This window comes from Nicotiana tabacum, chromosome 7, assembly GCF_000715075.1.
Source record: "Nicotiana tabacum cultivar K326 chromosome 7, ASM71507v2, whole genome shotgun sequence".
Taxonomy (NCBI): Eukaryota; Viridiplantae; Streptophyta; class Magnoliopsida; order Solanales; family Solanaceae; genus Nicotiana; species Nicotiana tabacum.
Window position 1 is genome coordinate 115846064 of NC_134086.1, and position 72089 is coordinate 115918152.

General features: G+C 38.9%; 1 protein-coding gene and 2 long non-coding RNA genes across 3 annotated transcripts; 2 read left to right on the top strand and 1 right to left on the bottom strand.

The window, feature by feature from the left end:
• Nucleotides 1-22807: 22807 nt before the first annotated feature.
• On the bottom strand, nt 22808-24515 carry LOC142182569 (uncharacterized). The gene is made up of 3 exons (XR_012711378.1): nt 24434-24515; nt 24035-24101; nt 22808-22867 (listed from the first exon to the last, which is right to left on the bottom strand). It is a non-coding gene; the product is annotated as an uncharacterized LOC142182569 (long non-coding RNA).
• An 8179-nt stretch (nt 24516-32694) lies between these two features.
• LOC107798034 (uncharacterized) lies at nt 32695-40168 on the top strand. Its single transcript, XR_001650812.2, has 2 exons — nt 32695-37309; nt 39928-40168. It is a non-coding gene; the product is annotated as an uncharacterized LOC107798034 (long non-coding RNA).
• Nucleotides 40169-43769: 3601 nt separating this feature from the next.
• LOC142161825 (uncharacterized) lies at nt 43770-47518 on the top strand. The gene is made up of 2 exons (XM_075217521.1): nt 43770-46002; nt 46071-47518. The coding sequence occupies exons 1-2, from the start codon at nt 44875-44877 to the stop codon at nt 46089-46091; spliced, it is 1149 nt and encodes a 382-aa protein (XP_075073622.1). The 5' UTR covers nt 43770-44874; the 3' UTR covers nt 46092-47518.
• Nucleotides 47519-72089: the final 24571 nt, after the last annotated feature.

The following is a 72089-nucleotide window of genomic DNA, read 5'->3' on the forward strand; positions in this document are numbered from 1 at the left end:
TTGTGGTATTGAAATTGTTTTGAGGAAACATTGAGGCATATAGGCACATGTGTGAAAGACCTTATATTGTGTTGTTATGTTCTTGGCACACGTGATATTCTTGAGAGGATTGTCGGGGTGTTCGCATGTAAGTTGTCCGTGCTATTGTTATTATTGATATTTGCACATGTGGCGTAACAAGGCGGGCTATATATGTGAGTTTGCGCATGTAGCCAGAGAGGGTAGGAATATTATTATGTGTGTGCGGCGAGACAAGGAGGGCATTTACTTTATTGTTGTGCCCGTGGCGAGACAAGATGGGCTATGTCGGGAATGATTTGTGATGACTTGTGATGGCCTGGGGGCATTGTTATTGATGATATTTGTGGAGTGGTGTGCCTACCTTGTGTGAGTTATACATTGTACATTTTGTGGTGATTGTTTCTTATGTGTCATTCATTGTCTCTATTCTTACTTGTTGACTTCAGTTGTGATAGAATACTTGCACAAGAATACACGTAATTAATCACCCATATTGGTGTATGAAGATAAATCTTGATGTTATTGACTATTTACATGGACTCTTGTTTACTTGCTTTCTATGTGAGAGTTGCTCTATTGGACGTGAGTTGTCCGTCGGTCATGAGTCATTGTTATTGTTGGCACGTGAGTTGTCCATGCAAATATTAGATATTGTCACTCCCTTGGCATGTGAGTCGTCCGTGCGGTTATGAATTGTAATATGGGCTGGAGATGCCAAGTGATTAGGGTTCATGAATTGGGACCCGTGAAATGTGACTATGAGGTGAAGTGCCTTGGGGAAATCCTTGAAGAACAAATCTATATGAAAGCAGTTGCTCTTATTGAATTGTTACTTGTTCCCTTTACTTGGTTTCACCGGACTTAAACTGTGTTCAGCTTACTTTACGGCATTATTACCTACTTGTTCCATGTTGCTAATCATTGTTTCTAGTGTTTTATTGCGAGTATTGTTTGGTTATCTTTACCATGCTTAGCTTTATATTGTCATCATTTTCCTATTAGTTTCACATTCATACTTGTACAGGTTATTTAGACTAGTATGTGTCTGGACTGTCACTACTTCGCCAAGGTTAGTCTTGATACTTACTAGGTACCATTGTGGTGTACTCATGCTACGTTTTCTGCATATTTTTGTACAGATCCAGGTACTTTGAAGTTGGTTGACCCTAGTTAGTTGTACGGGCTTTGTTGTGGAGACTCAAGGTATACTTGTCGTCGCGTTCGCAGGCCTCAGAGTCACATTTTGGTACTGTACTTGTACTGTCTATTTCTTTTTCGGAATAGTTGTAGTTAGAAAATTTTCTAGTAAACTCAGTAGAGTTTATGACTTGTACTACCAGTTTTGAGTATTGTATTGCACTTATTGGTTTACTATAGAAATTTTAGTTTCATGCTTAATAGTTGTTTCGAGTTATATTCTGTCTTTAATTTAGTAAGTGTTAGACTTACATAGTCTTAGTGACTAGGTGTCATCACGACATCCTATGGAGAGAAATTGGGGTCGTGACAAGTTGGTATTCGAGCTCTAGGTTCATAGGTTCTAATAGTTATAAGCGAGTTTAGTAGAGTCTTGTGAATCGGTACAGAGACATTTGTACTTATCTTCGAGAGGCTACGAAACTATTAGGACAATTTCACTTTTTTCATTCCTATCGTGCGAGTTGATTGATCTTAGAGTTTGAGCCTTTATCATTATATTCTCTCACATATGGTGAGGATACGAGCTGCAGTTACTAATGACGCTGTTCCCAAAGCCGGTGTTGCTAGGGGTTGGGGCAGAGGTTGAGGTAGAGGTCGATGAGGAGCACGTACTATAGCTAGAGCACCTGTCAAGGTAGCAGTTGAGGAGCCTTCAGTAGCTCTTGTTGGGAGACTAGTACCGGAGGCGCATGTTGCTACTCCGGGACTTCAGGAGACTTTAGCACATTTCCGGAGTATATTTGACATATTGGCTCATGCAGGGTTGATTCAGGTTGCGCCAACTACTTCACAGACTAAGGGAGGGGCTTAGACTCCATCCTTCTATAATCTAGAGTAGTGAGTCCATGTTGGTTAGGTTCCAGGTGTCATATCAACCCAGCCTATTATTCAGCATGTGGTTAGGGCAGCAGTATCTGAGGAGGAACAGCTTAGACTTGCGAGGTTCAAGAAGTATTGCCCTTCTACTTTTGGTAGCTTGACTTAAGAGGATACACATGGTTTCCTAGAGGAGTGCCACCATATTCTCCACACTATAGGTATTATGGAGACGAATGGGGTTGTTTTTACTATGTTCCAGCTTAAGGGAAAGGCATATCAGTGGTGGCAAACGTACGATTTGGGTAGCCCGACCGATGCAGCTTCACTTTCATAGGCTCAGTTTTCAGAGATTTCTTGAGAGAGTTTGTTCCCTAGACTCTTCGGGATGCATGGCACGCGGAGTTTGAGCAGTTGCACTAGGTCACTATATCAGTGTCAGAGTATATCAATAGATTTAGTGATTTATCCACACATGCACTTGCTTTGGTTTTTACAGTTAGAGAAGGAGTCTACAGATTCATTGAGGGGCTCGGTTATGGTATCTGATTTAGCATGGCTCGGGAGTTGGAGACGAATGTTCCGTTCCAGCATGTGATAGAGATCGCTCGTAGATTGGAGGGCATGTAGGTTCAGGAAGGAGAGGTCAGGGAGGATAAGAGGCCTCATAGACCGAGAGGGTATACTGGTCCCAATTTTGGAGGCAAGGTACGTCATGGTACAGGTTTCGTGGGTCAGCTAGTCCAGTTTGCACTTCAGGCTTTGCACGATGTTTCAGATACCTATGGGTCTCAGAGTACTCGCACCGGATAGCTTCCACAGCCACACCAACGGAGAAGTTGCTTTGAGTGTGGAGATACCAGCCACACTTCCAGACAGATGTGTCGCAACAGGGTATTTAGGCTATGAGTTCTGCTCTAGTTTTTATTATCCCTACATCGCCAGCTTGGGGTACAGGTCAGGCAGTTACAGGGCGCCCAAAAGAGGGAAGCCTGGCTCGTTGATGTGTTTTCTACAGTAAGGATAGGGCTACTGCATCAAATGGTGTCATTATAGGTATGGTTTCGATTGTTATAGAGGAGCATCATTCTTATTTTGATTTGGTTTTTCTTATCGGGGTGAGTCCTCTTATCTTGCTTCACATATGGGTGAGTTTCGTGATTTTGTACTCTACCTATGTAGTTGCCCTTGTTGGGAGATTTTATAGTGGTAACACGTGTCTATCGCTTTGTTTTGTTCATTATATAGAGCTATGAGACTAGAAATGACTTTTTGCTACCCATTACGGTATGTTTTGATGTGACTTCTAGATGGTTGGTTACGATTTGTGATTTAGATGCTCTACTAGTATTGGGAGTTCATTACGTGTTGTCATTCTGTATCACAAGATGGAATTAATGGAAGGTTTCAATTGGTATGATGTGTATTCTACTTGCGATTCAGAGCTAAGGATGGGACCCTTGCATTTTCGTGTGATTTGATATGTTTGAACTGGGCAGTGTGTCGTGCTGGAGTTATATTAGGATAAGACCCTTGTGATTAGTTCATATGTTTTGATCCTTCCTTGTGGAATTAACTCGTTAGTATGGTACTGATGGGGAGTTATGCTTATCGGGCTTGTTCGATAGTTCTCTCATGTATTTCTCTTTGCATACTCAATCGTTTTGCATTGTGCTTACTGGGTTTTAGCTTGCGAGGTGTGTGCCCAGGTGTCGTCCGGTGTGACTTGTTGATTTTAGTGAATAGTCATGGTATCTTCATGTTTCTTGCATCATTGTCAGTGTTGTGGAGGTTTGGAATAGGGTTCTAAGCGATATCAGGTTAGCTATCGGTGTTGGATGTGATTATAGGAAGCTATTATGACACGAGATGTTGTTATGGGCATATATGTGATGTGTTACGTTGTGTGGTTGTATCTTGTGGGAGTAGGCATGAGTTGTTGTAGCTGGTTGAGGCCAATACCGCATGTTGATGTGTGAATAAGGTCTTTTAGAAATTATTGGATAGTGAAACTTTTGGTTCTAAGGCTTACTAGTGTTGGTGGAAGAAATAATCTTCAAATGAGATGGTGTTGTCGGGCTTATCTGCAAAGGGGTGACGTGGGGTCACCCCATGAGTATATGTATGGTGAGTACACTCAATGATTTGATGACTTCTGAATGATTCTTGGCACGTTCGAGGACGAACGTTTGTTTAAGAGGGGGAGAATGTAATGACGTGACCGACCATTTTGAGAATTAGCATCACGTTTGGTGGCTTAAGGTCTCGAGCAGCTTCTTATTGTGTATTATAACTTGTTTGTTTGGTCGAGTCCGGATTTCGGACGATTCGGGATTAAGTTAGAAGAATAATTCTTGTTTGGAAGCTTAAGTGAAAAGAGTTGACCGGAGTTTGACTTTTGGGTAGATGACTCTGAAATGGTGTTTTGATGATTCCACTAGCTTTGTATGGTGGTTTTGGGCTTAGGCATGTGTCCGGATTGGGATTTGGAGGCCCGTAGGTTAATTTGATGCATTTTGGCAAAAATTTGAAAGTTGAAGGTTTGGAAGTTGAGGGGTTTGACCGGGAGTTAACTTGTTGATATGGGGATTGGATTGAGATTCTGAGAATTGGATTGGCTCCATTATGTTATTTGGGACTTGCATGCAAAATTTAACGTCAATCGAGTTTATTTGATATGTTTCGGCGCGAGTTGTAGAAGTTAAGAGTTCACTGGTTCATTAAGTTCGATTTGTAGTGTGATTCATAGTTTTGATGTTGTTCGATGTGATTTGAAGCCTCGATCATGTCCGCATTATGTTATGCAACTTGTTGGTATGTGTGGACGAGGGCCCCAGGTGTGTTGCAGGTGCGACCTTCCTTGCGCAAATACGAATCTTTGGCTGGTAGCTTGTCTTCGCAGATGCGAGTCATAGCTCACAAATGCATTTTTTTGTCTACAAATGCAGAAGTGCTGGGCAGAAAGGTTAAATTCGAGGGTTTGGTTTCATTACAAATTTTTGGACCTAGGGAGCTCGGGTAGTGACGATTTTTCGTGGGTTTTTCAAGCAATTCATTGTGTTAAGTGTTCGTTACCCGAATGTTATTATATTTCATGAATCCATTGTTATTTTCATCGTTTAATTAGTAATTTAAGTATGAAATTTGGGGGGAATTGTGAAAACTTTTTAGACTAAACTTTGGAGATTTGAAAGGCGATTTGAGGTCGGATTTGTGAGTAATTCTTGTATGGCTGGACTCGTTATCGAATGGGTATTCGAATTTTGTAATTTTGGTCGTGTTCTGAGATGCGAGCTTGGGGTTGACTTTTTATTTCTCTTTCAAGATCTAAGCTTTGTTATCTAGAATTATTTCCTATGATTTTTATTTATGATGTTAAGCTATTTTGGCTCGATTTGAGTCGTCCGGAGGTTGTTTCACAAGAGAGGTCATTTTTGAGTATTGGTCTAGCTTCATTGAGGTAAGTATCTTGCCTAACTTTGTGTTGGGGAACTACCTCTTAGGATTTGAGTCAATTGTGCTAATTGTGTCATGTGAAGGCCGTGTATGCGAGGTGACGAGTACGTACTCTGGCTTATTTGTGGGAATTTGACTGTTTTAGGTTCTTAGGTTCTTATGTCCATTAAAAAGGTAGTTGTTATATCATCTTAAATCCTCCATTTACTAAATTTACCCTTATATGTTGTCACGACCCAAAATCCACTATAAGTCATGATTGCGCCTAACACCACCGTCAGGCAAGCCAACGATGAATGTTCAGCTTAATTACTCATTTTAGTATTTGAAAATAGAATTTCTATTTATTAAATCTTTTGAAATAGAATTTACAAGGTAAATGATAATGTTCCCAAAACATTAATCACGAACAACCTGTAGGAACCCCCAAAACCCAGTGTCACATGTACAAGAGCATTTTCTAAGGAGTATAACGATAATACAACATCTGTCCAGAATGTAAATAAGGCAGGATAAAGTAAATAGTACAGTGGGGACCCAGTGGACTGCGATGTGTAGCCTGAATTTGCAGCTCACATAAAGTCTCCTCAACAGATGCGCTTACACGCCAAGATAATCACCAAATGACTTGTCAGATCCTGCACATTTAGTGCAGAAATGCATCATGAGTACGTCAATCAACGCGTACCCAGTAAGTATCTAGCCTAACCGCGGAGAAGTAGTGACGAGAGGTCGACATCGACACTTACTAGAGGTCCAGATAAATAAATGATAATTCATAATAGGTATGAAGTTCACAACAGTAGTGGAGTAAATCTGAAATTTCATAATGTTCCAATTATTTCCTTTAAAGAATAAATTTCTCGATCTTGTATTGCACCTCAATATCTCAAAAAATGCCAAGTGTTAATATCAAATAAATAAGAAATACCATAAAATGTCGGGCATCGGTGGGAAGATTAGCTCGTGAATTTTCGGAATACTAGTGATATAACGCACGATTCTGCCGAGGTCGTTCGCCCTAATTCGGAATAAGGTGTACACTGTTGAGGGATGTGCAGCACGATCCATAGATGCATATATATACTACCGAGGTGTTCGGCCCACTCCACAAGAAAGGAAGGAAATTACCGAATTACAAGACACGTGTTTACAATACAGTATATGAGTAAAATAACAAATACACCCCTTTACACTTATCAAACATCTTGGCAACAACTCAAAGAGATAAAGTTTGGCCTAGTATATTTACTTCTCAATCAATTTCAGCTATAACTTTAATTAATTAAGCCAGCAGAACAAGTTCAAATAATTCAATTATTACATGATAAGGTCCTAAGTCTACCCTGACATAGATATGTTTTGGCTATGTATGGACTCTCATTACCTCGTATGTACGTAGCACCCACATCTAGTTGCACATAACAATAAATATCACCTAGGGGTAGTTTCCCCCTCACAAAGTTATACAGAAGACTAACCTTGCTCCAAAGTTTTATAATTGACTCTAATGCCTCTCTAACTCTTCAAAAAGCCAAATGATCTGAAGCTAGTCAAACAATCATGAATATCAATAAAACTACACTCTAATACTCATAATAAATCAATTCATGACAATTCCAACTCTGCTCAAAAAGTCAAAAAAGTCGACCTTCGGGGGCCCACGGGCCCAGATTCCAAAAAAATCGAAGATAAACTTTACTCATAACACTACAAACCCCAAATATATGACTTATTCCCAATTCCATGTCCAATTTCGTGGTCAAATTCCCAAATTACCAAATTCTTGGTTTTCCACCAAAATCTCAAATTTCTACAAATTTTCATGTTTAAATCTTTGTACACTCCATGTAATTTGCTAACAATATGTGGGAATTACTTACCTTGCAATAGATGATGAAAAACTCTCCTTGAAGCTCTCCAAAAATCGCCCAAACCAAGAGAGAAATGAGTGACATGGGCAAAAATCCAACTTAAAACAATCTGCCCAGGCCCGTCCTTCTTCGCGATCGCAGGAATACCTTCACGATCGCAGGAATACCTCCACGATCGTGAAGGCTAAAAATTCTGCCTCCACATTTTTCCTCTACGCGTTCGCGACCCAAGGGTCGCGTTCACGAAGCCTTGTGACCTTTACCCTTCGCATTCGCGGGCCACGATCCGCGTTCGCGAAGGCTTAACGCCTGGCAGGCCACTAGCTCCCTTTCCTTTTCACGTTCCCGACCTTCAGCTCGCATTCGTGTAGGCTTCCCCAGCTTCTGCCCTGCGTTATCATCTCCTTCATCGCTTTCACAGTGGGCAAATCCCAGTAGCCCCAAAATTCCTCTTTGTGAATGTATGAGACCCTTCGATCGCGAAGGAGGAAACCAGACACCAGCACACCAGTGACAAAACAAGGAGAATTGATCTGAAACCACCCCGAAACTCACTCGAGGCCCTGGGACCCCTCCAATCACACCAACAAATTCCAAAACATAACATGGACCTGCTTGAGGTATCAAATCACATCAAACAACATCTAAATTATGAATCGACGACCAAAATCCTTCTTTAAACTTTTAAACTTCCAAACTTCGACGAACGCGCTCGAATCATATCAAAACATTCTGGGATGATGCCAAACTCTATGCACAAGTCAAAAATCACGATACAAACCTATTTCAAGGCTCGGAACTCCAAACGGACATCGATAACATCAAAATCCACTTCAAACCAAACTTATGAAATTCTAGAACTTCCAAAATACCAACTTTCTACAATAAGCGCTGAAATGCTCCCGGACTACCTGATACTCAATCCAAACATACACCTAAGTCCGAAATTACAATAAAAATCTATTGGAACCTTCAAATCCCGATTCCTACTTCATTTACTCAAAAGTCAAACCTTACTAAATTCTTCTAACTGAAAGCTCCCAAATTTAGAATTTTCCTTCATGAACTTCCCAAAATTCAATTCCGACTACACGTACAAATCATATGTCACGACCCTAACCCCAAACCCGGTCGTGATGGCGCCTCTCATGAAGACAAGGCCAGCCAATTAAACCCAATTAACTTTTTTAAAATAGTTAAACAATATAAAAGTAGTCTAAACATGATTTAATGATAATAAGTAGCGGAAATACAACTCGACACAGCCCTAACCGGGGTGTCATAAGTCACGAGCATCTACTAGGGTATAAATATAACTGAAAGTCAGAAGTGTACAAATATAGACTAATGAAATGAAGAGAGAGAAAAGCAGTGTTGTGAACACCGGCAGCTACCTTGCTAAACTCCGATGACTCTGCCTCCAAACAACCAAAACCCGCTACCGGGTGTATAAATACCTGAATCTGCACACAAGGTTCAGGGAGTAAAGTGAGTACTCCAACTCAGTAAGTAATAATCATAAATAAAGCCTGAATGGTAAAAAATCACGTAAAGCATATCAAGATGTTATCTAGAAGCAGTTCAAAAACCAGTAAGAAAGCAGTGAAGCTGTAAAAATCTCTTAAAACATCTTAGCTCAGTTTAAACTTCTTTGAAAATGACTTTTTCAACATTTACGCAAATGAATGCAAAATAGTAAGTGCAAGTAAGCACAGAAATCCGCCCCTCGGGCACAAATACCATAGTTTAATAGGTAAATGATAGGTAAATATGAAAGATAAACACATAAAGGTTCGCCCCTCAGGCACAATGTCAACAACTCCGCCCCTTGGGCCATATCTCAGAATAATACTAGCCCCTCAGGCAATCACATAAAACGGTACCATCCCTTTACAATACCAGTCCCTCGGGCAATCACACAGAACGGTACCAGCCCCTCGGGCAATCACATAGAACAATACCAGCCCCTCGGGCTATCACATAGAACAATATCAGCCCCTCGGGCTATATCTCACATCATAATGGGTACCCGCACTCACAGGGGGTGTACAAATTCTGGGAGGGGCCACTTACGACCCAAGCGCAATATCAAGCCACCTCGTGGCGCATAATCTCAGGCCCTTGGCCTCATTATCATAATCAGTATCTCATTGCTGCGGCGTGCATTCTGACCCAAAAGTATCCTCACAATACAGACCATCGGCCTTACTCAGTCAAAAATCACATAAGCCACTCGGGCAACAGTAAAACATAACGCTCAGCCCAAAATATTATTTAAAATATTATTTCAAGTGTTAAAGCAAAGTAAACATGGCTAAGTTTTGAAAATAGTGGAAAATAACATGACCGAGTTCAAGTATAAAGTCAAAATAGTGAGGAAATATCAACAAAAATTCCCAAAGGGTTCAAATAGCTGGCACTAGGCCCAAATATGGCTTTCAGCCCAAATAATGATGATAGCAAATAGTTTTCAATCAAATACGCGGTAAAATCATCAATCGGGACGGACCAAGTCACAATCCCCAATAGTGCATGACCCCACGCTCGTCATCAAGCGTGTGCCACACCTCAATATAGCACAACGATGTGCAATCCGGGGTTTTAAACCCTCAGAACATCATTTACAATCATTACTCACCTCGATCCATCCGAACTCTAGCCCGTGATGCCTCGCCCGCGCGAATCGACCTCTGGATGCTCCAAATTTAGCCACAATCAGTACATAATCATTAAAATATGCTAAGGGAACGAAGCCCACTCGAAAATATCCAATTTAACATCAAAATCCCGAAATTGCTCAAACCCGGGCCCCCGGGCCCACGCTTCAGAATCCGATGAAACTCACAAAATCCAACAACTCATTCAACCACGAGTCCAATCATACCAAAATTACTAAATTCCGATAACAATTCGGCCTCCAAATCTTCAAATCTTATTTTCAAATTCCTATGTCCAAATCCCCAATTTATACCTCAAAAACATGTAATCTAGTTGGATTATTCGATGATAATTCAATATTATGGAGTAGAAATGATCACAAGTGACTTACCTCAATATTTCCCATGATTTTTTGCTCAAAAATCGCCCCAAGTCGTGTTCTTTCACCAAAAAAAAAAGTCAAAATGAGCTAAAACGTAACAACCTTAATAAATCCGATTCTGGTCGCTAAAAGCTTAATTCCCGTCGCTAAAAGGTCCAATCTGGTCGCTAAAAGGTGCGCAATAGATCTAATGCACCAGCAGTCTTTAATTTCACTAAAAAGGCTCTAACTCCATCATACGAACTCAGAATTCGATGATTCTTGTTCCTATGAGTCACAAATAATGATAGGAACATAGTCCTTCGATCGAAACTCAATTCGGAGCTCGTTTGCTCAGTGCGATATCCATTTCGCTCGTTAAACAATTAACTCATGATTCGTGTCAAAAACCCAATCACGACTTGATGAAATTAGACCAAACTTTCCAGATCACTCCTATAATTCATTATCAAAATTCTGGAAGTCTCAAAATCAAATTTCGATCTCTAGAACTAAAAATGGACCTTTAGATCATTACATGTTTATGCTCAAAACGCCAAAATCTTCCAAAAACTCTTCCAAAACATATCCGAGCCTCACGGGACCCCGAGCAAACATGCCAACACACCCCATAACATAATTCAAACTTGTTCCAACCTTCGGAACGCTCAAAACAACATCAAAACATCAAATCACCCTCGGATTCAAGCCTAAGAATTCCAAAAATTCCGAATTCGATCAAAAAATCTATCAAACCTAGTCCGAATGACCTGAAATTTTGCACAAACATCACAAATGACACAGCGGACCTACTCCCATTTCTGAAATTCCATTCCGACCCCGATATCAAAATCTCACCTATCAACCGGAAAACGCCAAAATCTCAATTTCGCCAATTCAAGCCTAAACCTTCCACGGACTTCCAAAATGCATTCCGATCACGCTCCTAAGTCCCAAATCACCTAAAGGAGCTAAACAAACCATAAAAATTCCAATCCGAGATCAAATACAAACAAGTCAAACCTTTCAAATTTTAAGCTTTCAACTGAGACTGTTCTTCCAAATTCATTCTGATTAACATGTAACCCAACACCAACGATTTACATAAGTCATAATACACCACACGAGCAAGTCACGCCCGAGAACTGGCGGGCGAAGTGCAAAAGCTCAAAACAACCGGTGGGGTCGTTACATCCTCCCCCACTTAAACACACGTTCGTCCTCGAACGTGCCCAGAGTTGTTCCGGAAGCCAACCAATTGATGAATAACTTTACCATGCATATAGTCGGGAGTGATCCCACGTCACCCTATCTCATATAGGTCTGATAACACAATGCAACTAAAATTTCACAATCCAACCTAGCCCATAAACCTGAGAACCCCATTTCCACTTCCGAAATCATCCACAAGATCAGAATCTCACATCTATATTCAGAATAAGTCTGAACCAGCTGTAATAACCCATAACTGCAACCTCAGGTGCAATTACATGATAAACCACGTAACTCAAATGCTCGTAGCGATAACTTCTATTTACAGCAGCTGCCCAGAACAACCGAATACCGGTAGAAAACCTCTTATCAACTAAAGTCTCATTCCAACACTTTCATATACTGCCAACGATAAATGAAACATGCAATAAACCATAACCATTTCTCAGACCAACCATTTATGAAGCCACTTCTCCTTTGGCAAATACCATAGCAAATTTTCGAGCCGAACCTCGATATTATCCTTCTAACATGATGAAATAGAATCCGTTCGTATTCATTAATGATCCAAACGATCTCCTCTAATCCAACACACCACTCTGGTAACATTACACATCAATATAGGCCTAGGCCACAACTTGCATAATACGTGCACCAATAGGCAACGTTCTGAACATACTCAAATCATGAAAATGACCCAAATGAAAGAGTTGTACCTCAAGTTCACCAGTACCACCACAACACAAGGTTGAGAACCCGTTTCACATTATAGGAACAAAACACATGAATCTAACCTGCAAGGTCATACCTCCACATAAATTTGCTGCAATGCACGACCTTATCCAAACACTGCTCCACATGGAACACCTCAAGTCACTCTGCTCGAAATTGACGACCACGCACAATTGATGTCTAGAATCAAAGTAAATCATCATAACCACGATAAAGCAAGTACATAACATCGCACAACCCGAAAGGGCATAACAAATGCGCCATCCGCCAAGCAATATCTAATACTTCTCCCGCTCGAATCCTGCTGAGAGACCCGAATAACACCGCACCACATGTGCCGATAACCAACAAATCCTAATGCCTCGCAACACGGAAATGTAACTCATAGGTATCCCTGGATTACTAATAAGCTCAATAACCGACGAATCAACACCTCTCTCAAAGATACAATTCGGAGCCAACCAAGCCGACTCAAGTTAGAACACGCTTCCACATTGACCTGCTAACGAACTCCTTATCAAGGAAATCCTGAAGCTGCTCCTTCCACCCCTTTAACTCTGCCGGTGCCATACGATACGGTGCCCGGCATCAAATCAATACCAAAATCAACAACCCTGCCCGACGACATGCCCGGCCACAAGAAACACATCCGAAAAGTCCCTCACCACCGGAACTGAATCAATGGTAGAAGCCTCTACACTGACATCCATCATGAAAGCCAAAATAAGAAAGACAATTCTTCCCAGCCGTTTGATGGGTCTTTGAAATATAAAACCACTCCACTAGGGCATAATCCTAAGGACCTCGCCACTCAATCTGTGGCAATTCCGGCATAGCCAATAGTGTCGCCTTAGCACAATAGTCCAGAATGACACAACACGGAGACAACCAGTCTGAACCCAATATCCCATCCAAAATCTAACATGCCAAGCACAAAAGATCTGCTCGGGTCTCCAAACCTCGATAGTCACTAAACAGTGCCGATACACACGACTCACAACCACAACATAGCCTGAATGTGAGAACTTCCTTGTCTCCAAATCCATATGGCACATGAATCAACATACCTGATCCCAATTCCGCCGTCCGAATGCATACCGCACCTCAAATACCCAATCATTCCATGAAAGATACTCTAAAATTCCCCAGTGTCACCAAGCAAACTCGAATATCAGCAGTCGATCTAACAAGAAAGCACCACAATTCTACCGAAGTACCATCAACTTAATCACATTTCCTTTTCTAAAGTCACCAAGCAAACTCGAATATCAGCAGTCGATCTAACAAGAAAGCACCACAATTCTACCGAAGTACCATCAACTTAATCACATTGCCTTTTCTAAAACATATACCCTCGTCAAATCACTTCCATTTGGCAATACCAATTCCTTAATCATCTGGAGATCATCCCCTTAATCATCTGAAGCTAATTTCTCTAATCATCTAAAACTGTCCATGTTGCCTAAGAATTTTATGACTTTCCGTTCAAAACTGAACCGTAATCTTACACACGCAAATCTCAATCCTCCACAACATATCGCATATACCATACCATCCTAGGATAACATGAGAACTTCATCTCCCTTTCGAGCCACAAACATCTACGTACTCCACTAGTCAAGAACTTCCATTGATCCCATCTAGAAGGAAATCACTATACATCACATGCTCCTCATGCCTATAGAAAATATACATCTCCAACCGAGGTAGAAACCATCAAGAACTCTCTGAGTTCCCCTTGCACAAACCAGACCTGCCAGGACTGAATCCTTCTAACTCGACCAAGCTACGCAACCCATCAAAACCTAAGAGCATTGCCGCGAAATACCTATAGGTACTCATTACCCCATACACACCCAAGGAACTAATCATATCCTTACTATACCGATCCGGACTACTGCCCAGCTATCATATCTATCCAAGTTTCCTTCTGATTTACCTTCAACTTGATATCCCTTCTTGTTGTAGCACCACAATTCCTCAACCCAGACTTACCACACGAGACCCAAACATAAAACCACATTGTCTAAGGCTCATAAGCCGCATAGTACTCTCTTAAATGTTTCCAAAAGCACCACGTTCAAAATACCTACCTCGAAGAGACTTCCTGCGAATCTGGAATCATTACCTTCCTAATACTGATGTATAGAATCCCATAGTTAATGTAGAAAGTACCACAAGTCTTGACATCTTCCAAATGAAAACTCAGTTCCTAACCACATATACAACTTTAAAATATCCAACTGTTACATGTAGAATCTTGAACATATTAGAACCATTCTCGAGAGTCATTCACTCTATTCAAACTGCAATTAGTCTAATCAAATGAACCGAAAAACTCGTTCCTCATTGGCACTCCGACACCGTAGAATGTAACATCATCCCAATACAGCCAAGCAACTTCCTGCTCTATGCACCGAGCATTCTTGCCAACAACAACTCAAGACATCCGTGATTCTCACACACCTATGAAGCATAATATAATCTTCGTCAAAATTTTCCTTTACCCGAGCCATCCTCGGTCTCAACCTCCGTAGGCCATAACTGATTCACCCGAATGTCTCAAACCGGAACCAACATAGCACATAACCGTGCAATCACTTAATCAATAGCAGACTCCCCACTTGGCTCGGAGTCGTAGAACAAAACACACACAATAACTCATAACACATATACTCTATTGCTGCCACAATATCATAGTGAGATTAAACTCAAACCTTCATAAGCTCGTGAAACACAGACCATCTGGTACCTTGAATCTTCTGCAAATCTCGCATTCATCCTTGCAACAGTCAAGCCCACTCTCTAAATGTCACGACCCAAAATCCCAACCTTCGGTCGTGATGGCGCCTCTCGTGGGGACAAGGCCAGCCAACAACAAAACAATACATCTCTTTATAATTACTTAGCAGGAATAAGTCTAATTCGCAGATAATATAATCACAAGTGCGAAGTAAACATGATAGAATAATGGAAACCATCCCAACTCAGCCCGAAATCGGGGTGTCACAAGCCACGAGCATCTAAAGATCTAAATACTAATACAAGACAAGCAATATAAAGAATGGAATTTAGAATCAATGAAGAAATACGGTGCCGTGAACGCGGACGGTCACCTTGCTCAGCTACAATAGTATACCTTCAGTCCGCTAATAACCCGCTACCGGGTGAACAGTACCTGCAACTGCACGCGAGGTGCAGGGAGTAAAGTGAGTACTTCCAACTCAGTGGTAATAAGAGTAAATAATAACTGAGCGATAAGAAATCACGTAAGAACACTTCATCATGCTATCTAAGACGGTACAACCCTTTTTGAAAACAGTAATTCCATGAAAATCCTTTATAAAATATCTGACTCAGTTTTAAACCTCTTTTGAAAATAATCTTTTTAACAGTTGCAAAATAATTCCAGCCATCGGTGTCACTATGCACAGAAACCTGCCCCTCGGGCAATATCTTCGTTCCTGGTCAGCCACTCGGGCCCCAACACTCAAGGATCAGATAGCACCAGCAAAAGTAGATAAATATCTCCAGAAATATCACAACGACAAATAATGAACAAATGCATGAATGCAATGCAATGCATATGATGGTACATTCCAGTACCCACTGCGGCGTGCAGCCCGAGCCATCCATATTTATTCATCGTCGACGGCGCTCACTGGGGGTGTGTACAGACTCCGGAGGGGCTCCTACAGCCCAAGCGCAATATCTTGGTCAGCCATTGTTACCTGACCGGTCAGCCATTGTTACCTGACCAATTTATATCATATAGTGCTATTGTTACCACTGTTAAAGTATATCATCCAGTGTCATTGTTACCACTATTTCAAGTATATCACACAGTGTCATTGTTACCACTGTGTCAAGTATATCACACAGTGTCATTGTTACCACTATTTCAAGTCACTTTATAATCAGTCCAGAAAATAATATAATAAGCCCCTTGGGCATTTACGAAACAGAAGTTCCCATCCCGGAATATATTTAAAAATATCATTTAAGTTTTCAACACTTAGAATTATGGCTGAGTTTGCAAAACAACATTTAAAACCTTGGACTGAAATTAAATGATATGCAAATCATGCTAAGCAGTAATATCAATCCTCGAAAGATTTTACAAATCGGCACAAGGCCCCAAACATGGCATCAAGCCCAGTAATATCAATGAAGTAGGTGTATCAATCACCAGTATAGTATAAACATCACACGGGATGGACCAAGTCACAATCCCCCAATAGTATCCAACCCCGCACTCGCCATGGAGTGCGTGTCACGCCTCAATATAGCGTTACGATGTAAAAGTCCGGGGTTTCAAACCCTCAGGATATCATTTACCAGTATTACTCACCTCTAACCGGCCGTAGACTAGTCCGCAATGCCCTTTCCTCTTGAATCGACCTCTTCGCGCGTCGAATCTAGTCAAACCCACAACAAATACGTTACAATAGGCTAAGGGAATATAACCCAATCGAAAACACTCGAAAAATGTCGAAAATCCCGAAATTAGCAAAACCCGAGCCCCGGGCCCACGTCTCAAAATTCAAAAATTTTTACATCAATACGACCCTTATCTCGCCACGAGTCTATACATACTAAATTCACAAAAATCGGAGTTCATTTGACCCTTCAAATCACCATTTAATTCTCTTAAGTTTCAAGCCTTAAACCACCATTTTTGTCCATAATTTACTTGAGTTTTCAGCTCTAATCCATGTATTTAACTTGGAAATAAGTAGAAATAACTCACCTTTGATGCTTGATGAAATCCCCCTTGAAATTCTCTCCAAAATAATCCAAGCCAAATGAAAAAAATGAAAGAAATAAGCCAAATCCGTGTTTAAAAGAATCTGCCCGTGCTTCGTCGAGTTGTACCTTGCACTTGTGCTATACAAGTTGTACATCCTATTAAAAATTTTCCTTGTCGGACAACTTCTGTTTAAACACCCATAACATCTTGTATAAGTATCCAAATGACAAACGGATTGAAGATTTAGAAACTAGACTCGAAGATATTTAATTTGATAGGTTGTACACCATATAACTCTTTATATATCCCGAGATATGAGCTTCTAAAGTAGGCTCCCCGGATCAGAAAATTGCAGCAGAAATTTCTGCAGCTTTTTCTTTTCTTTTTGGTCCGAATTTCATTCCGTTAACCTTCCGAAATCCACCCGAGACCCTCGGGACCTTAACCAATTATATCAACATGTCCCACAATATCATTCAAACTTGTCCCAACCTTCGAAACACCCAAAATAACATCAAAACATCAAATCATCATCGAATTCAAGCCTAAGTTTCCAAAAACTTCCGAAAATACACTTTCGATCAAAAGCCCGACCAAACGATGTCCGAATGACCTGAAATTTTGCACACACATCACAAATGACATAACAAAGCTACATCAATTCTCGGAATTCCATTCCGACTCCTGGATCAAAATCTCACCTATCAACTGGAATTCGCCAAAATACTAACTTCGCCAATTCAAGCTTAATTCTACACCGGTCATCACAAAAATATTCCGGACACACTCCTAAGTCCCAAATCACCTAACGAAGCTATCCGAACCATAAAATTCACATTTCGAGCCCTCTAACACATAAGTCAATATCCGGTTGACTTTTCCAACTTAAGCTTCCTTAAAAGAGATTTAGTGTCTCAAACCTTACCAAAACTAGTCCGAATGACTTCAAATTTTGCACACAAGTCATATTCGACATTATGGACTTGCACCAACTTTCGGAATCGCATTCCGACCCCGATATCAAAATTTCCACTTCCGGTCGAATTTTCTCAAAAACCTTCAAATTTCTATATTTAGCCAAATGACTTCAAAATGACCTCCGGACATCCGAATTCACTTCCGATCGCGCTCCCAACTCCAGAATCACCATACGGAGCTATTCCCAGACTTGGAATCCCAAACACACATCTATAACTCTGAAATGCCTTCCAACCCAAATTTATGAAATTCTTCTAAAATACTAACTTCCACAATATACGCCGAAATGCTCACGGGTTATCCAAAACCAAATCCGGACACACGCCCAAGTCCGAAATCATCATACGAACATGCTGGAACTTTCAGATCTCAATTCCGAGGTCGTTTACTCAAAATTCTAATCCTAGTTCATTTCTTCAATTTTAAGCTTTCAAAATGAGAATTTCCATTTAGATTTGACTTCAAACTTCCTGAATTTTAATTCTGACCGTACACACAAGTCAATATACCTAAGATGAAGCCGCTCATGGCCTCAAACTGCTGAATGACGCGTCGGAGCTCAAAACGACCGATCGGGTCGTTACAATCTCCCCCACTTAAACATACGTTCGTCCTCGAACGTGCTGAGAACTACACTGAAGAAGTCCAAAATCACTTGTTTAACACATCATGCACCTTCCCATGCTACCACTACTCCGTTGAGCACATTAGCTCGATAATTCTGTAGATATACTTATTTATTCAAGCAAATAAGCCATTAGGCCCAATTCCAACATCCTGAATTTCCCTGCCAAGCCTGTTTCCATCATACGACCACCATATCAATCTCCACACGTTGTACCCAAACATGACTGCATAACTTTGCTGAATTCACACTTTGCATCACTTACTCATAGAACCACAATAACATTCTTTAAACATAATGGTCGAAATTCCACGAATCTGATGCTCCCATTGCATCTCATGATCTACACAGGTCTTGCTCTAGTTTTTATTTTATTTTATTTTTATATATATTTTTATATTTTTTTTAACACCGATACGACTGAAGAGATATATATATATATTTATATACCGATACGACTGAAGAGGTGCCGAAATTCACAACCAACTGCTGAATCAACAATTCATTGGATCTACACTCCTGACAAGTTCAATTACCTTGTCGCAAACCAAAGAATGATCTTTGCTCTATAATATACTTCATATAATCAGTTTGCACTGATCCCAAATCTAGTAACCTCGTCTCACCTAGTATGAACCGCTCAGGCAATAAGCCACCTCAGACATAATCAAAAATCCCACAAGACGCCACAATGTGCCAGTATGCTATCAATTCGAACGCGATACAAAAGGAAGGCGAACTCTAGAAGGAACTACTCAACTCGCACACTAACATAGACTTCCTCAGAAAATAGGGAAACAGAACACACAAAAGAAAATATGGGCACTGAATTGAACATCACACTGTTGCGGCGTGCAACCCGATCCAAACAACATACCCATGGCGGTGTGTCACCCGATCCACATATAGAACTCATATAAGGAGATATACGTCGAGCTGAATAGCTCATCACATCAAAATACCGTATATCGGTCATAAACACGCTAAGGTGCATAATATCATTCCTAAGGAAACATATAGCGCTATAGGCTACAAACTCAAGCACAACTGAGGTGCGATACATGATCTAAGTCTCATCCTGCTCATATAACATCACCGTTGAGCGGAACCTCAACACATAAGGAATTTACCAAGCCGTCTCACAACTCATATGGTGCAATATATCTTTACATGAATTAACTGACCACGAAATAAGACCGCGACTATCCTTCCATAAAGAGCGCATTGCTGAAATAAACACAACTGGCCTGACGTAAGGCTCACTTCCACATTTAAACCTATCAACCGACCTCAAGTCGATCCTGATCGTGCCAAGCTAGGCCAATAATCTTTCACAGGTCCATAACCCAATAAACAGAGTGCCCTCCAGGCATAAATTCTCAAATGGATGATATTACCAAAATCCTCATACTTGGTTTAAATTTTAATTAATCAAGTGACTACATGTCACACTTATACAATATTCCTGTGGGACAAGCTCCCACCATCTTCCGAAATAATTAACGGGTCTGCACATCCAAACCACCAGCTGCACTAACGCTGAAAAGCGATCAAAAATCCCTAACCAGGATGCAAAGCCTTTCTCACAGAACACCGACCTCAGGTGATACTGACTTCAATACCCATCTTACTCAAAACACTGAAACTCATATACTGCTCATCTGATATGTGACATCACAGTCATTGACCAAACTGCAACCTTGGTCCTTACTTCAAATTCCATACCACTCACTGCACCTCACGTGCCAATATATGATAGACGCGATTTCCATCACAACTATGGAACCGCCGATAGGCTAATACTTCATCACATAAGACTTTCCATTTAACTCACTTCAGGAGAACTATAGCAGCATACAGGCGAATCCTCATAATCGTCGAATATGCCAATCTCTAAGTAGTTATCCAAGCCACCATAACACTTTCTGGGATCTGCCTACTCATAATAGGCCCTAACAAAAGAATGCTTCATAATAACATCAATCACTGCGGCCGACAAGCCTCACATGCATAACTCGATCACGCTGAACGAACCGATCACTGACACCAGTATACCAACTCAACTATGGCTAATTAATCTACTTCCTTCCAATTTATCTTTGATTGCCTTATAAATAATAATATCTCCCTTTAACACCTAACTTATTTCAACCAAACTCACCCCGAGTGACCTTAAATCACGAGACCATCCTATCTCAAATACCATGACCATTCCATGTCTCTCAAATGCTACATCGCAAGTCAAAACATCTTAGAACATTCTGTGTCTTTCTTCATAAGATGATTCAAAAGCTTGACTCTTAAGCGTACTTATAGACTCAAAATCATTAGGCACCACACTTTACCTCTTGAATTAACTAGGACCGCTATTGAGAGCCACCCAGCTCTAACTTGGCCCCAAATGCAACCAACTCTACTGAATTTTATAACATATGAATACCCTCTCGATAAAGCACCTGGAGGGATCACTTCCCTCGAAGCCTGCACCTATACGAGGCATAAATCATGAATCTTCCCTCAAGTCTGAACATGAGCCAATAAGGCTAACCATAGCATGCATCCAACAATTCATTTACTCAAATTACCACTCATGGTCATTTTCCGTAGCTGCAATAACCCACCAATATGCCAATAACCAGAATTCACGCAGGTATTAAACTGTGCAATCAGCTAATCAACAGCAAGCTCCCCAACTTGGCTCGAAGCCATAGATCATAACACATATACTCTATTGCTGTCGTAATATCATGGTGAGATTAAACTCACTCCATCATAAGCTCGTGGAAACACGAATCATCTGGAATTTTAACTCTTTTGCAATTTTTGCATTTACTCACACAACAGTTAAGTCCACTCTCTAGGCGACCATTTTTTTTTTTAAGTCCTAAATTTTTCAAAAATTTCGACAGAGCCTCCTTTGTAATTGGTCCTATCCACCTGCCATAGAATCACCAAAATCATCCTAACAACACATCCACAACTTGACAAAGCATCACAATGCATATCAATTACATAAATCTAAATTGATACATGGACATGCGTTGCACCTATTTGAATCATAACACATAGAAAATACCCTTCAACCCTCCATTATTGGGCTATTCAACCAAGTAGGAACATATTCTTCCTTTAATATTTTCGACCTTCAAGGTGGTCTCCTTGACTCAACGATTTCGTCATAATATATTTACGGAAGCGATCTCAGCTCCCAGACTTATCTAACTAGGAGACACGAAAAATATTCTTCACGCGCCCATAACTCGGGCTACTCAACAAATCACAATAAGAAACGAATCACTTAACAGTTCATCTACTATCCAGTAGGCTTCTTCGCCACTACCAAGTCGTACAAATACACCTCGCAACACTAACATACTCATCACGTGGATATCCAACCTCCATTCCGGCTAACAAGGACAATAATGAACATATGAGTTCAAAACACTTGCTCACAAAATCAGCACCTCGGTGCTCAAGCCATTGGCAAAGATTTGGCCTCAAGTCCTCCTGACTGGTCTAACTTCAAACTCACAGAGATTACACCTCGCCCCTCGATCGGGGAATCAAAAGCCATCGAGACACATCTGATACTGAGCGCCCGTTGGTGCATACGATCACGCGGAAGGAATTTCAAAAGTTTCTTTTCAAGCTGAATCGAGGACGCACGATAAGAATTCAAGAATGTGAAGTTTTCCTAAAGGTCCTGCAGCCTCCCGAGGATAAGTACATACGTCTCCGTACCGATCCGCGAGACTCTACTAAACCGGCTCATGACTCGTGAGACCAAGTAACCTAGGCTTTGATACCAAATGTCACGACCCAAAATCCCAACCTTCGGTCGTGATGGCGCCTCTCGTGGGGACAAGGCCAGCCAACAACAAAACAATACATCTCTTTATAATTACTTAGCAGGAATAAGTCTAATTCGCAGATAATATAATCACAAGTGCGAAGTAAACATGATAGAATAATGGAAACCATCCCAACTCAACCCGAAATCGGGGTGTCACAAGCCACGAGCATCTAAAGATCTAAATACTAATACAAGACAAGCAATATAAAGAATGGAATTTAGAATCAATGAAGAAATACGGTGCCGTGAACGCGGACGGTCACCTTGCTCAGCTACAATAGTATACCTTCAGTCCGCTAATAACCCGCTACCGGGTGAACAGTACCTGCAACTGCACGCGAGGTGCAGGGAGTAAAGTGAGTACTTCCAACTCAGTGGTAATAAGAGTAAATAATAACTGAGCGATAAGAAATCACGTAAGAACACTTCATCATGCTATCTAAGACGGTACAACCCTTTTTGAAAACAGTAATTCCATGAAAATCCTTTATAAAATATCTGACTCAGTTTTAAACCTCTTTTGAAAATAATCTTTTTAACAGTTGCAAAATAATTCCAGCCATCGGTGTCACTATGCACAGAAACCTGCCCCTCGGGCAATATCTTCGTTCCTGGTCAGCCACTCGGGCCCCAACACTCAAGGATCAGATAGCACCAGCAAAAGTAGATAAATATCTCCAGAAATATCACAACGACAAATAATGAACAAATGCATGAATGCAATGCAATGCATATGATGGTACATTCCAGTACCCACTGCGGCGTGCAGCCCGAGCCATCCATATTTATTCATCGTCGACGGCGCTCACTGGGGGTGTGTACAGACTCCGGAGGGGCTCCTACAGCCCAAGCGCAATATCTTGGTCAGCCATTGTTACCTGACCGGTCAGCCATTGTTACCTGACCAATTTATATCATATAGTGCTATTGTTACCACTGTTAAAGTATATCATCCAGTGTCATTGTTACCACTATTTCAAGTATATCACACAGTGTCATTGTTACCACTGTGTCAAGTATATCACACAGTGTCATTGTTACCACTATTTCAAGTCACTTTATAATCAGTCCAGAAAATAATATAATAAGCCCCTTGGGCATTTACGAAACAGAAGTTCCCATCCCGGAATATATTTAAAAATATCATTTAAGTTTTCAACACTTAGAATTATGGCTGAGTTTGCAAAACAACATTTAAAACCTTGGACTGAAATTAAATGATATGCAAATCATGCTAAGCAGTAATATCAATCCTCGAAAGATTTTACAAATCGGCACAAGGCCCCAAACATGGCATCAAGCCCAGTAATATCAATGAAGTAGGTGTATCAATCACCAGTATAGTATAAACATCACACGGGATGGACCAAGTCATAATCCCCCAATAGTATCCAACCCCGCACTCGCCATGGAGTGCGTGTCACGCCTCAATATAGTGTTACGATGTGAAAGTCCGGGGTTTCAAACCCTCAGGATATCATTTACCAGTATTACTCACCTCTAACCGGTCGTAGACTAGTCCGCAATGCCCTTTCCTCTTGAATCGACCTCTTCGTGCGTCGAATCTAGTCAAAACCACAACAAATACGTTACAATAGGCTAAGGGAATATAATCCAATCGAAAAGACTCGAAAAATGTCGAAAATCCCGAAATTAGCAAAACCCGAGCCCCGGGCCGACGTCTCAAAATTCAGAAATTTTTACATCAATACGACCCTTATCTCGCCACGAGTCTATACATACCAAATTCACAAAAATCGGAGTTCATTTGACCTTTCAAATCACCATTTAATTCTCTTAAGTTTCAAGCCCTAAACCACCATTTTTGTCCATAATTTACTTGAGTTTTCAGCTCTAATCCATGTATTTAACTTGGAAATAAGTAGAAATAACTCACCTTTGATGCTTGATGAAATCCCCCTTGAAATTCTCTCCAAAATAATCCAAGCCAAATGAAAAAAATGAAAGAAATAAGCCAAATCCGTGTTTAAAAGAATCTGCCCGTGCTTCGTCGAGTTGTACCTTGCACTTGTGCTATACAAGTTGTACATTCTATTAAAAATTTTCCTTGTCGGACAACTTCTGTTTAAACACCCATAACATCTTGTATAAGTATCCAAATGACAAACGGATTGAAGATTTAGAAACTAGACTCGAAGATATTTAATTTGATAGGTTGTACACCATATAACTCTTTATATATCCCGAGATATGAGCTTCTAAAGTAGGCTCCCCGGATCAGAAAATTGCAGCAGAAATTTCTGCAGCTTTTTCTTTTCTTTTTGGTCCGAATTTCATTCCGTTAACCTTCCGAAATCCACCCGAGACCCTCGGGACCTTAACCAATTATATCAACATGTCCCACAATATCATTCAAACTTGTCTCAACCTTCGAAACACCCAAAATAACATCAAAACATCAAATCATCATCGAATTCAAGCCTAAGTTTCCAAAAACTTCCGAAAATACACTTTCGATCAAAAACCCGACAAAACGATGTCCGAATGACCTGAAATTTTGCACATACATCACAAATGACATAACAAAGCTACAGCAATTCTCGGAATTCCATTCCGACTCCTGGATCAAAATCTCACCTATCAACCGGAATTCGCCAAAATACTAACTTCGCCAATTCAAGCTTAATTCTACACCGGTCATCACAAAAATATTCCGGACACACTCCTAAGTCCCAAATCACCTAACGAAGCTATCCGAACCATAAAATTCACATTTCGAGCCCTCTAACACATAAGTCAATATCCGGTTGACTTTTCCAACTTAAGCTTCCTTAAAAGAGACTAAGTGTCTCAAACCTTACCAAAACTAGTCCGAATGACTTCAAATTTTGCACACAAGTTACATTCGACATTACGGACTTGCCCATCTTTCGGAACCGCATTCCGACCCCGATATCAAAATTTCCACTTTCGGTCGAATTTTCTCAAAAACCTTCAAATTTCTATATTTAGCCAAATGACTTCAAAATGACCTCCGGACATCCGAATTCACTTCCGATCGCGCTCCCAACTCCAGAATCACCATACGGAGCTATTCCCAGACTCGGAATCCCAAACACACATCTATAACTCTGAAATGCCTTCCAACCCAAATTTATGAAATTCTTCTAAAATACTAACTTCCACAATATACGCCGAAATGCTCACGGGTTATCCAAAACCAAATCCGGACACACGCCCAAGTCCGAAATCATCATACGAACATGCTGGAACTTTCAGATCTCAATTCCGAGGTCGTTTACTCAAAATTCTAATCCTAGTTCATTTCTTCAATTTTAAGCTTTCAAAATGAGAATTTCCATTTAGATTTGACTCCAAACTTCCTGAATTTTAATTCTGACTGTACACACAAGTCAATATACCTAAGATGAAGTCGCTCATGGCCTCAAACTGCTGAATGACGCGTCGAAGCTCAAAACGACCGGTCGGGTCGTTACACTTAAGTGACTCAAAATTCAAATGTCAACACTTATATTTCACTTGTAAATGTGACCTTCAAAAAGACACATAAGGATCACACAACCTTGGAGCACTTCGCAGGAGATAACCCACCTGCCTTGTCTTCAACTAACATTTATGTATACCTTCCACCATCACAAACATTATGCAGTCACTTAGCCTTCCTGTGTCTGAACTCATACCGCAACATGAAATTTACTTCACTCCCAACTAGGACACATGAAAAAACTCTTCGCACACCCATAACTCGGGGTTATACCTCAAATAAAGATAAAAATCAAGCACCTAATAGTTCTTCTATCCTCCAGCAGACCCTCCTTGTCGTTTCCAATTCATAAGAATACATCTCTCAGTCACAATATACTCATCACATAGCCATGCAGCCATCACTTCCACTAATAGGGACACTACTAAACATATCAGTTCGAAGACACTTGCTTACACAATCAGTACCTCGGTGCTCAAGCTATAGACAAAGATCCGGCCTCAAGTCCTCCAGACTAGCCCAACATCAACTCACAGAGATTAGGTTTCGCCCTTCGATCGGGGAATCATAAGCCATCGATGCACATCTGATACTGAGCGCTCATGCAACACACGAACGCATGGAAGGAATTCAAAGACTTACATTTCAAGCTGAATCAAAGGACGCATAATAAGAATTCAAGAATGTGAAGTTTTTCTAAAGGTTCTGCAACCTCTCGAGGATAAATACAGACATTTCCGTACCGATCCGCGAGACTCTACTAAACCTGCTCATGACTCGTGAGACTTATGTAACCTAGGCTCTGATACCAACTGTTATGACCCTAACCCCAAACTCGGTCGTGATGACGCCTCTCGTGAAGACAAGGCCAGCCAATTAAACCCAATTCACTTTTTAAAACAGTTAAACAATATAAAAGCAGTCTAAACATGATTTAATGATAATAAGTAGCGGAAATACAACTCGACACAGCCCTAACCGGGGTGTCATAAGTCACGAGCATCTACTAGTGTATAAATACAACTGAAAGTCTGAAGTATACAAATACACACTAATGAAATGAAGAGAGGGAAAAGCAGTGCTGCGAACGCCGGCAACTACCTTGCTAAACTCCGATGACTCTACCTCCGATCAACCAAACCCGCTACTAGGTGTATAAACACTTGAATGTGTATACAAGGTGTAGGGAGTAAAGTGAGTACTCCAACTCAATAAGTAATAATCATAAATAAAGCCTGAATGGTAAGAAATCACGTAAAGCATATCAAGATGTTGCATAGAAGCAGTTCAAAAACCAGTAAGAAAGCAGTGAAGCTGTAAAAATCTCTTAAAACATCTTAGCTCAATTTAACCTTCTTTGAAAATGACTTTCTCAATAGTTACGCAAATGAATGCAAAACAGTTAGTGCAGATAAGCACAGAAATCCGCCCCTCGGGCACAAATACCATAGTTTAACATGTAAATATGAAAGATAAACACATAAAGGTTCGCCTCTCGAGCACAATGTCAACAACTCCGCCCCTCGGTCCATATCTCAGAACAATACCAGCCCCTCAGGCAATGACATAGAACGGTACTAGCCCCTCAGTCAATCACATAGAACAATACCAGCCCCTCGAGCTATCACATAGAACAATATCAGCCCATCATGTTATATCTCACATCACAATGGGTACCCCCGCTCACTAGGGGTGTACAGACTCCGGGAGGGGCCCCTTACGGCCTAAGCGCAATATCAAGCCACCTTGTGGCGCACAATCTTAGGCCCTCAGTCTCATTATCATAATCAGTATCTCACTGTTGCGGTGCGCAGCCTGACCCAAAAGTATCCTCACAATACAGGCCCTCGGCCTTACTCAGTCAAAAATCACATAAGTCACTCGGGCAACACTAAAACATAACGCTCAGACCAAAATATTATTTAAAATATCATTTCAAGTGTTAAAGCAGAGTAAACATGGCTGAGTTTTAAAAATAGTGAAAAATAACATGACTGACTTCAAGTAAAAAGTCAAAACAGTGAGGAAATATCAACAAAAATCCCCCAAGGGTTCAAATAGCTGGCACTAGGCCCAAATATGGCTTTTAGCCCAAATAATGATGATAGCAAATAGTTTTCAATCAAATACGCGGTAAAATCATCAATCGGGATGGACCAAGTCACAATCCCTAATAGTGCACGACCCCACGCTCGTCATCAAGCGTGTGCCTCACCTCAATATAGCACAACGATGTGCAATCCGGGGTTGCAAACCCTCAGAACATCATTTACAATCATTACTCACCTCGATCCAATCCAAACTCTAGCCCGCGATGCCTCGCCCGCGCGAATCGACCTCCGGATGCTCCATATCTAGCCACAATCAGTATATAATCATTAAAATATGCTAAGGGAGCGAATTCCAGTCGAAAATATCCAATTTAACATTAAAATCTCGAAATTGCTCAACCCTCCCCCCCGGGCCCACGCTTCAAAATCCGACACTCACAAAATCCGACAATCCATTCAACCACGAGTCCAACCATACCAAAATTACTAAATTCCGATAACAATTCGGCCTCCAGATCTTCAAATCTTATTTTCAAATCCCTAGATCCAAATCACCAATTTACACATCAAAAACAAGTAATCTAGTCAGATTATTCGATGATAATTCAATATTATAGAGTAGAAATGATCACAAGTGACTTACCTCAATATTTCCCATAATTTCTTGCTCAAAAATCGCCCCAAGTCGTGTTCTTTCACAAAAAAAACGTCAAAATGAGTTAAAAATGTAACAGCTTTAATAAATCCGATTTTGGTCGCTAAAGGCTTAATTCCCGTCGCTAAAAGGTCCAATCTGGTCACTAAAAGGTGCGCAACAGAACTAATGCACCAGCAGTCTTTAATTTCACTAAAAAGGCTCTAACTCCATCAAACGAACTCAGAATTCGATGATTCTTGTTCCTATGAGTCACAAATAATGATACGAACATAGTCCTTCAATCGAAACTCAATTCGGAGCTCGTTTGCTTAGTGTGATATCCATTTCGCTCGTTAAACAATTAACTCATGATTCGCGTCAAAAACCCAATCACGACTTGATGAAATTAGACCAAACTTTCCAGCTCACTCCTATAATTCATTATCAAAATTCCGGAAGTCTCAAAATCAAATTTCGATCTCTAGAACTAAAAATGGACCTTTGGATCATTACATGCTTATGCTCAAAACGCCAAAATTTTCCAAAACATATCCGAGCCTCATGGGACCCCAACAAAACATGCCAACACACCCCATAACATAATTCAAACTTGTTCCAACCTTCGAAAAGCTCAAAACAACAACAAAACATTAAATCGCCCTCGGATTCAAGCCTACGAATTCCAAAACTTCCGAATTCCGAATTCAATCAAAAAGTCTATCAAACCTCGTCTGAATGACCTGAAATTTTGCTCACACATCACAAATGACACAACGGACCTACTCTCATTTCCGAAATTCCATTCCGACCCCGATATCAAAATCTCACCTATCAACCGGAAAACGCCAAAATCTCAATTTCGCCAATTCAAGCCTAAACCTTCCACGGATTTCCAAAATGCATTCTGATCACGCTCCTAAGTCCCAAATCACCTAACGGAGATAACCAAACCATAAAAATTCCAATCCGAGATCAAATGCAAACAAGTCAAATCTTGGTCAAACCTTTCAAATTTTAAGCTTTCAACTGAGACTGTTCTTCCAAATTCATTCTGATTAACCTGAAAACCAACACCAACGATTTACATAAGTCATAATACACCACACGGGAAAGTCATGCCCGAGAACTGGCAAGCGAAGTGCAAAAGCTCAAAACGACCGGTCGGGTCGTTACATCATAATACCTAAAGTGAAGCTACTCAAGGCCTCAAACCGCTAAACGACGCACTAGAGCTCAAAATTACCGGTCAGGGCGTTACATTCTCCCCCACTTAAACATACGTTCATCCTCGAACGTGCAAAGAACTGCTCCGGAGTTGTCCAAATCATTGTTTAACACCTCATGCACCTGCTCATGTCGTTATAACCCATGCGAGTATATTGGCTCGAGCCAGACTGAAGATTCTCCCTCTTTATTTAGTCAATAAGCCTAAGAACCAAATTCCAGCCTCTGAATTCCTCTACAATACCTGATTTTGGCATATGAACACCGTATAAATCCTTACACACCACATACAACACGACCATGCTCCTCCGCTAAAATCACATCATGCACCACATAGGTCGCTTAGCCATAACAACTTCTTCTAACAAGAAAACTGCAATTCCACGAATTCGATACCCACAACGCGCTTTATGACGCATACCAGTCCTGTTCCAACTCTCACAATACCTCCGCGAGGGAAGAGATGCATATAAACTAATAACCACCTACTGAATCAACAAATCATAGAGTCTCTCCTCTTGACAAGGACCATTACCTCATTCTGAACTGAATAGCAATATTTGCTCTTTAATATACTCTTCATAACTCTGATCGCACTGATCCCAGGTAAAATAACCTCGTCTTATCCAGTACAAGTTGTTCAGGCAATAAGCCATCTCAAACGAACTTTGGAGAAGAACTACTCAGCCTACGTAACGAATAGAACGGTGACTACATGCTATGAACCTACCTCAGGGATGAATAACAAGGCACACAAAATAGGTGTAAGGAACTATGCTCAATATCTCACTGTTGCGGCGTGCAACCAGATCCAATGTGACACTGTTGCGGTGCGCAACCCGATCCAAACATGACAATATTATGGCGTGCAACCGATCCATACAACATACCCGTGGCAGAGTGCCACGTGGTCCGCACATAATAATCAAGAATAAAACACACACACCAACCCATAATGCTTATACTTACAAAATGCCCGAATATCGACCACAAGCACGCCAAGTGCGAAAATACAACTCTGGGACACGGATAACGTCATACGCTATGAAACCCAAGCACAACTAAAGTGCGATAAATGACCTATATCTCGAGAGCCATCCTGTTCATATAACACTACAAGCTACACGGGACCTCAATACGAGTGCAAATAATTAATTTGTCTCATAACCCACATGGCACGATAGAGATTACACGGAATAGCTGACAATGGAGATAATATCCAATGCCTGAAGACTCCTCCGTAAGCAACGCTATGCTGAATGAACACACCCGGCCTGATGTAGAGCATACATTTATATTTAGACCCATCAACGAACCTCAAGCCGATTTTGATCGTACCGTACTAGGCTAATAACCTTTCAAGGATCCACAATAACTTTTTTCCATGACACATAAGAACATCTATCAAATCCAAAACAAACTCAGACCGTCCACAGCCTAAGGAATAGAATTCCTCTCAGGCAAAAACTCTCACATTAACGATAGTACCAAAATATCCATACTTGGTTTAATCCTTAACAATCAAATGACTAACATGCCAAACTTATAAAAGTCCCCCCACCCCCCTCCCCCCATGGGGTACACTCACATGACCTTCTGCTCAGGTAGGAAAGTTCGCACATCCATACCACCAATCGTTCTAATTCTATAAAGCAAATCAAGAATCCGCCAATAAATATACAAATCCTCTTACACAAAATGTCATCCTCAGGTGACACTAAAGAAAAATGCCAGCTTACTTTGAACATCTTAATTCTCCCCTGCTCATCCGAGCTCGTGACATTCTTGTCAACACTGAACCACAACCTTTATCCTTAACCTTCAAATCCCCATATCGTGCACCGTACCTATCATGCCGCTAGGCAAGAACATACAAATTCATCATAACCCCTGAGCTACTAGTAGAATAAACACTGCATTAGCTAGAAACCTTTCAAGTAGATCATTTCAGAAGAACCAACGCAACACGCAATTGAAATTCTAAACAGCAGAAAATACAAACCTCAAGTCGTGATCTAAACTGCCATAACTCTTCCGGAACTTATTTACACCACAAAGCCTTTTGAATCAAAATACCTCCTATTACCAATCAAGTTATGGTGGCTACCGAGCCTGCACGTACAACCACAAATCATATGTATAACTTCACAAGCCGAAGGAACTGATCATTGCCACAATCATGTCGATTCAACCATTACTAACCAAGCCAACTTCTTCCAGTTCACTCTTGACATGCCTTAGAAATAATAGTAGCTCCATTCAAGAATCATAACGAAACTCAACAACACTCCTCCTGAGTGATCAACTTCACGAGACTCTCTTGTCTCAATACCCACGAACCATCTACCTTCCTCATGTGCACAATGGCATCTCCAATTGGTACTAAGGCTGGCATGTAGGCCGGTCCCGGGCCTAAGTAGGCTAAGTGGGCCGGTCCCAATTTAAATGGGCTTCGCAGTTCCGGGCCTAAGTGGGCCCAAGTGGGCCCAACGGTTTTTTTTCTTTTTAAATTTTATTGAAGTTAGAGAAAAAAATGGTAATAAAAATATCTAAGGCAATTCTTTGTAAATTATATTATAGAATTGTGACCTAAATTTTTTAATTCAAATTTAAAGACAAATATATTGTAAAGAGATATTCAATGCAATGCATTATAATTTTATTATAGCATTAAAAAAATATGGCAATATCTTTCTTAGTCTTCCTCCCCCTATGGAATAAGCACAACAAGATGCTAATACCACCATTGAGAAGAAAAAGAAACTAATCAAGATGTGCCAAAATACAAGTTACATAATACAGACTAATTTTTATTCATACAAGTTACATGGTATCTCTTACAAACTTCACAAATCCATTAAGGTCCGGAGGAATTTCTGTTGGTGGTGGCGGAAAAGAAGCTTGGTCATCACCGCTTATGGGTGAAGCAGAATCCTCCGCAAGTTCAGCTAGCATTTCTTTGTAAGCTTCGTCTACCTCTGGTTGTGATTCAGCAAGTCCAAAATTTCATCTTTTCGAACGGATCCAATCTCTGAAAAGTACTGATTTTTCCAAGCTCTCCCTCATAGACGCTCTATAATCATCGAGTTAAAGTCTTGCTTGATTGAAAGCGCTCTCCAATGCCACTGTTGAAGCTTGAATAGTTAAAATATCTTGGGTCATCCTTGAAAGAACCGGAAAGTATTTTTCTTTGTCCTTCCACCATTCCAAAATATTAAAGGAGTTGTCGGGATTCACTTCCTCAATTCCCTATGACAAATAAACTTCAAGCTTATTTAGTTGTAAAAAATCACAAGTAGTAGAACCTTGAGAACCCCTGAACCCCGCCCAAGCATTAAGTGCTCTTACTCCCATGGTTCTTTTAGATGATTGAGAATCAGGAGAAGAAAGAGTTGGAACAATTGATCTAGCCTGATCTAATGCAACTTGATAAGCATTCTAAATAGTTTGAGCATTTATTTTAATTAGACTATTGCTTCCGGAAGTTTAGACAATTCCCATTCTTCAAGTGCTAAACCATTATATACAGTTTCATACCAAAATTGAGGACCTCCTAATTTCATAGTAGGATTTAACAAGGCAGCAACACCATAAATAGGGGGAATAGGGAAAAAATATTTTTTAAACTTTTTTCTCATAGAATAAATAGCAAGTTTATAAATTTTCCCACTCTCTGAAAAATGAGCAAATAAATTTGCAAGTTCTGCAATATAAACTGAACAGTTAGAAATAGTAGGATAATATTGCCCATAAAATTTATTTGTAGCAATATGAAATTTTTCTAAAAATCTACAGGTATTTTAACATTAGACCAATCCGCATTTGTAAGATGCTCATCATCATCACTTACATGAGCAATAAACGTTGAGTTTATGGGGTTTCTATATTCATATGCAACAACTAAACTTTCATACATGTAATTCCTTCTAGTTGGACAAGCTTTAGGAACCTTTCTCTCTCTTAGGCCAAATTCATCGCATTTTTTAAAATATTCTCTAAGTCTACTTCTACGGTTTGAATAAAAATGCAAGTTAAGAGCCATTTTAACCTTTTCAATTTCAATATTTAAAATTCTCATACCATTACCCACAATTAAATGGTAAATATGACAAATACATCTAATATGAAAAATGTTACTAAATGCAGGACTTAGTGTAGTGGTAAGTAAAGCTACATCATTTGTGTTACTAGTAGCATTATCCATTGAAACTGGCGTGATTTTATCAATAATGCAAAAATATCTACAAATATCTGTAACTGTGCTAGCAATAAACTGCCCTGTGTGACGTGAATTAATTATTCTATAAGCAATAATGCGCTTTTGCATTATCTAATCCTTATCAATCCAATGACTGGTAACAGTAAGGTAATCGCAGTCATTACCACTTCTACCAATATCAGTTGTAATAGCAACATGATAATTTATATGAGTAAATAAATAGCGTAAATATTGTTCATATTTATGTTTATATTTATAAATACCGCTCTTTACGGTTGTGCGAGAAAAAATCTGTATAAGTAGGATTCCGAACGTAATAAGGTAGCCGTAGGGGAACCTGTGGCTGACTTCCGCCTCATACGGCTCCGTCCCGAGCTTCCGTCGTCGGCCTTGGCATTAAACCACTATCTATGCATGTATTTTCAACCTGGACTGACGAATCTTTTGCTTCTCGGGTGGTGTCGAACAATGGTGCTTGCGTTGCGGGAGATGCCCGCCCAGAAAAACGTTGGTTCTTCGTTCTGTCCTTGACCTATGATATGATCAATAGCTTAATCCATCCACTGGACCACCTGGAATTCTTAATTAAACCTTTACCCGAAAAAGGAAATTGGATTTTCTTATTAAATCTTCTTTTCTTATGGTATATCATGAAAAAAGAAAGTCATTTGCACCAGGCGCACTGCGCTTTCCCTTGCCCAGATGTTCGCCTTTCTAAGTCAAGTAATGGTGACCCACCGAATAGCTAACTCATTGCCACTCATTGCCACCCCCCCGACCTCTAATATATTTAATAGCTAACTCATTGCCACAAGTTTTACACTTAGCCTTATTTTGTGGAATTAGTTGAGTAAAAAAAGGCCAAACAATGAATGTTTCTGTCCGTTTGGTACATTGTTTAGAAAAAGTAGGGGTAGTAACATGAGGATCAGACGGGACATCATTTGGATTATCATTAGTTGGGTTAATTTCAGGAGCAGGACTAGTGGGTGTATCGTCATTCGGTTGCATTTCATCAAAATCTATTTCCTCTTCATCATCTTCATCAATAGTTGGATTAGAATAAAGAGCATTCATTAATTCATGGTTTAATTGTTCACCAGCACCAATATTATGGAAAAATTGACTCTCAGTAAATTATAATGAACTATTATCACTATCAAGAATAGCAAGTGTAGGACGGGTATGAGGTTTGGGTCGGGGAGCAGGGGGCAGTGAAGGAGGAACAGATTGGCCACTCTTGGATTTTCCCTTATTTTTACCAAAAAGGTATTTTAAGGAAGCCATCGCAAGTAATCAAATAATAGAAAATAAATAAAACAAACAAAAATATAATATTAAAAATTATGAGTTGGAACGAGTTTACCGAATTGACGAATAACTTATTGAAAATTGATTATCGTTGAAGACTTCAATTCACCAACTTCATAATTTTTTCACAAATTGTAACAGAAAAGTAAGCAATAGTAGAAATTACAGAAGAAAATTAGAGAGAGATTGATTTTGTGAGAAAAATGAAAGAACGAGGGGTATTTATAGTTGAAAATAGGGAAAAGTGTAATTATAAAAAGTTTGGGATTAACACAAAGTTGGGGGGTTAAATGGCTATTTTGCAAATAGCCAACAGCTATTTTAGCAGCCCAAACGGCTACTTTTTAAATGACCAAACGGGCAAAAAAAATTAAAAAAATCTGACCGTTGGGACCGATTGGGACCGTTTAGGCCTACCAAGGGCTGTCTGGTCCCGATCTTGCGGTCCCAAAGTGAAGGACCGACCCAGAAGACCGACCCACCTCCACAGTCCAGGGCTTATCCGGTTATGGACCGTTTAGGCCTAAAAGACCACATGGGTTGCGGTCCCGAGCCTGGATCCGCCCACATGCCATCCTTAATAGGTACACCCATTCTGCAAGACCTTCCGCAAATCCGGAGCTATTTCTTCCTTTCCTTCCATACTTGTAGACATGTGATTTTTGATCCTCCCCGAAATTTTACATATTTTTAGTGCTTGGATATTAGTTTAGGCCTAATAGTACTATTTTTACTATTTTTTTAAACTTTTAACTTTATTTTATCTTTAAATAAAATTATAAAAAATATTTTCCTTTGTTTTAGCTTATTGGTATTTTGTCTAGCTAGTTTTGGTTTTAAAACTAATATAAATATAGCTTTGAAATTTTATTTTTAAAAGATAAAAAGAAAAGTTTCAAAAATAAATACTTTTACGTAGTTAATAAGACTTTTAAGTTGTAGGCCTTTAATAAGTATTGAGTAGTTTTAAATTTTCTTTAATTTAGCTATTATATTTTTATTTTTAGTTATTTCCTACTAATTAAATAATTAGTATTGTTTGGCTTATCTAAAAAAAAAGAGAAGAAAAGAAAGAAAATTGAAAAACAAACAAACGAAAAAAGAAAGAAAGAAACAAAACAAGAAAACAACGAAAAATGAAAGAAAGAACCGAAGTACGTAGTAGAAAAGAGCAAGAGTATAAGAAACAAAAATTGAAAGTGATCCCATTTTACTCTTTTTCTTCCCCATCACGTGCCTTCCCATTTTTTATATATTTTTCTTCAAAATTCTTTCTTTTTTCCTAAACCAACTATAATGTTTTCATCTGACCTTTACACACTATTCTTTGATTCACATTTTCTGACATATACAATTTTACACACTATTCTTGATTCACAATTTGGAGGACTCACCACACCACACTTTAAAAAATGGATTAAGAATAGAGGAACCCTAGAGTCACCTTTAGAGAACCAGCCGCAGCAGCCCCAATCTGCCGGCCTCCGCCCCCTCAACACCAACAACACAACCGCACAACCTTAAACACCCCATTCTAGCACCGGACTCCACAAAAAAACAACACCAGCGACCCCTTCTTCAACCGAACAGACCCAAGAGAACACCGATCTCCATCCATCAGACCACCCTTCAACTTCTCCTCTCACCAAACCAGCGGCGAACTCGTCAGAAATGCCGCACACACACACACAGAGGCACGAGCAGTAGAGAGTACAGGGAGCTGACAGCCGCAAACCACCCCAAATAGTCCATTTCCATGACTGTTCCGGCGAAATCGAAGTTCGAATCCCCGGTGCCGTTCGAGTTCCCATCAATCTGTTCCCGTGTCATCTTCACGGTTCAGACTCGGTTCGCCGAAGTTAGAGGTAATCAAATTCATATATTAAAAGAAGTTTGCTCATTTGAGGTCCGTTTCTAAATCTTATGCTACAAATTTGTTCGTATTTGTTATTGTGTGAGTGAATTTGTATTATCTTCCCGGAATGCACTCTTATAATAGAATTTCATATGAGTTTGCAATTTGCTTTATATTTTATTATGTTCGTCATTTTAGAGCTTAAATGGATTTTTAATGCTAAGAGAAGTTTATGATTGAATTCAGCGTTTCCGTAATTAATTACTGAAATCATTTCGTGTGGGTCAGGTGGAATTGATTTGTATGATCAGTATTCTTTGAGTCAATTGAATCATAGGTCGAGAAAATAGAGTGACATTAAACTTTAGAATTGGTTTTAACCATAGATTCTGCAAAACAATTGGGATTAATCATTTTATTACTTAAGCCGTAAATACTTTGGTAGGAAAACTTTAGGATTTTATATTGTAATTCGAGGTTAAAGGTTATCCCCTTTAATTTATTATCTTATCCGGGGAATGTCCGAGTAGCTTGTAAATATTTTACTCTGGGAATGTCCCGAAGTACATGTAATTAAAAGGCTAGAGATGGACATCATCGAGGAAGTGTAGTATAAGATATTTAGTACTCTTATTTTTATTTTTCTTTCTTAATTTTATTTTCTTTTATTTAGCTGGTGATAGCCTCGAGCCTCTTGTGTGTTTATTTTCTTTTCGTGTGTTGTCGCCTCAATTAGAATATCCTTTAAAGCCAACTTGATCATGTACGTAACCGTGACTTTCACGGGATTTGGGGAGTGTCTAACACCTTCTCCCCGAGTCAAATGAACCTCCTTACCCGAATCTCTGGTGCAAACTTAGTTTTGGAGTTCAAAGTGTTTTAAAAGGAAAAATTATTCTTTTAAAATGGTGATCTGGCACACCGAAACCAATATCAGGTGGCGACTCTGAAATACCCTTTTGAACACAATTCTTTGTCACTTTCATAATTGAAAACCCTTTTGTCACTTTTATTAATTTAAGAGGGTTAGTGAAGTTGGTTGAAAAAAAGGGGTGTGACAGCTCTGACAACTCTGTCAGGGACTTGCAGGTTCGAGCTGGTACTTGATCTTGTTGGCTTTTAGAATATCCGGTTGAGGCGTTTATGTTTTTTTAGCTTTATCTGACTTTTATTATGTTTTTATACTTTGTTAATATCTGCTAGTTGTTTATGTGTTTACAGTTTTCTTTTTATGTGCTTACTGCTTTATAACTGTCATCATATGCATTATCCGGTCAATTCTTTCTACAACAAATCTCGGAGTGCGCATCGCGTACATGAACTCTTTGTTGAGTCACCCTTATTTTAGGAGGAGGGGCCATCAGACATATGAAGTGGGTGAAAGGCTTGAGCAGCCACCATCGACCATACGCTCCCCTGAATTACCTTGTTAGTGAACCCCAAACTTAGGTCAGCCTTTAGGTCATTCTTATTTGCATCATGTTATTTGGACCTAGTAGAGCTCGGTCCCAGGCACCGTGCCCCATTGTAGGAAGTCTATCCAAATTTTGTCAAAATGGGCCCGTGCCCCAAATAAAATAAAAAATAAAATAAAAGACATTCAATCATCCCTATGTGATACATGTTGCATCTTTGAGGGTAAAAAGGTCATTTGGCGGACTAATGTTTGGGAAAGAAGGGTGTAAAATGAAGCAAGTAGGGCCCAATTATATTTTTCTTTCACAACTTTTTTCAAGAAAACCCAAAAAAAATTGAAAATGAAAAATCCAAAAAGATTTTGCATCATTTTCCAAAAAAAGAGAAAAAAAAGAGAAAAAAAAATACAAAAAGATTTTATATTTTTCATCATCTTTCCAAAAAAAAAAGAAAAGATATAGTTTCTTCGAATTAGTTGCATTTTTTAAAGGCTTTCTCCCATGTCCAATCTTCCCGAACTACGTGAACTTGATTCTCGTCTTTCGGAGAGGGATACGTAGGCAACCCACGTAGGGTCCGGTCTTTCTTAGTAAGCCTTAGGTTCTTGGCTTCGCGGGGTCTTAGCCAAATCTTGTATATTTAGCCACTTTTGGCCACAACGACTTTGTTGCAAAATAGGGTTATTTTGCAAAGTGGCTTGCTGAACCGTGTTTGGAGAGTCTAGAATCTACAATTAGCTGCCTCTTTACTTCAAAGCCCGTTCCTAGTGAATCTTGCATGTCTAGCCACTTTTGGCCACATCGACCATTCTTGCAAAAATGGGTCATTTGCGCAAAAGTGGTTCACTGACCCATATCTTATGATCTTGAGTCCACAACTAGGTGTCATATTATTTTAAGGTCCGTCCTTATTGAATTTGCATCTTTAGCTACTTTTGGCCATATCGGCAGTTTTTGCCAAAATTGGTCATTTTTGCAAATTAATTTTGGGTCATGATTATTGGGAGTTTGAATCCATATAATCCTTAGTGAGGCATTTCCCATGTCTATGAAGTCAATCTTGTTGAGTTTACACTTCTAGCCACTATTGACCACATAATTTAATTTTCACAAATAGCTCAATCGTTTCTTGCATGTGTCCCATAGGAGGTGTTGTGGCGTCGCATAGTGTCTTGAGTCGCTAACTCTATTTTGTCTTATTTTTCTCATTCAGGTATGAATTAGTGTACCAGGATTCGAGCATGACAGATACCCTAGGACTACATTCAGAAGCTGCTTTAGGAGCCTTTTTATGTTTTTGAGTCTATTATTCATGTTTTACTTTCTAGTCCTGTACAATAGTATTCAATCATTTAGTTGGTATTGTCGTAGTATAGTTTAGTTTGTCAAGTCTCTCATTATCGTACTTCCTATTTTGTATTTGAAAAAAAAGAAGTTATAAATGGAAAATTCAAAAAGATTTGTTTTAGTTTATTTTGTCCATTATTTTCCAGAACACACTTGATCTGATTCATGAGGGACATGATACGTAGGCAACATATATAGGGTTCGATCGAATTATTTTTTAAAACTAAAAAGAAAAAAAAAAGAAAAAAAGGCGAAATTGTGGATGTGAGAATTGAAAGGAAAGAAAAGAGTGTTTATGAGAAAGGAAAAAGAGGGAAAAAATGAGCAAGCCAGGAAGTGCTTGAAAAGAAAGAAAAGAGAAAGTTGAAATGAACAAAATTGGGATGATGCCAAATGACCTTGTGACCCTCGAAGTCATTCTAAAACCGTTAATTGTTGCTAGGGGCATTGCATGCAATGTGATATTTCTATCTGATAAATGTCCTAACGCTAACATGTTGGCTTTATTTTGCTCCTCTTTGTTACTTTCATTATAACCATAACAGAGGGTGGTTAGTTTGTGGCACTTTGGCGATTCATCCGTACAATACAAGGTCAAAGAGCAAGGTAGCCATGGTTAGCAAAGACTTAGAAACAGGAGTTGTCGACCCATCGAGGGAGATTGTGGAGTCGGAATCTGAATTGAACAAGGAGGTCAAAAGGCTGAAACAACAAATGTCTGAAATGTGTCAAGTATGGGCCAATGGTCAAGGACCACCCCTTTCTTATGATTTTCCAGAGTTTACACCCATCTCGACTACTACCACTCCGGTTTTATTGTCCGATCAATTCTATCCATTTAGGTTCAGTCTTTATCCCAATTGTACGACTATAGCTGGAACCTCTGTTGTGCACTCCCAAAGCGTGCCATTGACAACCAATCAGATAGGGGTGTGCATTTGATTTTGACCCTTATCGATTATCGATTTGTACATATGCTTATCGTTATCGTTTCAATAAGATTTTGATTTTCTTGATTTCGATTTATCGATTTTTGGAGCTTATCGATTCAGTTATCGATTACACCAATAAGAAAATTTGCGGGATTCCGCGGAAAGTATATTGCTATAAACACGCCTAACTAATATGGACAAAAAGAAGCTAAAATAAGACGAACACTGTTTATAACATAAAAATTGTGTCAACAAGCACATGCAACGAAACTAAAGTAAGGGATCAAATGTATGCCACCAACACTCCAACGGTATAAAAAAAATACATCATCACGGCTAATTCTGTTTTCCATTAATTTGAACTTCATTCCCTTGAGCTTTAAATATAATCATTCCTTAAATGTGGTAGATGAAATAATAAGGTTAGAGACTTAGGGTAAATGAAAGGGTATTATAGAATAAGGGGAAAAAATTGTCTTTTTAGTATATCTTATCGGTTTATCGATAAACCATAACCGAAAAGGACAAAATTGAAATCGAAATCGATAACTCGATAGGAAAATTTCAAAATTGAAATCGATAAATCGATAACAAATAATCGATTCGATTTATCGATAAATCGATTCGAATGCACACCCCTACAATCAGACAACCACTACAGTTATGCATGTCTTCACCATCCTCAGTCTACGGTGGTGCAGAGGAAAACTCATGAGTCACAATTTGCTACCCAACAAGAACAATACCATTCTCCTGAGTACCATTCTTACCTATTTGATGTTCCTGCAAAGATTGAGAAGCCTGGTCGAAAGATAGCACCGGAAGAAATAACCCAAAGATTGAAAAGCTTGGAACAACAGTTGAAAAACATACAAGGGTTGGCAGGTAAGAAGAGTATTGCCTTCAAGGATCTATGTATGTTCCTCAATGTTCGTTTGCCACTTGGTTTCAAGACTCCCAAATTTGAAAAGTATGATGGACATGGAAACCCCATAGCCCACCTGAAAAAGTATAGCAATCAATTAAGAGGTGCGAGAGGAAATGAAGAATTACCGATGGCTTATTTTGGGGAAAGCCTTATGGGTGTAGCCTCCGAATGGTTTATGGGTCAAGACACATCTTGTTGGTATGTCTGGGATGATATGGCCCAAGCCTTTGTCAAACAGTTCCAATATAACATTGACATCGCCCCTGACCTTAATTTCCTTTCAAATCTGAATAAGAAACCAACTGAAAGCTTTAGGGAATATGCAATTAAGTGAAGAGAACAAACAGCTAGAGTTAAGCCACTCATGGATGACCACGAGCTAATCACTATCTTTCTTCAGGATTAAGAGCCTGATTACTTCAAAACATGATGTCCGCAGTTGGCAAATCATTCTTGGAAGCAATCAAAATGGGAGAAATGGTGGAGAATGGCCTTAAGACAGGCAAAATTATTAGTCAAGCAACTCTCAAAGCTGCAACTCAGGCTGTCCAAATTGAATCTGGTAATTTTAGTGGCACGAGTGAGAAGGTTGAAGAAATCATAATGACATCAAGGTCGAGAAGTGGTCCTAGAAGAACATCTCGAAGGCATGACCAGCCTTGTTTGTTTTTTGACGATTCCCCTGAGAACCCGCAATACTCTGTTGCTCCATCCATTATGTTGTCCAGCCACCAAGACACCCCAGAAGGCGAGCGCCAGCACCGCAAAATCTCCACCAGCCTCCACAAAATTTTCAAGTGCCCCATAACACACATCCAAGCCAGGGGTATAGAGGTAAACAAAGGCTGAAAGATAATTTTACATCGATAGGAGAGTCCTATGCAAGCTTGTTTGAGAAATTAAAGCATTATGACCTGATTGCACCTATTCCTCCGAATCATGTGGACTGGCGTGCAAGAATCTTTGATCCTTCTAAAAGGTGTGAATAACATTCCAATGCCCAGTGGCACAATGTCGAAAGTTGTCGGGATTTGAAAAGAGAGATAGAAAGAATGATTCAAGAAGGGATAATTGTGGTTCAGGACAGTGACACCCAGAATTTTGCGCAATCCTTTACCTGCACATGATGATACATACTTTGTGGGGAAGATGCATGGTGATAGGGAGTATGAGAATCCTCTTGGGAACTTGCTGACTGAAGTTAATGATATTGAAACTGGTGAAGGTCCTAGTAATTTTGATGTGCAATCCAGTGGCTAAGATGTCGAGCTTAGTAATTGGAAAGGCACTCATTTCTTGGCTAGCCAGGGAGGAGTTTTGGTGGTTTATTTTGTTGTCATTTCGGTTGTCCGGGTTATTTCAGGGTTGTAATCTAGATGTTGTTTTATGGCTCAAACTCTTTATTTCTTTTTGCCTAGTTCGTTTTATTATAGTAACTCGTCTAGTGTTATCTAGGATTGTTCCAGGGTTGCAACCCATGTCTATTTTGCTTGTTTTGTTCAAATCCTTTTCACCATCTATTTAATGCAATCTCCTATTTATATTAGTTCTAGTCAGTTTTTGTTTAGGTTACTTTTCCTTTTATAGTCCTTTTAAGCCTGACTCTAGTAACATGAAATGCACGCATAATTCCCAGCTTAGTCTTGAAAGTTAGTTTAATCATGAAGCAATGACATAGTTTTGAACATGATAAAAAGAGGCATTTGAGGAAACAAGTAAAGATTCATGCATTCTGAGATAACCTAAAGTTTAAATTGAGTGAAACTAAGGCAGTAAGTCTGGGAAATCAAGAGGTGGATAAGAGCATACAACAAGGAAATGGATCTCAAACATTTTGAGTAGATCAGTCAGTGTTGAAATGCATTCTTCCACATCAATATAAGGTTGAGTCAAGTCTGCTTTGAACTGGTAATGATCATTCATTGGGACAAAGGTATTGCTCGTCGACCCTTTCTGTTTGTGATGATGTCATCAATAGATACTGTACATGATTTCTTTACTTATCTTCAATTGCATGCTTGTACTTGGCATTTTTAAAGTTTGGTATGACAAAGACATTTTATTCTGCTACCCCAAACACTTTTATCTTTTGCTACCCTTTTTGAGCCTTAATTTGCTTTGTTCCATACACCTCTTTTGGAATCAGAAGTAGAGTTGGGAACTAGAAAAGAAAAAAGAAAAGAGAAAAGGAAGAAAAAGAAAGAAAAAAAATAAAGAAAAAAAGAAAAAGAAAGAAAAGGAAAAAAAAGAAAAGAAAACCCAACTTTGTATTTGAACTACGTTCGACCTGATTCTTGTCACCACAAGATACGTAGGCAGCCTTATGGTTTGGTCACACCAAATAAAATATATTTCATAATCTCCGAAGTCAAGAGTGAGGCAGATTTTCTTAGAAATCACATCAAAGCAAAAATCCAAAAAAAATGCAAAAAGAAAAGAAAAAAACAAAAAACAATGCAGCATTTCTGTCAAGGTTTCATATGGATGTGAATGCAGCTTTACAAACTCTTACTATTGAATCTGGGCAACTGATGGATGATAATGCATTAGCTGCAACTGTTCGAGCTTTTATTGCCAAAAATAATGCAGAAGTAGCAGAGATAGAGCAAAGTGACAATGTTGAAAAACAGCCAGGTCTTACAGTTTCACAATTGGAAGATAATGTTGCTCAGAATACAACTGGTACTCGAGTTAATGCTGGGGTCGAACCAATTTTTGGGCAATTTGATGTTAGACATGAGCAAAAGGGTATTGTTATGGAGGTGAACACTGGTAAATCAGTTGGTGCAGGTAAGGGCAATAATACAAATCCAAAAGAGGGGGTTTGGAACGTGGTTTCAGCAAGAAAATCACTTACGAAATAGGTGGTATCACCAAGACAAAAAACAACAAGTTTTCAACCAAATGATTCTAATTGGTGACCAGCCCAAATGTTTTTGACGCACTGGCAGGTATGGAGGATGAACACCTAGATTCAACAATTCCAAAAGAGGATGGGATGGACAAGCAACTATTTCTTTTCACCAACATTGAAAGAGAAGGCAAAGACAGTACGAAATTAGCCGACAAAGTGACTGTTCGGCCAATTGAGTCAATGAAAAACCAGGTGGATGAACTAATGGGTAAGGCACACAGTTCGAATATTCCTACACTGCAATTCTCAAGCCCTCACTTGGAACAAATCATTAAAGATGCTCAGATTGCGATGATGACGAATGCTAATATGGTTAAACAACCTTTGGTCACTTTGAACTCTTCCGTTTTTGAAGTGCCATCACAATCTTTGGAGTCTTTTGGAAAGTATGGTGGGGATCCCGGTCAGTTAATGTTGTCAACTGGAAACAATAATGAATTTATTAAGACAAATGTGAGGGAGATGGAAATTAAATCCAAACTTTGGCAGCACCAACGAGAGGATGATGATGATGAAGCTTGGGATGCTGATTTTGCGGGGGAGTCGACAGATGAAGGTGAGCAATATAGTGGAGATGAGGAGTTGCGTTCAGTTGGCTCACCTGCATTGCCAAAAATTGGCAGCTCGTCAAAATTGAACTCAAGCAGCAAGCTCAATGCGAAGGCTCAAGTTTTTGTTCCTAAAAATATTCAGCAGCATGGTGCAAAAAGCAGAACATATGTGGTTTCGATCACTGGGCAGCAACAGTTTTTTAATAACACTCCAACTCTTAGGAGTGATAATGAACAATATGCAACAACAAGGACAACCCCTCGACATCAGCACCAATTGGTAGGCAGTCCAAATGAAGTAATTTCAACTACAAGTAATGAACGACAGCTCAATCAAAATAGTCAAAAAACGAAAATTGAGAAACCTGGGCATCAACAGTTGAATGCAGACAATTTTGGAGCAAAATCGACTGGACAACAGCAGATTTTTGCGAACACTTCAGCTGCTATTTGCGTGGTGGATCAATATGTAGCAACAAGATCAAATCATGGAAAGCAACAACAAATCGCAAGCTCTCCAGATGTAGAAATTTCAAAGCCAAAAACTGGACAGCAGCAGCAGATTTTAAAGGTGCCATTTATTAGCTCGGAGGACAGAAAACTACTGGATGCAATGGTAAATTTCAAACATGTAAATTCTTTAATACCTATTGCGTTTAGCACTGATCGTGTGAATAAAAGCAGAAACAAAATGCAATATATTGAATTACAATAAAAAAAGGCAACGCTGGCAAAGATACAAGATGGAGATGCCTTGATGGCACAGGGTACATTTCAAGATGTGCCAAATTCAGTGAAGCTGGGAAGAGATATATATGAAGAGGGAGAGGAAGATGAACTCTTAAGTACATTCCGGGCAGAGGCAGCAAGAAAAGGAGATTTATCACCTATGCATAGCGGCAAAGGTAAGAATACTCATATAAGGAAAAATAGTTGGGACGACAAGGTTAGTGAATTTTTAAATGTTAGACGACTTCCAATGAGAGTTGCCAAACAAAAGCAGGCTTCCCCAACTACATCCACAAGGTCCAACCGTTCAAAAAAGAAATGATGTTTTTTCAATACATTTTGAAGTGGGTTGATGAAGACGACAAAGAGGTACAACTTGAAGAAGTTGCGAGCATGGACAAGAAGAGACAAGAATTTAATTCTTACTACATTCTATTTTATCATTTTATAAGTATTATCATTTGCAATATCATCACAGAGTATGTTATAAACTCTGTGATGATCATTGAATATTTGGTCCGTTCAAGTTCTTATTTTTTACATGCTTGTTAATAGGTGAGGCTTTTTCTTTGCCTCAATAGGATTAGTAAGGTAAGGTTTAGCCCGGTTTGAGTTGCCTTGGTCCTATGTCTTTGGAAAAATATCTACATGGCTATGAGATTATATGCCCTCGTGACACTTTGCCGGCAGCTACACCATGAATCCTCTACATGAGGCTGCCATCATAAGGAAATGTGAGGCGCAGAGGAGTGATTATATAGCCAAGGTATATGGGTAACAATACTGGTGCTATTGTCCCCCTTATTTGTACTTTTCCTAATTGTTGTATTTTTCTTTTCTTTTCTTAATAAAAAGCTAGCCCTAGGCGCTTGCCTAGCGGATTGCCAAAAAAAAAATCCCCAAACTCCAAGAAACTGGGGTAGAAGTTTTATTTTTGCCAAAAGGCCTGATTCCAGAAGTTGTAATTTTGAACCCTTTCATCTTAAATTATTTTGAGCCTTCATGCCACCCTTTCTTTCCAACCCTGCCTAAAAGCCTACATTACGGTCCAAAGAAAGAACTTCTGACCAATCTTTGAGGATGTCAAATCAAGTGCGTGGTGAAAGTATGATCTTCTTGTATCATGGATAATACCTTGTTCTCGATGAAAACTCTCATGGGCACAGAAACGCGACGGTGAGTTGAGAAAAGAGCAAAATGAGAGAGGCTTGATGGTGAAAATCCTTCAGGGCACTACAAGTCGACTGAGGATTGTGGATCAGATGAGACAATTGAAGCGCTAAAGCCCAATTTCACAGCGAAGAGGTACAACAAGAGTTGAATAATAAACTTGCTTGAGAGATTAGGCCACTTAATCCAAAGGTGCATGTCATGATCATTTAATTTGGCATCCACATCTGATAAGTTTCTACTTTGTAATTTTTTGTTAGGTATCATCTCTTTCCAATTGTCCCTTATTTTATTCCTCTTATTTTGTTTGAGTCTCTTCTTGAGTCTGTTTGGTCAGAAAAAGTGAGAAATGACTTCAAAATTTTCTACCAGCTTTCTAATTGCACAAAACGAATTTGGCTGGCACATCAAAGTGGCATAAGTCAGGGAAAAGTGGTATGCGCACTGAGTTGGTAATAATCAACATGCTTTGGGATTCATGTGAAATGCAAGGGTTCGGTAAATATTAATTCATGAGCAAAATGCAACAGATAGAGGATATTGGGATCGAATGGAGCAGAGGTGTTTTCTGTGATAAGGGTTGAAAAAAAATGGGTACTCGATAACAGGCAAGATCTTTCAAGTTTAAATCAAAGTTATCTTGGCAAGTGCAGAAGCAGCCGCCTTCAAGGTCAAGGCCACAAACTAACCACCACATTTAAACTCACAAGTTTTCTTTATTTGAAACAGGAACAAAGCAGTGCAAGCAAGTTGGTTCAAAAACAAGAAAAAAAGAGGAAGAAGAAGAAGAAGAAGAAGAAGAAGAAGAAGAACCGACAAAGGGAAGTTTCTCAAATTTTTGCCCTTACCTGTCTTGCTAGTGTACATAAAATGTTGCCATTGTTCTTCACATTTTTCCTCCTAGGATAAAAAGTCCTAGTCTGATGGATTTCCCCCCAATCAGAAATCTTAGTCTGATGAATCTTTCTCCTAAGATAAAAGACCTAGTCTGATGAATTTTCTCCTAGGATCAAAATCTTAGTTTGATGAATTTTTCTCCTAAGATAGAAGACCTAGTCTGATGAATTTTCTCATAAGATCAAAATCTTAGTTTGATAAATCTTTCTCCTAAGATAAAAAGACCTAGTCTGATGAATTTTCTCCTAGGATCAAATCTTAGTCTGATGAATCTTTCTCCTAAGATAAAAAGACCTAATCTGATGAATTTTCTCCTAGGATCAAAATCTTAGTCTGATGAATCTTTCTCCTAAGATAGAAGACCTAGTCTGATGAACTTTCTCCTAGGATAGAAATCTTAGTCGGATGAATCTTTCTCCTAAGATAACAAAAAGGGACCTAGTCTAATGAAGTTTCTCTTAGGATCAATCTTTAGTTTTCTTAAGTTATTAATCTTTAGTTTTCTTGAAATCACGGGTCTTGCCTGGAGAATAGGGTCAATTTTACTTTAGTCAAGCTTAATTTATAGTTTTCCTCAAGCTCAATCTTAAATCTAGGAGACGCACTTCCTAGTCTGGGTCATTAAGATTTTATTCTTAGCAGACGCACTTGCTAGTCAAATATTCTTGGTTTTATTCACAGGAGATGCACATCCTTGTCAAGTCTTTAGTTTTACTCTCATCATTGCATTAATAGGATAGGTGATTTACAGTTTTGCTAACAACTCACAAATTTTCCTAGTGCAAACTGTGGCAGAAAATTTTGTTTGTTTTGTTGTTTTGATTGCAGGCACCCACCTGGAGAATGAGGGAATTCGTTTCGGAATTATTTCGGGTTTTGGCAATCAGGCGCCCACCTGGAGAACAGGGAAATACAATTCAAGTTTTGTCAATCAGGCGTCCACCTAGAGAACAAGAGAATATTGTTCAAGTTTTTTCAATCAGGCGCTCACCTGGAGAACAAGGGAATACAGTTCAAGTTTTGGCAATCAGGCGTCCACCTGGAGAACAAGGAAATACATTTCAAGTTTTAGCAATCAGGCGCCCACCTGGAGAACAAGAGAAGTCATTTCAGAATCCAATTTAAGTTAGAAGTAGCATAAGCTCGCGGCAAGAATGCGAGTCAATAGTCCGAGATGATCAACAGAAGTAATCTCAATCAAGAATAAAAAAAACAAAAAAAAAAAGAAAAAGAAAAAGAAAAGGGAAGTGAATCCAAAATGCAGAAGCTGAGACAAGAGGTGGATTGCTCAAGACATGACTAAAATCACAAGCATGGTGTGTCCGGTTTTGATCCGAAAAACTGAGAAAAATGAACTAGCACCTGCAGCTAGCAAACGTCAAGATTCAAATCTAAAGTCTGCATGAAGAACCATTCAAGACTCAAGATCAAGCTTCAAAAGACTTATAGATAGGAATCTTGTAACTCATAGTTGACAGGCTTAGTTAGTCTTTTTCATTTTTTGATTTTGATGTAATAACAGGACCGCGGACCGGAACCTCGACAGAACGACACCTCGACCGACTTTCCACTTCAGTATACTCCATCACCTCATTCACTTCTGAACTACACGTGGCCTGATTCCTTTATTGCCAAGGATATGTAGGCAGCTTAGATACCAAGGCTCGGTCACATTCTCTTCCTTTCTCTTAGTTTTTGGTCTCTCTAAATAAGGGTCGGGGGTCAAAAAATATATCTTGTCGTTCTTTGTCTGAAAACTCTTCGTGTTTCCAGTCAAAGAGGGGCAGCTGCAAATATGTGATTTTTGACCCTCCCGAAATTTTACACATTTTTAGTGCTTGGATATTAGTTTAGGCCTAATAGTACTATTTTCACTATTTTTTTTAACTTTTAACTTTATTTTATCTTTAAATAAAATTATAAAAAATATTTTCCTTTATTTTAGCTTGTTGGTATTTTGTCTAGCTAGTTTTGGTTTGAAACTAATACTAATATAGCTTTGAAATTTTATTTTTTAAAAGATAAAAAGAAAAGTTTCAAAAATAAATACTTTTACGTAGTTAATAAGACTTTTAAGTTGTAGGCCTTTAATAAGTATTGAGTAGTTTTAAAATTTCTTTAATTTAGCTATTATATTTTTATTTTTAGTTATTTTCTACTAATTAAATAATTAGTATTGTTTGGCTTATCTTAAAAAAAAGAGAAGAAAAGAAAGAAAAATGAAAAACAAACAAACGAAAAAAAAAGAAAAAAACAAAACAAGAAAACAACGAAAAATGAAAGAAAGAAACGAAGTAGTAGAAAAGAGCAAGAGTATAAGAAACAAAAATTCAAAGTGGTCCCATTTTACTCTTTTTCTTCCCCATCACGTGCCTTCCCATTTTTTTTATATATTTTTCTTCAAAATTCTTTCTTTTTCCTAAACCAACTAAAATGTTTTCGTCTGACCTTTACACACTATTCTTGATTCACATTTTCTGACATATACAATTTTACACACTCCACTCACTGAAATTTGGAGGACTCACCACACCAGACTTTAAAAAATGGATTAAGAATAGAGGAACCCTAGAGTCACCTTTAGAGAATATTCTTTAAAGCCAACTTGATCATGTACGCAACCGTGACTTTCACGGGATTTGGGGAGTGTCTAACACCTTTTGCCCGAGTCAAATGAACCTTCTTACCCGATCTTTGGTGTAGACTTAGTTTTGGAGTTCAAAGTGTTTTAAAAAGAACAATTATTTTTTTAAAACGGTGACCTAGCACACCGAAACCAATGTTAGGTGGCGACTCTGAAAAATCCTTTTGAACACAATTCTTTGCCACTTTCATAATTGAAAACTCTTTTGAGCTTCAAAAATCACTTTTATTAATTTAAGAGGGTTAGTAAAGTTGGTTGAAAAAAAAGGGTGTGACAATACTGCACCACATACCCGATGATAACATAGAACACTCCAAGTCTAGTTGACAATCCACTGCAAAAACTCGATCATTAACCACACTACGGACTCAAAATCCTTAGCACTACACTTAAATTCTTGAACCTACTAGGACTATTGTTGAGAGTCAACCACTTTGACCTGGTCCTGAATATAACCAACTCTGACGCTCTTCTAGCACATGAACACCCTCTAAAAGAAGCAACCGGTTGAGTTCCTTTCCTTGTACATCACCTCCATAAGAAGCATAAACCTTGAGTCTTCCCAAAATTTGCACATGAATTGATAAGGCGAAATATAGCACACATTCATCAAATCCTTTGCTCGAATTACCCTAGATGTTTTCTTTTTTTAATCATAAATAATCCACAAATGCACCGCTAACCAGAGGTCGTACAAGCAGACAACCACGCAATTCAATCATAGACGGTGGACTCCCCCACTTAGCTTTAAGCTACCATCACATACTGTAAAACCCACAAAGATTCCTCCTTCTCAATCACCCTGATCTTGCACCGTTAACCCGCCGAATTTCTCGAAGTCTTTTGTTAAGCTTCTCATGAACATTCTAACTCATCATTCACAATCACATATTCGACCTCTTACCGGATAGCAAGTAGTATTCTTCGTAGAATCTCCATCAACATCACGCAACAACTAACCTGCTCACAGGAGATAACCCATCTATGGAAATTCCATGCCGACATCTTCCAACAGTGCTGCACTAGGTACAACTACTACAAAATCAGTAGGCCCTCCTAAGCCCATGCTCATCCACCAGTTGTACAAGTCCGTTCATTCTCATTTGACATCAACTAAAAGTGCGAAAATACATTCCGAACTCGAAGTCACGTTGCATCCAGAACGATAATCAAGTCTTCACACCCCTTTTTATTTCAAGCAAACTCCTATTTGCCATATTCCATCTCCCTCGATACAGTAGACAGTACCTCAAATAAAATCCATAGACCAAATCACCTTCAATCACGATTCCCCAAATTGCCCTAAACTTTCTCAAGGCATGTGGCTATCCTACCACATAATCCATATGCTACTCTACCGCTCCCACTTCGGTTAAACCATATTCGTTAAGCAACTTCTCGACCTCTCTTTTTCATACTTGACATGCTGGTAATTCAACTATCGCGAGACACCTCCCGCCATGCCCTTCCTCATACTTTGCTACCCGAAAATTGCCCCAATCAAATCCATGCTTGTAGCACCTGAACAAATGAGTCGTTACCAACTCTAAACCTCCTAGAAGATCATCTTTCTCAAGCCATCAACATTAGAAATACCAATTCAATCCTGAACTGCCACACACCGCTATCTCTGACAACCGATCCTTTGGCACCATTTCACAACACCTTGCCCCGAAGGTCAAAAATCAAAGAAGACTATAACACCAGCGAACCTTAATGTGTTCCAACAAGGACGAAGACACCACATCAAAATGAGAATTCCACCCTACTCAAGAATATTAAGTCTCGCTACTCCATCAACTAAAGCCTGAACATCCAAAGGAATCTGCACGTAGCCTCGAAACCATAGAAAATACAGCTACTAAGCTGAAATAACAGAACATCCTTCCACAAGAAAACGATAATAACTTGCTCGAATGTGCAGGGAGAAACATCCCGCTCCACGTCTGTCGTACCACTACAACTCCTTGATACCCAATGGACATGAGTGTTGAACATCGTACAAGAATGAGTAGGAAGGAAATAAAGGCTTAAGCCTCACAAGAATCAAATCACACGATGAGGAATCAAGAAGAGAAGTGCTCCTAACAGCCATGTAGCCTCTCGAAGATAAGTATAGACGTCTTCGTACCGATGCATAAGACTCTACAAGATTGCTCATGACTCGTGAGACCAAAGTCCAAAATCCACTAAAGATCGTGATGGTGCCCAATATCGCCGTCAGGCAAGCCAACGATGAATGTTTAGCTTAACTACTCATTTTAGTATTTGAATCATAATTTTCATTTATTAAATCATTTGAAATAGACTTTACAGAGTAAATGATAATGTCCTCACAACTTTAATCACGAACAACTCGTAGAAACCCTCAAAACCCGGTGTCACAAGTAGATTAACATTTTCTAAGGAGTACAACAATAATACAATATTTGTGCAGAATGTAAATAAAATGGGATAAAATAAATAGTACAGTTGGGACTTAGTAGATTGCGATGCGTAGCCTGAATTTGCAGCTCACGTAAAGCCTCCTCAACAGATGCGCATACGCGCCAAGATAATCACCAAATGACTTGTCAGATCCTGCACATTTAGTGATTGAGTGTCATCATGACATCCTACGGAGGAAAATTGGGGTCGTGACAAAGCTTCACTTTGAAAAAGGAAGAAACAGAAGCCAAATAAAAAATTAAAGTTTATAATTTCTGAACTAACTAAATTTAAAACTCATTTAGTTATTGGCATCGTAATTAAATATTTTTTTATATATAATAAATTTCTTAATATAAAAGATTTAATCAAAAGTTAATGAATGACCCGAAATTAATATTATACCTCCGCCCCGGAAGGAATAAGTTGAAAATTATTAGAGCCCGTTTGGCCATGAATATTTTTTCATTTTTTTTGAAAATTTTCACTTTTTTCGAAATCAGTGTTTGACCATAAAATTTCCAATTTTCACTTGAAGATCAATTTTGAAATTTTTCAAAAATTTAAAAAACTCCAAAAAGCTGTTTTTCAAAAATTTTACTCAGATCACTCACAAAAATTAAAAAAAAACCCAAAATTATATTCATATCCAAACACAACTCTAATTTCCAAATACTATTTTCATTTGAATTTTTTTTTTCACTTTTTTCGAAATTTACAATTCTTATGCCCAAATGCCCAATAAATATGAAGCTTCCTTTCAGTCGAAAGCCGAGACTCCGTCAGAGTTTGCAATCAAAGCCCTTAAATTAATTTACAATCAAGATAAATGTATACATAACATTATTAATGTAAAATTATTCACGATCTTTTTCGGAATTTCATGCAAATCCTAGGTTTGATGAATTATGGATCTTTCCTCGTGGAAGCTATCTTTTTTACAAAAGTGCTTCTCATATTAAACAACATGGTCCCCCCTCCCCCCACATACATAGGCATATTGTCACCTACCACCGTACCATATATAGTTATATACTAGTAAGGTGTTGCCCTTACACAACACGGGCCCAAGATAAATAATTAAAGTAGATTGGATAATTTAGCTCTGTTTTGCGATCTCGAGTAGCGCATAACAATTTTAATATCTACGGGGTAGTTTCTGGCAAACGATCCGAAACTAGTCAAACAACATGAAAACCAATAAAATATACTCCAACAGTCATAATAAATTAATTTATAGCAATTCCCAAATCCACTCGAAAAGTCAACAAAGTCAACCATCTGGCCCACGTGCCCAGATCCGAAAATTCTTGAAGATAATCATTACCCATAACATCATGAACTCAAATATATAATTTATTTCTAATTCCATGTCCAATTTCGTGGTCAAAATTCAAAAATACCATTTCTAGGCCTTTTACTAAAATATCACATTTTCCACATAAATTCTTGAATTTACAAGCCTAAATTCGAGTAGTTAACAAACAATGCGCAGAAATCACTTACCTCGTGTTTGATGATGAAAATGGCACTCCAAAAATGTAACGATCCGACAGGTCGTTTTGAGTTTTAATGCATTCTTTGGCAGTTTGAGGCCATGAACAGCTTCACTTCAGGTAATATGACTTGTACGCATCGTCAAAATTGAATTTCGGAAAGTTCGGAGTTTTGGAAAGAGAATTTTCATTTCGGAAGCTTTAAGTTGAAATAATGGACTAAGATTAATTGTTTTTTGAGTAAACAACCTCGGAATCGGGATTCGAAGGTTCCAACATGTTAGTATGATAATTTCGTACTCGGGCGTATGTCCGGACTGGGTTTTGGAAGACCCGGGAACGTTTCGACGCCTATTGTGGAAGTTAGCATTTTAGAAGAATCTCATAAGTTTGGGTTGAAGTGCATTTCAGTGTTATCAATGTTCGTTTGGGATTCCGAGTCTGGGAATAGCTCCGTATGGTGATTCTGGTATTGGGAGAGCGATCAGAAGTGAATTTGGAGGTCCGTAGGTCGCTTTGAAGTCATTTGGCTAAAGATAGAAATTTGAAGGTTTTTGAGAAGTATGACTGAGAGTTTGACTTTTTGATATCAGGGTCGGATTCCAATTCCAAAAGTTGGAGTAGGTCCGTAATGTCGAATATGACTTGTGTGCAAAATTTGAGGTCAATCGGACGTGATTTGACGGGTTTCGGCATCGAATGTAGAAGTTTGAAATTCCAAAGTTCATTAAGCTTGAATTGGAGTGTGATTCATGATTTTGACTTTGTTTGATGTGATTTTGAGGCCTCGAGCGAGTTCGTATCATATTTTGGGACATGTTGGTATAATTGGTTAAGGTCCCAAGGGCCTCGGGTGGATTTCGGAAGGTTAACGGAATGGATTTCGGACAAAGAAAAACTGCTGAAATCTGTTGCAGCAGCTGTTCGCCAGAAAAATTCTGATGCGAGGAGTCGATTTTAGAAGCTCGTATCTTGCAATCTATAAGGAATCAGAAAATTTGCGAAACATGAAAATTGTATCCTTGCACTCTAGTTTCCAGAAAATTAAACCATTCATGATTTGAACATTTTATCAGAAAGTTATGACCGATTGAAGATGGCTAGTGGAGCAGTTTCGGCAGAATTTTCTAATGCATGGAGCCAACTTTAGAAGTTCATATCTCGGAATATATAAAGGGTTATATGGTGTGCAACCTATCAAATAAAAGATCTTCGAGTCTAGTTTCTAAATCTTTAAACCGTTTGTCAGTTGGATATTTCCACAAGGAGTTATGGGCGTTTTAGCAGAAGGTGTACAGTAGGGGGAAATTTTAATAGGATGTACAACCTGCACAGCGCAAGGTACAACTCGATGAAGCCTGGGCAGATTGTTTTAAACACGGGTTTTGGCCCATTTCTTTTATTTGGCTTGGACGATTTTGGAGAGCTCAAGGAGGGATTTTCACCAAGCAACACTAGGTAAGTGATTTCTTCATATTTTTGAGTTAAATATGTGATCTTACTTGGATTTAGACATGGAAAATTAGTATAAATTTAGAATTTTTGGGGAAGACCTATAATTTGGAATTTTGGATTTTTACCTTGAATTTGAGCATGAAAATTAGAGCAAATTGTATATTTGAGTTAGTAAAGCTATGGGTAGAATTTATCTTCGAGAAATTTCGAAATCCGGGCACGTGGGCCCTAGGGAATTTTGGTCAATTTTTCGAGCGGAGTTGGGAACTTATATAATTTGAATTGTTACATGTATTAGAGTGAATTTTTATCGGTTTGCCCGTTGTTTGAATAGTTTTGGGGCATTATGAAACAATTGGAGTCGTTGGAAGAGCTTGGAAGTCGGTTATGGAAATTTCTGAGCGAGGTGAGTCTCCTTTCTAGCCTTGTAAGAGAGAATTATCCCCATAGGTGAAATAATTGGTTATGTGCTTCTATTTGTGGGGGCTACGTACGCACGAGGTGACGAGAGTCCGTGCGTAGCTACTATTATATTTAAGTCCGGGTAGTCTAGGACCCAAAAACAAGTTATACTTGGAATAATTGTAATCTTATTGACAGTTGAATTGCTTAAATCCTATCGAATTTAAATGAATTTCTCAAAGGATTAAACTTCATTTTTCTTGAATCATTAAAAGAGAATTGGCTTTTATTTGGATAAGCGTTCCCCGATAAATTCTTAATTGGCTGTTTGAGCATGTATTTCTATGTGTACTTGTGTCGCATGAATGATTCGCGAGCAGGATGATTGTTGATTTAAATTTGACCGCGTCGCAAGTATAATTCGCGAGCGGGGTAATAGATGCATCTATGGTTCGGGTTGTTCGATCCTCGGCAGTGCACATATTACATTTCTGTTGGATCGGGCCGTACGACCTCGACATGATATGCGCATGCTTGTATTGCTTGCCTGAGAATTTTAAATATTGATAATTGCCTTTCCTGGCCAGAGATAAATTGATAAAGATAATGAAAAGTAAATTTTGGAAATCCTTATTATTTGAAAAGTTGTTTACTTGTTTTCTGGCTTTATGATTTTAATTTTGCTTATGAAATCCATGAATTTCTCACACTTTTACTATATTATCATTGGACCACTAGTAAGTGTCGAAGTCGATCTCTAGTTTCTACTTCTTTGAGATTAGACAGGATACTAATTGGGTACACGTTGTTTTCGTACTCATACTACACTTGCTGTGCATTTTTTTTTGCACAGGCACATGCATCTCTAGTGGCCTAGTGGGCGTAGCGTCATGGTTGATACAGAAACTTAGATGAGCTGCACTTCCCGAGACGACCCACAGCCAACAGAGTCTCTTTTAAATTACTATATTTACTTTCTATCCAATATTGTATTCCAGACGGTTGTTGTACTACATTATTTCCTAAAAATTCCTCATGTACTTGTGACACCGGGTTCTGGGATGATCACATGATTTTTCAGTAGTTAAATTTTGTAAAGACATCCTCATTTATCCAGCAGAGTTTATTATTTATTTGTTTAAAGGAAATGATTTCAAAATAATTAAAATGAGAAATTGCTAGTAAATTGCGGTTGACTTGCCTGACAGTGGTGTCCGGTGCCATCACGACCCTTAGTGGATTTTGGGTCGTGACAACATGGTATCAGAGCACTAGGTTTCCTTAGGTATCACGAGTCATGAGCGAGTCTAGTAGAGTCTTGTGCATCGGTACGGAGACGTCTGTACTTATCTTCGAGAGGCTACAGAGCTATTCAGAGCACTTCCCTTCTTGATTCCTCATTATGCAATTTGGTTCCTTTGAGACTTAGGAATTTTAATGGTACTACAGATGTGGTGTGGGATGTTCTCCCTGCGTGATTGTTTAGGCTATTGTCATCGCCTTGCGGAAGGGTATTTTGTCATTTCAGCTCCGTAGCTGTACTTCTTAGAGCGTTCAGGCTATGCACATGTTTCTATGATGGTCATGAATGGTTATCACACGATATTTGATGTGATTGTGGGATGTTTTTCCATGTGTGGAAGCAGTATATGACTTGAAAGGAGGTCTACTCAGTGCATGATTCCGAGATTCGATATTTCATTTCCGGCGGAGAAAAGCAATTGGCCTATGAATGTCCAGATTTGGATCGATGGAGTAACGAGACTTGGTATTTTCAAGTGTGGTGGAAATTTTTATCTGCAACGCGGTGTCGTCATCCTCGATGGAATATGTTAAGGTCGCCAATGTTATGATCTTCTATGATTCGCCTTTGGGGATGGATATTGTGAAATACTATTGGAGAAGCGACTGCCAGAGATCGTGGTGTGTTGTGATTTAGGATCGAACCGGTGATTCTAGTGGTGATGGCCCGAGAAAGATGTTTTTCACGGAGATTTAAAGTCAGCGGCGATCTGCTGATTCAAATGCTGCAGAAATAGGGTTCAAATCAAGGCAACAACTGGGCATCAAGGGAAGAAGAAGGACAGGTGGGAAGTGTCATGCGATGGTTAAATTTCCAAAGAAGCCGGGTGTAAGGAGCAAAAGTCAAATAGTTGCTTAAAGAAGAGGGTTCGACCAAAGTGGAAGAATGGCAGAGTAGTATATGGATTCAGTGTAGGATAATTACATCCTTGAGGAAAGTTTGGAGTGATTTTGGAGTTCTAATGGACGGTGATTGGGTCTACTGATTTAATTCGAAGTATTGGTTATTATGCGGCGGGAGGTTAGAGATGACAGAAAGGAGTTGCTTGATATGAAGAAGGATACAACATGACTTTGGATAGGTAGATATTGTCGCACATTTAGTTGATGTCCTCGAGGAGTGAATGGACTTGTGCAGCTGGTGAATGAGCACGGGCTCAGGTGGGTTATTTCCTGTGAGCAGGTGAGCGGTCGCGTTGATGGCGAAGCTTCTGCCAAGGATTTTACTGGCTATCCGGTAAGGGGTGGAATATGTAGATGTTGATAGAGACTCAAAGTGTTCATGAAATGCTAATTTAAGGATTTCATGGAATCTGGCGGTATAATTTTGTAAGTTCATGTCAGTAAGAAATAAAGAATCTTAGTGGGTTTCAGAGATGTGTAATAGTGGCTTCAAGCTAAGTGGGAGAGTCACACCGCCTACAGTTGGTTTGCATGGTCGTCTATTTGTAAGGTTTGGGATTACCAGCATATTGGTGAGTTATTTCAGCTAAGGGAAAGAACATTAGTAGTAATTTGAGTGAAGGAATTGTTAAAGGTGTGCTATAGTTGGCCTTATTGGCTCATGTTCGGGCTTTGGTAAGATTCGGGATTTATGCTTCATACAGAGGTGATTTACAAGGGAAGTGATTTAGTCGGGTGCTTTGTGGAGATGGGTGTTCATGTGAATAACGGTCCTAGTGGATTCAAAGGTTAAAGTGGGGTGCCTAAGGATTTCGAGTCCATGAGTATGGTTAAGAATCGAGCTTTTGTAGAAGATTATGATGAGAGGATCAGAATGTTTTATGATGTTTTGACTTGTAGTGTAGCATTTGGGAGGTATGAAATGGTTTGTGGGATTTGAGATAGCATGGTCGTGATTCAAGGCCATTCGGGATGAGTGCGGATGAAGTGTGTTATGTGTTGAATGGAGTTATTATTATTTCTAAGGCAATCAAGAATTAATTTGGAAGAAGATAGATTGGTTAGCCATAGTTGAATTGGCATATTGGTGGTAGTGATCAGTTCCTTCAACGTGATCAAGTTATGCAAGTGATTTGTGACGGCACGTGTGAGGCTTGACGGTCGTTGTAATTGATTTTATTTGGAAGTATTCAAGTATTATGGCCTTGTTATGTGTAGGCAGATCCCGGAAAGGTCATGGTGGTTTAGACCACTACTTGAGGATTTGAATGTTCTACGGTTATGAGAATTCACTCGCGTGTAGCTATGGTTCTCTTGGAATGAGTTAAGTAAAAAGTTTTTATGTGATGAAGTGTTTACCCTAATAGTGGTTCAGGAGTTATGATGAAATTCTTGTACTATCGCATATTGGCTTGTTAGGTGCAGTGAGCGGTATGAAATTTGAAAGTGAGGATCAAGGTTGCGGTTCGGTGTTTGACGAGGAAGTCACAAGCTCGGATGAGCAAGAAGGGGATTTGTATATTTGAAGTAAGCTGTTATTGTCTTCAGCGTCACCTAAGATCGGCATTTTGTGTCGGAGGATTTGCATCTTGGTTATGGATTCTTGACATGCTTTACAATATTAGTGTGACCGATGGTATAGATGTGCAGACTCGTTATATAGCGTGGAAGGTCGTGGAGCGTATCTCACGGGAAGATTGTATAAGTGTGACATGTAGTCACTTGATTGCTTAAATATTTAAACCAAGTATGAAGATCGTGATAATATCACTAATTTGAGAATTTATGCCTAGAGGGCACTCGACTTATTGGGTTGTAGACCGTGGAGGATTTCCTCAGTTATGATGGTAGTTCTCGTGTGTTATGAGAAAAAGGGAGTTATTAGGAACCTTCGAAAGGTTAATAGCCTAGTTCAGTATGATTAGAATCAACTTGAGGTCTGTGGATGGATCTAAATGTGAATATGGGCTCTATATCAGGCCAGATGTGTTCATTTTAGCAATGCACTCCTTTGGACAAGTAGTTGGGGTACTATTTCGTGAAGTCAGCTATTTCATGTAATGATATATTGCATCGTATGAGTTGTGAGATGGCTTGGTGAATTTCTTATGTGTTGAGGTTCCGCTTAGAGATGATGTTATATGAGCAGGATGGCTCTCGAGATTCAGATCGTATATCGTACCTCAGTTGTGCTTGAGTTTTGTAGCCTATGGCACTATATGTCTCCCCAGGGATGGTATTATGCACTTAGCGTGCTTGTGACCGATATTCGGTATTTTGTTGTAATGAGTAATTTAGCTCGATGTATATCTCCTTATGTGAATTCTATGTGTGGATCGGGTGGCACGCAGCCATGGGTGTATTATTTGGATCGGGTTGCACGCCGCAATAGTGTGATGTTGAGTACAGTTTTCTATATGCTCTTTTTGTATGCCTTGTTTCCTATTTTCTAAGAAAAGTCCATATTAGTGCGTGAGTTGAGTAGTTCCTTCCAGAGTTTGTTTTCCTTTTGTCACGTTCGAGTTCATAGCCTATTGACACATTGTGGCATCATATGAGACTTTTGATCATGTCCGGGGTGGCTTATTGCCTGAGCAGTTCGTAATGGGTGAAACGAGATTATTGGATCTAGGATCAGTGTAGTCGGATTATATGAAGTATATTAAAGAGCAAAAAAATCTTTTTATGGTTCAGAATGAGGTAATGGTTCTTGTCAGAAGTATAGACTCAATGATTTGTTGACTTGGTAGTCGGTCATAAATTTCTACACATCTCTTCTGTCGTAGAGGTATTGCGAGAGAGCAATAAGATTCGGGCAATGTTGGTTATTATGATCAGAAAATATTATTATGGTCCTATGAATGATGTGGTGCATGGTGAGAATTCGGCAAAGGTATGCAGTCATGTTCTGGTACATCGTGTAGTGATTGATACGGTGTTCTTATATTGGGAGCAGGCCTGGTAGAGAAATTTGGATGTTGAAACTGGGCTCTAAGGCTCATTTGTTTGAATAAAAGAGAATATCTTTAGATTTGCTCGAGCTAATATGCTCAACTGAGTTGTGGTAGCACAGCTAGGTGCACAAGGTGTTTAACTGTGATTTCAGACAACTCCAGCGCAGTTCTTAGCACGTTCGAGGACGAACGTATGTTTAAGTGGGAGAGAATGTAACGACCCGACCGGTCGTTTTGAGCTTTAGCGCATTCTTCTGTTGTTTGAGGCCATGAACAGCTTTACTTCAGGTATTATGACTTGTACGCATCGTCAAAATTGAATTTCGGGAAGTTCGGAGTTGATTTGGAAATAGAATTCTCATTTCGGAAGCTTTAAGTTAAAAGAATGGACTAAGATTGGATTTTTGAGTAAACAACCTCGGAATCGGGATTTGAAGGTTCCAGCAGGTTCGTATGATGATTTCAAACTCGGGCGTATGTCCGGACTGGGTTTTGGAGGATCCGGGAATGTTTCGGCGCCTATTGTGGAAGTTAGCATTTTGGAAGAATCTCATAAGTTTGGGTTGAAGTGCATTTCAGTGTTATCAATGTCCATTTGGGATTCCGAGTCTGGGAATAGCTCCGTATGGTGATTCTGGTATTAGGAGCATGATCGGAAATGAATTCGGAGGTCCGTAGGTCGTTTTGAAGTCATTTGGCTAAAGATAGAAATTTGAAGGTTTTTGAGAAGTTTGACCGAGAGTTTGAATTTTTGATATCGGGGTCGAATTCCAATTCCAAAAGTTGGGGCAGGTCCGTAATGTCGAATATGACTTGTGTGCAAAATTTGAGGTCAATCGGACGTGATTTAATGGGTTTCGGCATCGAATGTAGAAGTTTGAAATTTCAAAGTTCATTAAGCTTGAATTGGAGTGCGATTCACGATTTCGACATTGTTTGATGTGATTTGAGGCCTCGAGCGAGTTCGTATCATGTTTTGAGACATGTTGGTATAATTGGTTAAGGTCACGAGGGCCTCGGGTGGATTTCGGAAGGTTAACGGAATGAATTTCGGACAAAGAAAAGCTGCTGAAATCTGTTGCAGCAGCTGTTCGCCAGAAAAATTCTGATGCGAGGAGTCGATTTTGGAAGCTCATATCTTGCAATCTATAAGGAATAAGAAAATGTGCAAAACATGAAAGTTGTAGATCTTGCATTCTAGTTTCAGGAAAATTACACCATTCATGATTTGAACATTCTATCAGAATGTTATGATCGATTGAAGATGGCTGGTGGAGCAGTTTCAGCAAAATTTTCTGATGCATGGAGCCGACTTTAGAAGCTCATATCTCGGAATATAAAAAGATTTATATGGTGTACAACCTATCCATTGAAAGATCTTCGAGTCTATTTTCTAAATCTTAAAACCGTTTGTCATTTGGATATTTTCACAAGGAGTTATGGGCGTTTTAGCAGAAGGTGTACAGCAGGGGGAAATTTTAATAAGATGTACAACCTGCACAGTGCAAGATACAACTCAATGAAGTCTGGGCAGATTGTTTTAAACACGAATTTTGGTCCATTTCTTTCATTTGGCTTGGACGATTTTGGAGAGCTCAAGGAGGGATTTTCACCAAGCAACACTAAGTAAGTGATTTCTTCCTATTTTTGAGTTAAACATGTGATCTTACATGGATTTAGACATGAAAAATTAGTATAAATTTGGAATTTTTGGGGAAGACCTAGAATTTGGAATTTTGGACTTTTACCTTGAATTCGAGCATGAAAATTAGAGCAAATTATATATTTGAGTTTGTAAAGCTATGTGTAGAATTTATTTTCGAGAAATTTCGAAATCCGTGTACGTGGCCCGAGGGCATTTTTGTCAATTTTTCGAGCGGAGTTAGGAACTTATATAATTTGAATTGTTACAAGTTTTAGAGTGAATTTTTATTGGTTTGCACGTTGTTTGATAATTTTGGGGCGTTGTGCATCAATTGGAGTCGTTGGAAGGGCTTGGAAGCCGGTTATGGAAATTTCGGAGCGATGTGAGTTTCCTTTCTAACCTTGTAAGAGGGAATTGTCTCCATAGGTGAAATAATTGGTTATGTTCTTCTATTTGTGGGGGCTACGTACACACGAGGTTACGAGAGTCCGTGCGTAGCTACTATTATGTTTAAGTCCGGGTAGTCTAGGACCCAAAAGCATGCTATACTTGGAATAATTGTAATCTTATTGACAGTTGAATTGCTTAAATCCTATCGAATTGCTAAATGAATTTCTCAAAGGATTAAACTTCATTTTTCTTGAATCATTAAAAGAGAATTGCTTTTATTTGGATAAGCGTTCCCCGATAAATTCTTAATTGGTTGTTTGAGCATTTATTTCTATGTGTACTTGCGTCACATGAATGATTCGCGAGTAGGGTGATTATTGATTTAAATTTGACCACGTCGCAAGTATAATTCGCGAGCGGGGTAATAGATGCATCTATGGTTCAGGTTGTTCGACCCTTGGCAGCGCACATTTTACATTTCTGTTGGATCGGACCGTACGACCTCGGCATGATATGCGCATGCTTGTATTGCTTGCCTGAGAATTTTAAATGTTAATAATTGCCTTTCTTGGCCAAAGATAAATTGATAAAGATAATGAAAAGTAAATCTTTGGAAATCCTTATTATTTGAAAAGTTGTTTACCTGTTTTCCGGCTTTATCATTTTAATTTTGCTTATGAAAGCCATGAATTTCTCAAACTTTTGCTATATTATCATTAGACCACTAGTAAGTGTCGAAGTCGACCTCTCGTCTCTACTTCTTCGAGATTAGACGAGATACTCATTGGGTACACGTTGTTTTCGTACTCATACTACACTTGCTATGCATTTTTGTTGCACATGCACATACATCTCTAGTGGCCTAGTGGGTGTAGCGGCATGGTTGATACAGAGACTTAGGTGAGCTGCACTTCCCGAGACGACCCGCACCCAGCAGAGTCTCTTTCAAATTACTGTATTTACTTTCTGTCCAATATTGTATTCTGAACGGTTGTTATACTATACTATTTCCTAGAAATTGCTCATGTACTTGTGACACCGGGTTCTGGGATGATCACGGGATTTTTCAGTAGTTAAATTTTGTAAAGACATCCTCATTTATCCAACGGAGTTTATTATTTATTTGTTTAAAGGAAATGATTTCAAAATAATTAAAATGAGAAATTGCTAGTAAATTGTGGTTGACTTGCCTGACAGTGGTGTCTGGCACCATCGCGGCCATTTGTGGATTTTGGGTCGTGACAAAAAATCGCTCCAAAGTCGGCTCCCGTGGAAGAAATAAAGTAAAAATGAGTCAAACCCCCGATTTTAAAATAACACTGGCCATGCCGGCCTTCTTTGCAAACGCAACAAGTCCCTCGCGTTCACGAAGCACTACCAGCTTTTGCTCCCAAGTTCCTCTACGCGAACGCGAAGCTTCACCAGCCTGCCCATCGCGAACGTGGCTGCACATTTGATTACGATAGTGAACGCGGAGCATCACTGCCTAACACTACGCGAAAGAGACTTCCCTATCGCGATCGTGTAGAACAAAAAGCCCCCAGTTCAATTCCTTCTTCGAGAACGCATGAGACCCTTCGTGTTTGTGAAGAACAAAACCAGCACCAGCAAACCAACAATAGCAAATTATCCAAACTTGGTCTGAAACCATCCCGAAACATACCCAAGGCCCTTGAGATCCTGTCCAATCACACCAACCAGTCCCAAGACATGACACGAGCCTTATTGAGGCCTCAAATCACATCGAACAACATCAAAATTATGAATCGACAATCGAAACCTTTCTTTTAATTTCGAAATTCCAAACTTCGATGCACTTGTCCGAATTATACTTAAACATTCTGGAATGACGCCAAACTTTACGTAGAAGTCACAACTCACAACATGAACTTATTCCAAGGCTCGTAACCCCAAACGGACATTGATAACACTATGGTCCACTTCAAACCAAACTTAGGAAATTCTAAAACCTTCAAAATGTCAACTTTCCACAATAAGCACTGAAATGCTCCCGTACCACCCGATACTCAACCCAAACATACGCCCAAGTCCAAAATTATCATACGAACTTATTGGAACCTTCAAATCCTGATTTTGAGGTCGTTTACTCAAAAGTGAAACCGTGGTCAACTCTTCCAACTTAAAGCTTCCAAATTGAGAATTTTCCATCCGAATCTACTCTGAACTTCCCGAAACTCGATTCGACCACACGTACAAGTCATAAAACATTAAGTGAAGCTACTCAAGGACTCAAACTGCCGAACGACGTGTTAGAGCTTAAAATGAGCGATCGGGTCATTACAAATAATTTTATTATCTAACAAACTCTTGAAAAACGACTTAAAAATAATTTATCAAGGTAGAACATTTTTTTCCTTTTTAATAGTAAAAACACCCTATTAATCATTAAAAATTCAAAAAGCTTAATATAGAGCATGGGAAGCATTTAAATTTGCAATTAAATTATATAAAAGCATCTGCTGGGAGGCGGGATTTTTCAAAATATTCTCTCATTTTGAACCCTAAACTCGGTAGGAGGCAATTTGGAGAAGGGATTTTCACCTGAAAACTTTGGGCAAGTGATTCTAATCAATTTCTGATCATATTCCATTAATATATCTTAGATTTTAATATAAAAATCGTGTGAATCAAAGTGAAAATTTGTGAAACTTTGTCGAGTTTTTGAAAAATAAGAATTTGAGTTTTGAGAATCGATTTGGACTCAGATTTTGAAACTAATCACATATATGAACTCGTGGGTTCATTGGTATTGAGAATCTATCATTGGACCCGGTTTTTGACTGGACAAGCCCCAGGTTGACTTTTGTTGACTTTTTGAGAAAAGTGTAAAGATCATAGCCTCATCTATTATTATTTATTTTTCTTGCATTGTTTTATTATATTAAGTCAATTTTGATTATACTTTAGCCTTCTATAAATTAGTATAATCTAATTACTTGATTTTCATATTTCAGTCCAAGAAAAAAAATATGGCATGTCAAATGCTTTTGTTCCTCTCCTATTTGTTTCTAGAGAAATTGACTCAAAGGAAGTACAAAATAAACTTCAACAGCTAGCGGGTCTCACACTTGGTCCAAGTAAGAATTGAAGAATAAGTATGTGCTTTTCCAATAAAAAAGCAAATGATTCAAAACCTTGAAAATTGATAGTATTTAGAATGAATGGTGAGATACGCCCACGTTTATGTGATGACCCGATAGGTTATTTATAGTTTTACCCTTTATTTTCATGTTCTAAGACCTAGAATAGATCAGTTTAGCCTCCCTCTATTTACTTGCGCAATCCGTGTTTTTTTCCGTAAATTTTTTATGTGAAAAATATATGAAAAGTGAAATTTAGCCTTATAAACTCATTTGAGTTGACTACGGACAATAATTTATGCAAACAAACTCAGATCAATGTTTTAATAGTCCAGACAGGTCTGTATCGTGATTTAGAACTTGGACGTATGCCCGGAATCGGATTCGGAAGTCCCTAACATGATTTAACGTAATTTATTACAAACTAGTAATTTAAAGATTTAATGAATTCCTAAATTTGACCGTAGGTTGACTTTATTGCTACCAGGTTTGGATTACATTTCCGGAACTTGGTATAGATTCATTTCAGTATTTATGAATTGGCTGCAAATTTTGGTGCAAAATAGAGTTTGTTTGACATGATTCGGACGTCCAGTTGTAAAATTAAATTTTCTTGAGTTTCTTTGAAAATTTTATTCGTTTTGGTGTCTGATTCGTAGTTTTAGATATTATTTTGGTGTTTTGATCATGTGAGCAAATTCGTATGATATTATTACACTTGTATGTATGTTTGGTTTAGAGCCCGAGGGGCTCGGGTGAATTTCGGATAAGCTACAGAATAATTTTTGAACTTAGAAGAATGCTGGTGCATCAGGTCTGTAGATCTCGCATTTGCGAGGACCTGTTCGCAAATGCGAGGTCAGGCTCACATATGCGACGTTGGTGGGGGTTGGGTCAGCTTCTCTTTTGCGAAGTTAAGTCCGTAGATGCGATGGTTGGCAAGTTCGTATTTTCGAACTTTTGTGTCGCATTTGCAACTAGAGGAAAACTGGGGCAGACTCGCATCTGCGAGTCAATTGTTCGCATTTGCAGACAGCTTTGGTTCGCATTTGCTATGAAAGCAGGCTCAGGTGACTTTTTCACTTTTGCGATCATCGCAATTGCGAACTATGTATTGCAATTGCGATAATTGCAGCTGGGTAAAAGAGGGGTAAAATGGGATTTAGCTCATTTCTCACAAACTCTCAACCCTAAACACCCTAGAGGCGATTTTCCAAGAGGATTTTCTTCCCAAAAAACATTGGTAAGCAACTTTAATCTAATTTTTTTTCAATTACCCATTACTTTCCAAGTGTTTTAAATATTAAATCTAGGATTTTTATGGTAAAAATAAGGGATTTGGGTAGAATTAGGGATTTTTGTAAATTTTGGATTTAGACCTCGAATTGAGGTCATATTTTGAAACTAATTACATAACCAGGCTTAGGGGTTAATGCATAATCGGGTTTTGGTCCGAACCTCGAATTTTGGTCCGAACCTCGGGTTTGACCAAGCGGCCTCGGGGTTTGGAGGCTTGTTCGAAAGGCAAGGTCATGATTGAACTTTGAATTGATTGCAGAGTGAGGTAATTGTTGGGTCTAACCTTGATTTGAGGGAATTAGGGACCCCTTGGACTACATGGTATGTGGATTATATGTGAAACGACGTATATGCGAGGTGGCAAGTGTATATGCGACGTTACATTACTTTCTTCCCTATTTTTATTGCTTCATAGTATATTTTGTTTCATGTCTTAATTGCTACATGCTTATTTGATTTCCATGCCACAATTGCTACTTGCCATTTAGCATTTCTTGTATTAAATTGTCCACCCCCTTCATAATTCCATGCTTATTTACTACTTATCTCTATTTGCTTACCTTACATATCTAAATTGTCTTATGCCTTGTTTGCCTTACAGTTTTGTATTAATTGTTGCCTTCATTGGTGTAGTTTCACTTGTATGAATTATTAAATGGTAGATACCATTGAGTTGGTAAAGTTGTGACATCTGAGTAGTTCGAGTCTCTTTGGTTATCATGTTATTCTCCATTGCTCGTACATTTGTTCTCTTAATGTATGATTTCTTGTAAATCTTGGTTATTGAGTTACTATTGTTAATTAAAATTATTTGGGGAGCGGGTTGCACGCTGCAGCGAAAATTGAAAGGTAATGAATGGAAATGGCAGAATAAGGACGAACTATGATGTTGACAGATAATTATATGGTGGGATCGGGTTACGCGCCACAACAAATTGTTTAAAGTTGATATTGTAGGATTAGGATGCACGCTGCAACATATTGATAAAAGTTATATTTATTTGTGATTGTTGGATTGGCCTCGGTTGTTGAGACAAGTTATATGACTTGTCATTCGGGACTCTTTGTTATTTGGTTTTGAGTTCGTTGATATGAATTACCTGTTTTACTTTTATTTCTGTCTTCTTAGTTATTATTATTACTATTGCGTACAGGTTAATGTAAGTGACCCACCTTAGCCTCATCACTACTTCGTAGAGGTTAAGCTCGACACTTACAGAGTATATGGGGTTGGTTGTACTCATACTACACTCTGCACTTCTTGTGCAAATACCGAAATTGGTCCCAGCGGCGTTCAGTAAACTTGCTCGGATCCAGCCATTCAGAGGAGACTTGAGGTATAGCTGCACGACATCCGCAACCCAGAAGTCCCCTTCTACTGCTTTTAGCTATTTATTTGATTCAGATAGTGATGTTTATTTCAGACCATTATCTTTAGTATCTTAGACGCTCATGTATTCGTGACACCAGTTCCAGGATTTATATTTGGATTTTGTCACTTATTAGTTTATTTACCTTGTTTCAGACTATTCACTTTCTTTATTGTCATCGTGTTTGAAATTCTTTAAAAAAATGGTTAATAACTATATCTAACATTTGCTTGTCTAACAAGTGAAATGTTAGGCGTATCACGGTCCTGATGGTGGGAATTCCGGGTCATGACAGGGGTCAAAAGTTGTCCATATTCTAAGGGTGATGATGAGCAATGACATAAGCAAATGACAATTTAGTCTAAGGCACTCAAAAATTTATATAGTAGCTACAATAAGATTCTTTTTTGACCAATCACACCATTTTAACTAAAATTACTATACTACCCTCCAAATTCCAAGCAAACATGTTGACCTTGAAAATCGAGGAATATAAAATTTTAATCAATATTCTATTTCTAGTTAATAAGGGAGAATAAGCACACATGAGGTTAACATGCCTGACTTGGCACTTCGAGGGTGATATTGTAAATTCATATAAAATAGAGCAACGCGATTGGCCGAAAAAGCATCTTACTGTAGCTACCATATAACTCATGGAGTGATGATACAAAATTTCCCCTTGCTTATCTCATCGTACATCACGCCATTATATAAGTCGTGGAAAAATTATGGACCCATTTTGAATACATTTGTTTTTACTACATTCTTTTAACTTTTTGATTAGACACTGACGACATGAAAATTGGGACCACATGGCAGATTGATAAATTTGTTGAATCCATTCCCAAACAACCTTAAAATTGCACTTATAATAAAATAAAAAGTTAATACCCTCAAACCCGCCTAAACTAGATGATCTTTGTCAGTTCCCTACCTAAACTATCGACTGTCCCCAAAACTCCCATGAACTATATCCTCCATCATAATAACCCCCCCCCCCGATCACTTATGTGGCATATTGTGTGAAATAAGTCGCCTAAGAGCATGTGAAGGGTAATAATAACTATTAAAGTGGGCCCACCTGACAACGACTAACGGCTAATTAGTCCCTCTTTTTAAAAAACTTATATTTTCTCCTCTTTTTCTTTATATTACACCTTTCTTCTCCATTATTTCACCTTTCTTCTCTATTTCTTCATCTTAATCCATTTGAAATTCACTCTTTGTTGATTGAGTTTATTTTTTATCTTTATCCATCCTTCATTGTCACCCAAACTTATTTGAAAGAAGAACATCCTTTCAACTATTTGTAGAAGAGTCCTGAGGTTTAATATCTTTGGTGGTTGTGGGCAGCCTGCTTCTTTGAGAACGTCAATGACAAGTGCTAACCCAAGAAGACTTTTTTTTATGCAAGTACTATGGGGTAATCATCTCTCAAATCATCATATGTTATATGATATATTATGGCTAAGATTTCATTTCTTTTATTAATGGTTTGTTTAAATTTTTCAGGCTAAGGATCGTGTGGCATGTGAGTTTTTTCAAGGGTATGATCCACAATTTCCTGGCCAATCAAAGGCGTTAATTCTTGGCTTACAAAAGGATAAAATGGAACTTGAGGTTGAATTGAAGAAGAGGAAAATTTTGAAGATGTTGTTTATTATTAGTTTATGTTTCAATGTGTATTTTTGGTTGTTCAAATGCTAGGAGGTGTTATATAACCATGAACTTGGCTGTTGCTTTTGTTTCTTAGACACAGAACTTGTCTCAATCTTTTCACCAAATTCATTAATTGTACTATCATTGTTGTTATTCTTTGTGTCTGTGAGTTTGCTATCAGCAACTTGATTTTGCATATATTCAATCTCTATGCTAATTTTTTTCATAGCCTTTAGTCATTTTGTGGCTTGCTCTGTGACCACCAAGAGCTTGGTAAGAGTGAAAGCTCTTGTTGCAAATAGTGCACTCAACTTTGATCTTTTCCTCATAATCAAAAGCATGACGACCTGCCTGTACAAAGCTAGAACTAACACATGAAAATTTGTTGTACAACCACAAGGAAAGCCAGAAATAACACCTTGTATTAGAGCTCAAAAGGCCTACAATTAACCAGTTTTACATTATATCCCATAAGCATAGAAGTAAAACAAGTTTAATTATTTACATCATAACATGCACCGCAAAAATATTATCCAAACCATAATCAAAGTATCAGCATACATCAGTTCCTAATAGAGTAGTGTTGAAGCTCAAACACCTTCAGATTTTTCATTAGCTTTTGGTGATTTTGACCTTAAATATTTTAGTAAAGTACTTTTATGTTGAAGTTGTCTAGTTGTGATTACTTGCTTTTCTTTCCATTTCAGGCCTTTACTTGGTTTATAACCAAGATCATCAGTCACTACAGCTAAACTTTCAACTGCTCCATTGTCGATTACCCTACTAACAGGCCTCCCTTGCTGAAAATTAAGTGAAAAAAACAGATATCAAATAAGAATTTAACCTGCAACCTCAAA

Coding starts and splice junctions, on each gene's coding strand:
- LOC142161825 (XM_075217521.1), top strand. CDS start 44,875: ATGGAGGATGAACACCTAGATTCAACAATTCCAAAAGAGGATGGGATG. Junction 46,003..46,070: donor GAAAACTACTGGATGCAATG/GTAAATTTCAAA, acceptor GAATAAAAGCAG/AAACAAAATGCAATATATTG.